Source organism: Sebastes fasciatus, chromosome 17, assembly GCF_043250625.1.
Source record: "Sebastes fasciatus isolate fSebFas1 chromosome 17, fSebFas1.pri, whole genome shotgun sequence".
NCBI classification, from domain to species: domain Eukaryota; kingdom Metazoa; phylum Chordata; class Actinopteri; order Perciformes; family Sebastidae; genus Sebastes; species Sebastes fasciatus.
Window position 1 is genome coordinate 22,099,821 of NC_133811.1, and position 71,136 is coordinate 22,170,956.

A 71,136-nucleotide genomic window follows, 5' to 3' on the forward strand; every position below is an offset into this window, starting at 1 on the left:
CCTAAGCCCCGGTATTAAGCAGGGTCTGGTGCTGATGAATGGACCAGAGCTCAGCCTCTGCTCCACCCAATAATCCAGGCTCGGATGAGCCGATTAGGTGGTCCCCACATTCCCGGTTCACTCATCTGTGACGCAGGCCCGTCACCTTTTTTGAGTCACGTTAATGGCGTGTGGAGGAAAACAATCATGTTTATGTGTTCGGGGTGACGGCAGGTTAAGTAGACCAGAGCTCCTGTTTTTACACGTCAGATACACGGTGGCCTTTATGGAGCTTTTTAAAATAGATCTGAATCGATCTTTAGAAGTGAGCGATTCCCGTCTATAGAATTTAAAATGCACAAGGCCCCTTCATGCTGACTCTTCGTGTAAACGCTGACTTGGCGATTGTCCGACCTTTTGATCCACATGGCGGCCTCTATCGTCTCAGAGGTCCAGCATTCCACAGAGCGATAGAGTGCAGGGATGAGAGGGTGATGGATGGATGAAAGGAGGGGGGGGGGTAGAGGTGGAGAAGAAAGCAAAATGCTTGGCCTGGGAGATTAAAGAAGAGAGATTAGACTCCAGCTCCTGAAGAGGCTCCAATAAATCAGGAATTCCTTCTCGGGATGGGAGGAAGAGCGGCCGGGACCCGCTCTTATTCACCAGATTGTACTCTCTCACACACACACACATCTGACCACTTGACATTCCCTCGCCGGCGCTATCATCGCTGCTCATTATTGGCATTCATTATCCACCTTATCATGGCTGAAACACACTCCCAGATTCCTCAACCGAAACACACACACACACACCAACACAAACAATCACACATTTAAATGTCTGAGACAGACACGCATGCACACGATCCTCGCTGCGTGTCTGCCACAGCTCCACAAATCATCCGTAAGCAGCGAAAACTCCTCCATGCTGTTAGTTCTGCTGAAGCTCTGAGCGTCACTGTCATTAAAAGAGAGAGCATCCCGGGATAAACAACGGGAATAAATCACGACAGCCCTATTGACGGAGAGAGGGGAAACAGTCTGGAGGAGGGAAATAACAAGGGACTCACACTGGGGGAGACACGGGGGGATTTTAGTCTGCTAAAGTGAAGGTGGCATGATTTGACTCTGTTAGCTAAACCTTTTCACACAGAGGGTCTGAGCTCTCTTTTGAAGTGCGTTGCCCCAATCAGTTAATTAAGCGGATGATGTGAAAGGTTTCAATGCGGAGGCGTTAGAGGGGAACAAAAGGCAGCGGGATAATTAAAACTATTTGGCGTTAATAAAAGGGGCTAGCCAGCCTCCCCGGGTGTGTATTCAGCCTTCTGCTAAGTGAGGTATTCCATCAGCGCGGGCACATTGTGAATGGAGACACTGTATGAAACGCTGGCATTGATAAAGAAACTGTAGCATAGATACTGAGAAAAGCCATTTCCAACTCAAGCCCTTTGACCCCCCCTCCTCCCTGCCCACGCCTATTCATGCCCTCCGCCTCCCCCCCTTAACTCTCAGCCTAAAGGGGCTGGGAAGTGGGGAGCAGGAGGGCATAATTACCCCCCTCCAGGGCAACTTTAATACCCCTTTTTGTGTTTTAATTGCACCCCCCTTCGACCCCCTTTTGATGAACACATTGGGAGCATACCGCAACCGGTTTGTAATCCGGGGTTCGGAGTGAAGGGAGGGGGTGAGATCGGCTATGGGGGAGTTTGTTTGTGTGCGTTTGCGGTGTTTGCTGGGGGATGATAACTCTGTCGGGCTGAAAGCAGACAACAGTGTTTGTTCAATAGTGTTATCGATTCGACTGGAATTGAAAGTGGCAGGGGGAAAAAACACTTTAGCGCCAATCTGGTAAACAGAGCGTGGCGGGCAAACTAGAGATGAGCACTAAGCTGTCTGGACCCTGGCAAAATGATAATTATTGCTCCCCCACACCCCCCCAACAAAAAATAAAGTTGGCTGGGGCAGACTATTATCAGCACAGTTAGATGGAAGTTTCATCATTATACTAAAAAGGTGCTTGTTTTCTAACGGGGCCCCGTGAAGCTGCTATAATGGCGTTGCCAGCTAATCTGGTCATCAGTATTGAGGGAATGCAGTCAGGCGGAGAGGGGTAAAGGGTTGATGTGGGGGGGGGGGTGTAGCAGGAGTCAGGGCCCGGTGTTTGGAGCCACAGCGTCTGTCCTTTAACCAGGGGGTACCAGGGAGACCCCCGGCCAAAAACAACAACAGCGGCTAACGAGCGGCGGGGGCCTGCGCCTGTGCACTTTGATCGTCAGTCACACATATGGACCTTGTCACACAAACACAAACTCCCCAAATGCTGCTTGTTACATTGGGGGGGGGGGGGGAGGGAGGAGTATGGGAAAACGACAGAGATCTGTCGATCTGATTAAAGCTTGAGTAGGCAGAATGTTTTTGGCATCATTAGGCAAAGAATCCATAATAACCTTTCAGCATATTGTAATTCAAGTGTTCTGAGAGAAAACTAGACTTCTGCACCTCCTCATGGCTCTGTTTTCAGGCTTTAAAAAATCTAGCTTTGTTAACTTTGTTAACTTTGTCCAATCACAGGTCATTTCAGAGAGAGAGCGTTCCTATTGGATGTTCATTTATCGGAGGCAGCTGTCAATCACTCACAAACTAAGACCAAACGGTCAAACTAGGGCAGCGCTGATTAAATATGAATGAATATGCTGTTACTGTAATGCCTATTTCTCCCCTCAAATGTTGCAACATCTTGTAGTGTGCTGTTTAGCTGTAAAATGAGAAAGTTTGCTCCGGCTGGTGGGCGGTGCTTGGTATTTCCTCAACTGATCTCAACATGGTTGCCGGGTCACAAACTTTATCATTTTACAGCTAAACAGTACACTACAAGATGTTTCTGAAATCATTTGAGGACAGAAAAAGGCATTACAGTAACAGAATAGTGATTCATATTTGATCAGCGCTGCCTAGTTTGACCGTTTGATCGGAGTTCGCGAGTGATTGACAGCTGCTCAGAGACGGCAAGGCTCCAGCTCGGCTCTGATTGGTTGTTTTCCTTCGGACTGTGAAATCTTGGTACATGATTTTTTTTCAGATTACCTGTCAAATTCACTACTGTCAGGATATAATAACCGTTTTATAAAATAACGTTTTTTAATCATATTTCCTCCATTTCTACCCGCTGCTGCTGCTTTAAATTGTAACTTAACTCACACTGGCTGCGTGCCTCTTTTTGTGGGGTTTTTGAAGGCCTGATGAACCGGCCGTGTATTCATTGCAAAAGCAACAGAACCCTATATTAGACACACATTCTCCCTGTGTGTTGTGAAAATATTGAAGTCTGTCAAATTTCATCCATTCCCCGAGAACCCCCCGGTGCTCCAGAACAGTAGGAGACGGTAAACTGATAGGCATCGCGCTGGAGCTCAGTGCCGGGGGAGGAGGTGTGTGTGTGTGTGTGTGTGTGGGTTTGGTGGGTGCAAATAGTAGGTAGCTACTGCTTTAGGTTGTTGATAGATGGGAATTACTTGGAAGTGCTTGTGTGTGTTGCTAGCGGCCAGCTACCGCTCCAGGCCGGTGATAGATGGCTTTGGCTGTGAAGAGAGCATTAGCTGTGAGCCGCCCCTGGAGCAGCCGCTCAGTCAGGGGGAAGGGGACGAAGCTGAAATACCTTTAGTGACAATTCCCTGGAGATAAACTCATAATATCTTTGAAAGATTATCTAGGAGAGAGGGGGGGGGATCATGGACAGTTGAGATAAGGCCAATTTAAACTGCCTCAGGGTATGCTAAATTGTCTTTCTGTGATTGTTAAATTGTGTTTGTGGGGACATTTGAAAGCTAAAACAGTTTTCCGCGAGTGCTCTTTGACCCGCGTCCAAGAGGAGAGGGAGGGAGATTACTTGAAGACTATCGTAAAGAGGGCGGAGGAGTGAAGGCAGCGATGGAGGGGAGGCAGACAGTCTGACTGTGTCTCTGTGTTTGTAATGAGAGGGAGTGTGGTGGGAGACGCTTACAGGCCGTCACCAGACTCGTTTTGTATGTGTCCGCCTGTCTCTCTGACCCTAATGAATGGCTAAAACACATGTGACCTTTATTTTTATCCCCCCATCTTTAGTAAACTCAAGATGTGTGTCTGCTTCTGTTACAAGTGAATTTGTCATCGTGCATTCTGCCTCTTCATCCGCGTGGGCGTTTGTGTGTAGCCCCTGCAGATGTCGATACTCATCTCCTGTCTTGACGGGCTAACTGACTGCTAATGTTTCTCTGTAAACATCATTCAACTCCGGGGGGACGTGGGATCAATGTTGCACTCAGTGCTAACTCTCAACACGCGCAGCAAGCAGCAGCTACACCGGCCTCACGTTCATCCATATTTATGCACATGTTCTCTGCAGATCATTCTTCCCCTTATTGCGTTTTCCCTCTTCATTCCACTCCAACACACACATATTTCCTCACTCTCTCTTTCTCCCGCTCCTCTCCATCTCTCACTCCCAGTCCTCTCAGTCTTTTTCCTCTGATTTCCCTGATGTACACTGGCGTGTGGGCCGATCAATATATAATCACAGGTTTTGAGGCTTATATTTATTACCGCTCCGATGCCATAACCACGATTATCAGTCTCCTGCCACTTGCGTGACCGTCCTCTTCTACCTCCTCCCCCCCGCAGGTTCCTATGGGACGACTACACCGTGGAGGTGAAGCTCAACGACTACCTGGACATCGTCTGCCCCCATTACCCTCAGGGTGAGGTGCCGCTGCTGGATGCCGAGCGATACGTGCTCTACATGGTGGAGCGCGAGGACTACGATTCCTGCAAGCCCCAGTCGTACGACCAGATGCGTTGGGAGTGCGGCCATCCGTTCGCTCCTCACGCCCCCGAGAAGTTCTCGGAAAAGTTCCAGCGTTTTACTCCGTTTACTCTGGGAAAGGAGTTCCGCCAAGGAGAAAGCTACTATTATATCTGTAAGTGTCAACATAGCTTTACCCTTACAATAGTTAGGATTCATGATATGGGAACCATATTGGGAACATTTCATGGCCGTCAATGTAAGAATTGTCGAGATATTTCAGTCTGGTGTTATAGACCGACCGACCGACTGAAGGATGTGAGAGCAAAGGTCTGCAGTTTTGTTGTTTTTCTACAAACTGTGATATGCTGGAGCTTGGTTGCCAGCTCTTTTAAGCCTAACATGGACATTAACTGGGGTGTCGGCTCAGTTTGCCAAGTTTATGCCACACTTACCCTGCTAGAACGTAACCACAAAGAGAGCAGTGTTGTCCCCCCGACCACGGCTGTAATTAGATCAACTGCAGGACAAGACACACTTCGCCCGGTCACAGATGGCATCCTAAGCTTTGTCCCTGTGTCTCTCTGTTGCCAAGTGTTTGTGTGTGTGTGGGCGCAGGCATGAAGGTCAATTAAGGGGCCGGTGGAGGATAAGTGCATTAGTTAGGATGTTAACGCTTGTGTTGTTTCTTTCCCGGCAGCCAAACCTTTGCACCACCATGGACAGGAGTGCCTCAGGCTCAGGGTGGACGTCGTAGCTGCTGACGGTGAGTTTAACCGGCCCACCCGGCTGTAAGATGAGCAGCGCAGTCGCTTCTGAAAGACGTGTTGGGCTATTACGAGACCCGAGTGGAGTAATTGATGGCATTTTGTCTTTTCTTTTAGGCTCTCAAGAGGCCAGAGTGGCTAAAGGAGGCACAGGAGGTGGGGCTGGAGTTGGAGCCGGGGGTGGGGTTCACAACCCGTCCAACAGACTGCCTGCAGGTATGTTGACCAACCCTGCGTCCTCTCTTATTATCCCCGACCTTAAAACAATCCAGGCCCACTCAGGATTACGTTAGGGCGTGAATATGTGGCGCTAATGTGTCTTCTTTTATCTCCCATCTTCAAGCAGATGACCCAGTGGTAATCCTGCCAGACGTCCAGAAGAGTGTACGGTCAAACTCTCCATTGACGGCGTCATCCCTCTCGATCCTCTCACTGCTGGTCCCGTTTTCATTACTGCTACTGTTGCACTGAGAGCACACGGAAAAGGACTGCTGTTAGCAGCCTTTTTTTTTCAGGGACTACAATGAAGACAGTCCGTGGGGATGAAACCACTGACTCAAAAAAGACAGTGCCCAGTGCTGGCCACGTGGGGAGAGACTTTTGAAGCTTGTAAAGTACAGATGGACTCGCATTGCACTACACGTGTGCTGAGCAACTCCTGAGCATTTTGAGACAGAGTACGTCTTATTTTTCAAAAGGTCTTTTTTTTCTTTTTTTCTCGGAGCTCTCCTTGATTTGTATTTTTTTAGGGCCAAAAACTTGAACATCTTTCGGATGATGATAACCCTAGAAGACAATATGAAGAAGTTGGAACTAAAGTGGCCGAAGAACAATCAAGAAGCAAAGACGCCGACTCGGTTTGAATTCTATAAATTTAGATGGGATGAATCCACATTCAACGGAAAACGTAATCGTACCTTTTGAGCCAAAGATCAGTCATCTCTCCAACTTGTACACTATTCCACCCTTTGAGTATCGTGTACTATTTGTTGTATTGTTATCGTGACGGTATTGAGTGGCATTGACGTCCCGAGTGATTCTCTTAAATGTAGCATTGACAGACACGGAGGGGCTGTTCTCATCGTGACTACCATTCCTTTGCGAACTCGACCATGTGCTTATATACTGTAGCACTAATACTGCACAGTACAGACACGCCAACACACACTCCACAACAGTGTTCCACACACACACTGACATCATGACATGAAAACACACCACATTGAACTGTGTTGTGTACATTCTGTGAAGATAATTTATAACATTTGCAGCTGAGAAGTTTTACTGTATATACCATGTGCTCACGAAAAAGAAATGTTTACTGTTGGCAACGTGGGAGAGCTTTTCCCTCTCTCTCTCTCTGCTGGTAGAGGTAGTTCTCGTGTGAAAGGGATAAATGTGTGAGTTGAGTAAGAAAAAGGGAGCGCTTGATTTGAAAGAGTGATGAGACGAAAATGTTTTTTCTGCCAAAAGCGAACACTGAGATGTTGTGTGCGTCGCAGAGAGGCTGGACTTCTCTGTTTGTTGGATCTTGCCGCTGTATCGGTCAAACTGTCTTGACATGAAAGTGCTGGTATCTTTTTATTACTACAGGACCCAACCCTGTGTATCATGGTGCTTTCCCCCCTCATACTTTCAAACACAAACTTCAAAAACACAAAGTTCAGCTACTTTCAGAATAACTATCACAGTTTTTTTGGATGATTTGAAATCGTTATAGTTCACAACAAGACAAGACGCGGCGTCAAACCGAGTTGCCAAGCACATGTTCACCCGACAGGCTGGCTCGATCAACAAAGCACAACAGTGTATGACTACCATTGAAGTCAGTCTTTTTTTATCTGAATTCTTGTTACCTAATTTTTGTACATGTGTAAGTAAAGAAAAAGTGTATGATATGTATATATTTATATATATATAAATATAGAAGATTATATAAAAAGACCCGTTTGATAAATATGCTAAATGTGAAAATTTCATGTGAAATAAAAAAAAAGATATTTTTGGAAAACCAGAACGGCTTTCTTGTGATTATTTTTAGCCATGCTTGCATGTCTAGGCATGGTATGGAATTGCTTGTATGGCTCCAGGGATGGCTTTGTAATTTTGTGGTTTTGAGTGAAATGTCTCAACAACTCTTAGATGGATTGCCATTAAAGGGGAAATACATGCATTTTCAAAATGCATACATGTTTATATATATATATGGTCTAAAACAGTCCAAAAATATTGGTAAACTTGAACAACTCTCTCCCAAATCCAAAAACTAGAGTGCTAAAACTCACATTTGTGATGTCATAGGGTATAAAGCGTGGCGCTGCTCCATAGACAATGATTTGGGAGAGATGTTCTAGATGACACTGAGAGCATCCAGAGGAATGATCTGAGTATATGGCAACATTTTCAAAACTGAGATCACTACAACAGAATAAAGCTCATTTGGGTATAAAAAAGATATAAACAAACATTCTGTGGGTCCATAAAATCAGTCTCCCATTCATCGTCTATGGAGCAGCTCCAGACCTTAAACCCTATGACATCACACGTTTGAGACTTCTGGTTTCTGGCTTTGAGAGAGCGTAGCTCATGTTCACAAATATTGATTTAACTTTACTAGGCCATGGGAATAACCTATTTAATTTAAGCGGTGTTCCACTTTAACACTGGTTCAGACATTCATATCCCCCTCAGGATTAATTATAATAACTTTGATGATCCCTTAACTTTTCATCTAGCACCATCATCAGGTCAAAAGGTTAACTTGTCTAATGCTTTGGCTTAGCACCAAATAGCACCCCAGGTGTGTTAACTAGTAATTGTTAGCACGCTATCCTGTTAAACTAAGCTGTGAAACATGGTAAACATTATACCTGCTAAACATCCGCATGTTAACATTGCCATTGTAAGTCTGTTGCCATGCGAGTTCTAGCATTTAGAGCTCACAGCAACACTGTGCCAAAGTACAGCCGCTAACAGGACTAGGACTCTTGTACATGATTTTCTGTAAAAGTTTAATAATCTACCCTTAGAAAAAAACAATAATCCAGTTTCCCAGCATTATCCTAAATTAAACATCACCTTTCCTCTTGGAACTGGGGTGATTCTGGTGCTAAAAAGCTTTCAGGAAACCCAGCCCGTCTCTACTTTTGATTACACCGGAAAGATCCCCAGAGAAGGAGCCAATGGCTCAGATAATGACTCACTCACACTAATGTGACAGGAGTTGAATTGAATCAAGGCCAAGGTGGCCGGAGACCAGCTACAATAGAGAGATAAAGGAAAGAGGAGGATCATAACCATTAAAGGTGCGATTAAATGTGAGATTTGGGAGAATGGGAGCATTTTCGAATCAAATTGCCTCCGCATGGCTCTCAACATGACGACGGCTGAACCAGCGGCTCGTTGCTAACGGCACTAACAGTGAAAACAACGGCAACAGTGCTGACGGAGCAAAAAGTGTTAACCCGGGGGGGGGAACTAAAGGGTGGGCGCTACGCCGAGCCAACGCAGTGCAGAGCGGGGGCCATGAGATAGCCAGCCAACATGCACGAACATGCACTAAAAGCACGTGCGGCCGTCCCATTTGGAGCACCTTTAAGATTGCCTTTTGGCATGAAGACTAAACAAACAGGTGTGATCCCTCTACTGTTTTTATCTCGACCTTCTGACGGGCCTCCACCCTGAGCTACAACGCCCCCCTCTTCTTGTCTCCAGCCATGATACTTTGCTCGTCTGCCAGTTGCATGACAAGCCATTGTTCCCGTCTCTCCTTCTCTTGTCTCTCCCTTCCCAGGGGAGCTTTACGGCCGTGACAGTAAAAACAGCTGTAACACCAAAAACTGGTGCCACGGCCTCACAACTCCCCAGTGTTGTGAGAGGGTTGGTCATAAATTAGGGCCGGCGGACAGGCCCCCTTAACCGCCCGACCCCAAGAAGAGGCTCCACTGAGTGGTAGCTCGTCAAGAGCAGACAATCCTCTTTATTTACTCACTCGTTCGGCGCACCAGCTTGAGTAAATGTAAACAGCGAGTGTGAAGCCTTTAACGCCGCAGTAAATGTTAAGGGCAGTCAGGAGATAACCGGAACAAACGTGGAGCACAGAAAACAAGAACATCCTGAGGCCAATGTTTTCACAGGCCCCTAAAAGAAGAATATATAATGTTTGCATAAGATTTTAAAGGCCAAATTCACAGATCAGATGAATTACAAGCGCTACAAAAGACAGCATGAATCAAAATACTGGGAATATGATCAGAGAAGATCAAAATGCTTCGAGGCAACATACCGTATAGAGCGTATATTAAATCTAGTCTTAGTGTGTGGCTCTCGTGTATTTCCATTGCATTATATTCATACCTAGAAGATTGTTTTATCTAGAGCTGAAGGTATTTCCAGATTCCTCAAAGACTCTTTCAATCATCTGGATGGAAATGATCTCAAGCTGCTACTATGTTTCCAATCAACATAGCCAGAAATGACGTAGCTCCATGCTTTCTCCTGCTTTTGTACAATACAAGAAAAACAGAAACACATTATTTTGTATTAAAGTATAAAATGATAGTGTAACATCAATATAGACAAACATAACTGTGATTGTTTTATGCTGTACAATTTGAGCATGGGCATACAGTATGCCATATCCAGTTACCTTTGTTTGGATTTAACAGCAGCCCAACTTGAGAAATAAGAAGAAAAAAAATTGTTATTGTGCAACAGACGCTTTACCTTGCACGGCAGCTGGAGTTTCGCGATGGTCATGTCTAGAAGGTACCCCGCAAATTGCGAAAACTTACAAAAATGTGCAAAAAAAACTCAATGCCCGACAAGCTATCCTAACCTTAACTATTCAAACTCAATGACTAACCTTAACAATCTCACGAGAGTTTCCCAAAATGTGGGTTACCTTCTATAGACACGTCATGAAAATCCATCTTGTCAGGGACCAATCACCATCCTGTGGGAACTACTGGTAGCTACAGGCTCTGACTTTTACTCTAGCGCCACCATGAAGTTGACATTTGTGGTTTTGAATGAAATGTCTCGACAACAATTGGATGAACTGACATGACATTTTGTACATTCATAGCTCAAAGCACCAGTGTGCCTAAATAACGTCTCACATATCCGCTAGCATGGCTGTTATAGACTCTTGGTCTTGTTCAAAGATCCCAGTTTCAGACAATACACGAGAGGCACAAAATGGGGCTATGTAAAATCAAACATTTCCCAACAAGCAGAAAAACAAGGCATTTAACAAATTATCGGGCGTCAGCGTCTAACCGAGCGAGAGCCCAGCCAACATTGTGTGTGTAACTAAAAACTGTGCGGAGGCCGTGAGACAGCGAGAGAAAAAATCTACAGTTCAGAGCAGGTTTGGCATCGCCAGCTGGTCTATCTCTGCGTCTCTGGACTGAGTCATGCCTCACTATCAGCAGGACACACAACGACCAGTCCCCGTCTGCCTGCTACAGCGTATGTTACTACTCGGAGGAGCCAGGAGTATCTGCCTTACGGGGCCTCTGGGAGGTTACCTAATGGTACTGTAGCTATTTGTAGCATTTATAAGCTTCCACGCTGCCCTGGAACGGGAACCCGGTGTCCTTTAAGTATCAAAGCAGCTGTTTATGAGCAGCGAAAGAACAATAGGCTAACCCGTGAGTGACTTTTTAACCTTGGTCAGAGCTTTTTTATTCAGCGTCGGATTAAATGTCGCTTTTATTGTAGCGGCATGTTTGGAAGCTCCTTTATTCCCTCTTTTGCTTAGTGCCTGTAAAAGCTTTAGATGCCAGCAGGGTCAGACGGGGCTGATGGGAAGGAAACACCTTGGTTATACAGAGTATAAGACGGAGCCTCTGGGCCAATCAGGGCACATGTTTGGTCCCCTGCCATCGCCGGCGGTCGGGGTGTGGTCTCCTCTTCCCGAAAAAAGTCCTGTCACACACTCTGTCTTGTTCCAGCTCATGCTTCGGTTTCCTGTCCGTGTCACTTAGTCACTTTCCTTTTTTATTCGTCCTCACTTCCACACTTTTTTTTTGTTCTTCCCCTCTAAACCATTCAACTTGTGTTTTGATTCCCCCTCTTATCACTCATCCTGTCATTACTGTTGTTCAACCCGTTTCTGTATCTGCATCAAATCTCCATCTCTTCCAGCTCTGGGCCTCGATTACTAACTCCGTCTCTCTTTCTGTGTAGATTGGTTTGAGGTTTTGCTGTGAAATGTGTGGGTGGGGAGAAGAAAACGAGTCTTTTCTGTGCAGAAAAATGATAACCTATCATTTTTCAGTCTCGGTTCTCAGCCTGTCGAGATGGATTCGCTCCTAGCGGTGTCACCGAGTGTCTCTAGAAATGTTTTTTTATAGAGTCTTAAGGTCTCTGTGGGGCCATGCTGCGGGCACAACCCCGTGTCCTGCTCCTCTCACTGTCTCTATATCCCCATTAGGTTTCAGCTCCTCTCCCAATTTACCTGACGCCTCTCACCTTGCCACTTTGGAGCAGAGAACATTCTGTGCACGTTTGTCATCTTTCTCAGCCTGTTGAAGACAGACAGAGCAATTATGAAAAAAATTGTAAGTGGCTCTCATACCCCCAAAACCGGGAGAAAAAAGAGAAATCGAAGCGAGGGGATTTTAGATGACTTTGACACACGAGTCAAGCCCACAGAACTCCACTACCACTCTGATACAAGAACGGATAAATTATTTATATAATTCACAACAAACCAGCCTCATATCTTCAATGTGGAAAAACAACTGAGTCTCTACTTTGGTTTTGTATTATTTCAGGTCGAATTTAGATTGTTTAGTTTAGTTTAGTTAGTTAGTTAGTTAGTGCAAAGTGATCTAAATTATATACTGTAAGTAATGATATAATGAATGAAGGTTTGATTCCTTCTAGGGCTGTCAGTCGATTACAATATTTAATCGTGATTAATCACATGATTGTCCATAGTTAGTCGTGATTAATCGCAAATTAAAAATTTTTATCTATTCAAAATGTACCTTAAAGGGAGATTTGTTAAGTATTTAATACTCTTATCCACAAGGTTTGGGCAAATATGCTGCTTTATGCAAATGCATGTATATATGTATTATTGGAAAACAATTAACAACACAAAACAATGACAGATATTGTCCAGAAACCCTCACAGGTACTGCATTTAGCATAAAAAATATGCTCAACTCATAACATGGCAAACTGCAGCCCAACAGGCAACAACAGCTGTCAGTGTGTCAGTGTGCTGACTTGACTATGACTTGCCCCAAAACTGCATGTGACTATCATAAAGTGGGCATGTCTGTAAAGGGGAGACTCGTGGGTACCCATAGAACCCATTTTCATTCACATATCTGGAGGTCAGAGGTCAAGGGACCCCTTTGAACATGGCCATGAGTTTTTCCTCACCAAAATTTTTTGTAAATTTGAAGCGTTATTTAACCTCCAAGCTAGTATGACATGGTACCAATGGATTCCTAAGGTTTTCTAGTTTCATATGACGCCAGTATCTTCACTAGCTTCCAAACTGAGCTCCCCGGCACACACCTAAAAATCACGAGTAACGTTAATGTGTTAAAGAAATTAATGGCGTTAAAATGAATTTGCGTTAACGCATTATTATCGTGTTAACTTTCACAGCCCTAATTCCTACAGCTATTTATGAAAGCTCATTATCGGCAAGAAAAAAATTAAATAATTTAGTAAGCCAAAACTTTGACAGGCAGAGATACAGAACTGCTACGGAATTCTTATTATGGATTTTGCGCATCAGGTGCGCCCTCTCTTGCGAATATTGCCACTCACTCGCCATGCAAACAGCAGTGGTGGTGCTAGTCGTCTCACATCTGCTGCAAATGAAATGCATGGAGATTTAAAAAAGAAAAAAAAGCTTGAATATTTGAGGTTGGACAGCTTTTTCTACATCTCTGTCTGTGCATCAGATTACACTTAATTACACTTGCTATCATGTAAAAGGCTCAGTCTGGGATGAGCTTATGTACTGTGAGTTTGAAATAAGGGATTAAAAGGAAAAGGCAACATTACTTGTACATGTATATATACATACACACGCACTGTATATGGTCTGTAAAATGTTTGTCCTAATCTAATTTATACTCTTGTGTCTGATAGCATGCAGAATAAAAACAAACAGATGGACATCTTCAAAGTTAAATTCGGGGAAAATGATGACAAAGAAAAAAGCGATTAACTATTTCACATGTGGTTACGAGTAAGAGCATAACTGCCTACCAAGGGAAGCCTTTGGTGTAATTGCCAAAAGTAGAAGATTTGCTGGTAAATAACAGGTTGCCTTTCATCCAGTCTACTCCTGCAACAGCTTGCAGACGTTCATGGGGGGTGACCGTGCAAGGCATGATGGGGGCTGCAGCCAAACGGCACAACGGGCTGAGCCTTGCGCACGGAGAGTTGCCAGCTCTTTTGCATTTGCTCTGAAGTTATGGGAGCTTTTGAAACCCTATAATGATGCTTTTGGCCGGGCTATGCTTTGTTTATGCCCAGCGGGAACTTGCTGAAAATGAGCATAGGCAGCCTTTTTAAAGGCGCACACAAAAGAACTGCACTTGCCAACATCAGATTAGTTCAGGACTACATATTTAGCATACATTCTCTGATTGGAGCAAACCTCCGTGAGGGGCGAAAAGGGACATGCTGTATAAAGTAGATTTCATGTTAAGTACAAAAATGTGACAAAAGAGATCTGTCTCTTGCACAGAGGGAAGCATTGAGAAGTTGATATAAAGCCCTCAGGCCATGTGGGTTATGCTCGGAGAAGGAATGCATCGCATGTGCACGTACTCGCATATATATCCGAACCCCCAACCCACAAACACACACACATTTTGTAGGCAGAAAAACCGAAGAAAAATAGACTCCAATTTAATTAAGTTCCGTCAACAGCCGCAGGGGCACAAGTCGGAAATTTGACAATGGAATGTACACTTCTTTACAGATAAAATCTAGTCAATCTATACAGACGAGCAAACGATCTCCAGACACACACAACAAGGTCCACACTGTGCAGTACTAGTTTGGATTTGACATAGATTGAAAGCATCTGAGAAATCCCAGTGGTAACAGTCTTTAGTGTGACCTTTTTGGTTTCATTTGCTGGCATTTCAGTGATGGGCAACTTTTTACAGATGATAATTTAGCAGACCAGTGATTCTCAGGGGTATTTAACTTTGCAACCAAAGACCTTTAGCTTTATCAGGTTTGAGGTGTGCTAATTGATGAAACCACCTGCTACAAACCGATTTCAAACACATTATTGGTGAAATATCGTTCAGTTACTTCATAAACGAGGTCTTTATATGGTGAGAATGATCAACTTTGACACTGCAAACTGCTGTGGCATGCGTAACCCAGAAATCACCCATCAGGCTGTTCATTTCTAATTTCCTGAAACACATTTGATCATTATCTAATAAGAAACACTGCTGCATAAAAGGGTCATCATGATTGATGTCATAATGATGAATTAGCAGACCAGTGATCCTCAGGGGTATTTCACTTTAAGTAGTTTGCAACCAAAGACCTTTAGCTTCTTTTATCAGGTTTGAGGTGTGCTAATTGATGAAACCACCTGCTACAAACCGATTTCGCAACACAAAACTGGTGTTATTGGTGAAATATCATTCAGGTACTTCATAAAAGAGGTCTTTATATGGTGAGAATGATAAACTTTGACTTTTTCAAAGTGCAAACTCGGGCCTTTCATTTCTTATTTCCTGAAACACATTTGATCAATTATCTAATAAGAAACACTGCTGCATAAAAGGGTCATTATGATTGATGTTCAGATCATGTCTGCTGTAAACAACACAAACAGAGGGTGCCAGCTCAGAGTATACTTTCATCCAACACATCCTAAACATTCTCTGTGCAGACTTGTGTGTGAAAGTAGTCCATGCATCCTCTTCCAGTCTCTCAAAAGTTCCTCTACATGGTCCTTTCCTTTCTCAACTTCTACATCTTTAAGCCCTTTTTCCTCAAGTCCTCTTTGGCTTCTCGTATCTGCTCCTGCAGCTCTCTGGACGCCTGGTCGCAGTCATTGAAGGTGGCCACCCTGTATCCCACCGTGGCCAGAGAGTAGCAGCCAAACGACACCAGCAGGTAGAGAGGCATCGGCCAGGCCACCTCTCTGTAGCTGTGAGGCAGCTTCAGGTCCAACAGGTCGAAGGAGACCAGAGCCCAGGCTGCGACCACCACAGACACACCCAACAGCCACTCCAGGAGTTTAGTCATGATGAGGATCTCAGGTGAGCAGCTGGCAGACAAACCTAGAAACAGAAATGGTTGTTTTATTAGCTTAGCTTAGCTTTAGCACACCAAAAGTAGCACGTTTTGTTATCTTTCTAGCTACAACACATGAGGAAAACACACAGGGAGTAGGAGACAGGAGCAAAACAGTCATACTAAAGCAACTAAATGAAACGAGTCATTCGTTTACAGAGCGTTTAGTTCAATAAACACGTTTTAAGAAGAAGTAATCCGCTGTGTTTACCTCCTCTCTCTAACGCCACCTCAGCTCAGCTCAGCGCAGCGCAGAGTTATGACGTAAACCGTGACGCCTTATGGGAAATGTAGTGACAGACTGTGTTGCTGCAGAAATTCCAACAAATCTCCTGAATTATTGATTAATTTGTTTAATTTAGTTATTATTTATATATATTATATATATATATATATAATATATATATATAATATAGTATAATAATGTATATACAATTATATATTTATTTATTTTATTAATTGTTTATTTTGTAAATTTCATACTTTTCATTAAAATTTCTTATTCACAAGCACAACTAGTTTTATTAAAAGCTTAAATATTTAATGTTATTAAGATTTAGATCTCAAATACAAACTTTGAGATCTATTAAAAACAAATGTTTGATAATTATTTTTTTAACCTTGAACTATTTAGCAATCCAATAATATATATATAATATAATATAATAATACATATACAATTATATATTTATTTTATACATTTTTTATTTTGTAAATGTAATACTTTTCTTTGAAATTCATTATTCACAAGCAAAAAACAGTTTATTAAGAGCTTAAATATATAATATTATTGAGATTTAGATCTCAAATACAAACTTTGAGATCTATTAAAAACAAAGATTTTTTTTATCAACATGTATTGATAATTATTTTTTTAACCTTGAACTATTTATAGTTTTTATATAAGAAAAGATAACAAATAGTCAATATGATTAAGATAAATATTTAAGTAATGAATTGGTATTGTGATTAAGTTATATTATAAGTAATGAATTGGTATTCTGGATTGATAACAAATTTATATTTTGATAAGGATAATTATATCAGTAATTCATTTATATTTCTGTATGACACAGATTAAAGGTAATAATTGTAGTTAGAATAATTATAAATAATAATAATTATAGTTAGGAAAATTTAGGAAAATTTAATTAGATTATATGTGTGGCTCAATAAGGAAGCTGGTTAATGATTAATTTATGGAGAAGGGGTGGGATTAAATAAGTTTATACTTCTTCTCACTCCTTTTTGAATATGTAAATCAAGGCATCAAGTGTTGACAATTTATTTTTCTTATGCTTTTCATTGTATGTAAATACTACTTGTTTCTGACTGTCCACTTGTTGGTATGATCATTCTTTTTCTTTATTTTTTATTTTATTTGTTTTTGTATTCTACATGTTCGAAATAAATTTTGAAATTAAAATTAAATTTAGCTATCCATTTACATATTTAGTCATTTATTTATGTTACTGTTGTTGTACTGAATTCATACTGTATTCTTTATGCCCTGTGTTGTTGTAGCTGATGTCCACTATTTATAAGTTTGAAGACAGTGGTCAGAAAGATTCATTACTACATTCCCTCATTATACGTCTCAATAAATCTCAATCTATGTTTTTTATTAAAACGCTGCCCTGGACTGTTGTCTAATATATTAACAACACCAGCACCCTGTCAGCTGAGAGACAGAAAACAATTTGTTTCTACTAAGTCCATAATGAGGCCCCCAGTCAGGCTTTTAACACACATTAGACCCTTAACTGTTTCTCTGTGCCATCCTCTTAATTTAGAAAAGCCATTTTGAAAATGAGTTTACCATTAGTACTAGCTGAAAGCTATCCATAAATACTAATGTTGTTTCCAAAGCGAGGAATCCGACAACTATTTCATTAGGGGCCTCCGGGAGCACACAGTTGTTTGATCTCTGTGTCTCTTTAGGTGCCGTGGGGCACGTCCGTCCATTCAGGGCGGTGAACTGTCCAGGTGCAGAGGGCACAGACGTCTCCAGGGTGAAATCAGGAGGAGTGGGAGATGTAAACATCATTCGGTTGGCTGGGGGAGAGGGACGCACTGAAGAGCCACTGAGAAATAAACATCATTCTTAGGGGGAAAATGGAGAGTTATTCTTGGGAGGGCGGTGTTTATGTTTGTCTGCACCATGTGTTAATAGTGTAAGTGACGATCCGCGCGTCTGCCAGGGGGGTAAAGCCTGTTTCTTCTGTTTATGGAGACTGTTATATGCAAGACTGGAAGATAGTCAGGGTTTATGTCTGTTTGCTGAAACATAAATCTTGAAATCCTGAAGTCAACAATTATCTTTCCAAGTCTGCAATGTAGTTCGAGGATGCTTTATCTTGTGAATGGCTTTGCGGCTTTGTATAACAGCCATGATGTATGCTGCCTAAATGCCTGCATGTTTATTGTGCTTGAATTTCCTTCAGGGAGCTGCAAGTAATGATTACTTTCATCACTGATTCATACGGTGACTATGTTTTATTAAGATTTTGATCATTTAATAATTTAATCTGTAAAATTAATTTGCCACTGCCCAAGGTAACATTTTCACATTCACAAAAATCAACACCCAAAGCCGCCATCTGAATTCCGTTGCTCCTAAAGTAGTGTTATGGTACGTGTCCACAGGATTGTGTTGCGTTTCGAGAGACGGACCGCCATGTTGGCTGCTCCTCATTTGCATAAAGTTGAGGTTTAGGCTACTTTATGCAAATCAAAGGCATCCGGCACACCTCGCTGCCTCTGGAAACTCCCGAAAAACTTTTAAACTAGCTTTATTGATTTAAACTGAAGACAGATTCAGCAACTGCTTGGCATTTCTCGCCCGATATTTTTAGAAACACATTTCGGGGACCTATTTTTGTAATATACGAGAAAAAAAGTTTACGAGCCACCATATTGGTTCCGGTTTGAAAGCTGGGAGCAGTAGCCCACGAGTGAAAGCGTTGGTTCAATCAGGTGCCTACTGCCTAGTGGCAGCCCATCAAGTGTCCAATGCTGGGAAGCAAGGCAATCCCTCGCGTCCAAAAAACGCCCCTGTGGACACGTACACGTCTGAGCAAGGCGAACAGCGTTACCATGGTTTTGCACTCGGTGGCTCACGTTACCGCAGTCTTGGAAAGGGAGGAGTGAGCGGAGGGGTACTCAGTTGGTTGCAATATGCAACCACGCCACTAGATGCCGCCAAATCCTACACACTGTACTTTTAATATTCAGTGAATCCTTTAATAACCTGAAGCCTTTATGCACATTTGTCTCTAAAAGAAATATAATGTTAAAAATTAAAAGGTGGAGACTCAAATAAATCTTCAGAATCAAATCTATTTATGAATTAGACCCTGTGTTGGTGCAGCAAAGCAGCCTGGAGCTACCTGCTACACTTATTAAGATGTGATATGATACCTATCAGACTGTGAAGACCAGGTTACTCCGTTGCATCGATGAAATAAACTGAATCCAGGTGTGACTACCCATGAAATGATGCATCATTACATACATCATGGCGTGTGCTGTGCTGTGTCCTGCCTGCGATGCATCGGTATGAGCGGCAGCAGTGTGAGTGTGTGCGACGCTCAGTGGGAACGGTTGGAGCTGGCTTTTCTCAGTGTGTCTCCCTGCTGCCAGCTCCTGTTCCGTTCCAGTACTCAGGAAACCTGCGCTCCAGCCGAGAAGGCCTGGCAGACACAACACAACAGCCTGTGAGCGGGAGGGGCATTGAAACAGAGAGAATGAGAGACGTAGAGAAAGAGAGAGAGAGGGAGAGAGGAGGGGGTACATGTAGAGTGAGACAGAAAAGGAGACAAGGATGCGAGAGAGGGGTGAAGCAGTGGCAGCAGTTACTTTCGATAAAGAACCAGAAAAGAGAGGGGGTGGGGGGGGATTTCATAGCTGACAGGGCAAGAGCGAGAAAGCTGAGAGGGCCAGGAATGAAAAGAAAGGGTGGCTGAGTATGTGGACGAAAGAGGAGAGGGCAACAGAGAGAAGAGGAGAGGAGGGAGCAGACAGGGGAAAGAGGTTTAGACAGGGGGGGTGAAATCAGGGGATTTGCAGGTGCAGCTTGAACAACCAATGACCTTAATGGTGCATTAAATCCAGCTGTTGCTTATCCAGACTTTTCTTCAATCCCCCTAACACCTTCGACTGCGCAATAGACTGCATGCAGCACCTCGGTTCCCACAATGGGGAGAGAGTAAAGCAGCGTAGGCTGAAAGAATGAGGAAAGAAAAAAAAAAAAAAAGCCAGAAGAGACAGTGTTTTGCGATGGCAGAGGAGACACTTGATCCTCAAGTGCAGGAATGGGAGTGACTGTGTGACTCCGAGAGCAAAAGATAAGACGCATAGATAAAACAGGAAAAGTGGTAATGGAGAGTTGTGTTGACTTTATCTCTCTGGCTTTGTCAATATTAGTAGAGTGAAAGGTCCAGATAAGAATGTGTGCTACTATAGAGCTATATAGGGATCAAGATTTGGCTAGATAATAATTGTGTAATAAAAAATTGTGTGAAGCAAGAGCTGGAGAGGCTGAGAAAACCAGGCAGAAGGAGAGAGAGAGAGAGAGAGTGTACTGTCAAAGTGCTGTTTAAGATAACAATAGAGCTTGGACTCAATAACAGGAACCCTCTGTTTCCTGAGCTGGAGACTAGCTGTGTGTTATGTTGTCATTAGATGTGTGTGTGTGTAGATGTGTTTGGGAAAAGGAAAGAGTGACTAAAAGTGCGTCACGATGTCCACATTAGTGGAGGAGACAGAAGTGATACGTGTCTGGTACTCTGAGCACGGAGAGGAGAGGTGAGCCTGGTAAAACCAGACAAAATCTTTAAAGGTTTTGCTATGAAATTTTGGTCAGGAAAGAAATGAAAATTGACTGCAGCTAAATGCCAGACCAATCAGCAAACTATGAGGGATGGTTTAAGTGAACCTCTCAAAAATGAGTTTAAACTAGGCATTGTTGATTTAAAATGAAGCATTATTTCACAACGGCATTTCTAACCTCAAACACAATATGATTTGGGTGAAACTTTATAATGTAACCACAAGGAATCCCATGATTTCCTAGTTTAAAAAATCTGAAGAATTGACCAGAACAGATCTCATTTCAAGACTTTTGGCGCCAATTCCAAGTCTGTCAAATCTTATCATTTTCTAATAATTTTCTTCAGCCATTCTTGGTTTGAGAAATGATAAATGTTATGTTGAAAGACTTCATTTTGTCGGGCATAATAGTTTAAAACAACGACTGGTTTCAACCTCATGTGGTCTTCACCAGGCAGATAAATAATGTGGCAGGCTCCACAACTAATGCATGTCTATAGGTCTTGTGTGTGCATGTGTGTATTTCAAGCCTATGTGTGTGTAATATAATAAAAACCAAGTGTAAAAATGTAATTTCCCCAATAATGGATTAAACAGTGTGTAACATTTAGGGGGATCTATTGGCAGGAATGGAATATAATAAGTATGTTTTCTTTAGTGTATAATCAACTGAAAATATGAATCGTTGTGTTTTATTTACCTTAGATTGAGCCGTTTATATCTACATACGGAGCAGGTCCTCTTCACGGAGCCTTCCGCCATGTTTCTACAGTAGCCCAGAACGGACAAACCAAACACTGGGTCTAAAGAGGGACATTCGCGTCTTCTACTTGCTTGGCACACGGAAGAAGTTTCAGTTGGTTGCAATCTGCAACCTCACCGTTGAGCCAGATCCTACACACTGCACCTTTAATACATTACTTCTTACTTCTTTGATAGACCATACACCAGAAATATCATTCCATCGCATAATGAAATGCCCAACAAATACAGCTATCATAATGATATTAAATATCAATATCATGAAAAAAGTTTATCAGGTCTGTGAATGCTGAACATGAAAATGACACAGCGTTTGACCATTTTTCCTTCAAAGCTGTGTTAAAAGTGCCTTTTTTACATTGCTGAGAACAGGCCTAATATTAGCTTATGCATAATTAAAGCTATTCTTCAAATACATTTTTGTTATACTTGTTGAAATTCTCATTACATCCCGAAAGCAATCAATAAATCAAATGTCCTGACAAACAAAAGAAAACAAATCTGGTATCTGTGGCTGTCACAGGACTGTAATAAACCTGTCCAATCATGGAGGGACGGACTGTCAGTGTTGCCGACTTTGTGACTTTCTTGCTAGATTTAGGGACTTTTGGAGCTAGTGCTGCCAGCTACTGTCATTGGAAGGGCAACACTGGGCTCGGTTTTTCAAATTGGAAAATCGTACTCTTGCTAGTTTCTCAATATAACCGACCCTAGCTTTAAATATGCCCATCTTGCATAATTGTACAGGATGTGGAGCTATGCCAGGTCTGCCTGCCGCTGTCTGCTGATTTTACCTCATTAAATCTTGGCTCTCTTTGCTTGTCTCAAGTCAAGTCTGAATTAAGTCAAGCCTCGAGTGTTGGATTTTGTGACTTACAACTGGTCTGACAGTCTCATGTCTCAAGCTTTGACTAGAGATAGCCCAGGCAGCGAGTTGTTTGTTCTACCAATCGTAGGTTGCGTTTGTGTCGTCTCCTTGAACAAGAGCACTTCTCAATGCTCCATTGTTATTCCAACTTGAAATGTCACCTGCCCCTTTTGTTCCTGGACAGAGCACGTTGAGTGAAGCAGAGTTGGTGGGATGACTTTACAAGAGGGCTCCTCAGACAGGCGAGGTGACCACGAATCAAAGTAGACGCGTCGGGGGGTTGAGAGCCCCGTGATACCGCTCATCATGGGTCCCGAATTCAAAGCAGGGCTGCTGCAAAGTTTTGACGTTGATAAGCAAGCTGCTCGTAAACATCCTTGAGTCAAGATCATTTACTGACAGGGAGAGTCTGTATTAAATTGCTGAGATAATAGTTGCGAGACCTCTTGCGCTACTTAGGGCCTACTTTATGAAGTCTTGGGCTACTCAAGTGGGGAGCTAAGGTCAGAGTTTGGTCAAGTGTGACCAGTCTGAACCATGTGAGAATAGCACTTGCCCTGCCCTCGGTGCCCCCGAGTAAAGACACGCACCTGTTTCGACTGCTGCTGTGACGGCCACTGAAACAACGGAGGAATGCGCCCCCCGCCGCCCCACCACCACACACACCCTCCACACTCTAAATGCTGTCCTAATGAATCTCATCACACGGCCTGTGTTTGTCCTACTAGTGCTTTGTTTGTTGACCTTTATAAGACGTCATTACTTATTATCTTCATGGGTTGTGTAATTCTGCCCCATAACACAACCCCCTCAACCACGTCCACGGCCCACAATGAGTGTGTGTGTGTGTGTGTGTGTCTGATCAAATGCTTCTTGTCAGTGTAACAGCCATTAACAATGAACAACGGGCATAAGCTTGATGATGTCTCTCCCTCCTCCCTCCCTCTATCCATCCTCTCCTCTCGCCCTGGAACACAATGTCCTTTAGCATTACCATTATTGACAGTGGAACTAATTGGCACATGGTTATGGAAGTTTCCCCTGGGCCATTTTAAATTGGACTGCACAATTTCCCTCAACATCTGATAGTAGGAGAGTCTGCGCACGGGACCTGGGGAGGTATTGATTATAAATGTATTAATGTGGGTCATGGGCTGTGTGCTCAGCGAGGGGCGGACGATGTAGGGCTACATGTCTAGACTGCCGTAAACCGACTTCATCTTGTGTGTACATAATGGATGGTAATGGGAGGAAGAGTATCTGCTCACACTACATTGGTTTCCTCTGATAAATGTGTTGCACCCAGGTGTTACTGTATAGGTGAATGTGATTGCAGCTGTGAACCATCATGAACATATCTCTTGCCAATACCACATTGATTTCAGGGCAGACACTGCGAACTTTATCGCCTCATTTCACTGATGTAATTAAGGGGGCTCGGGAGAAACTGGGGCGTGCATTAGATAGCCTAAACATGCCAAACTGAACATGAAGTTACATAGAAAAACTCATTAAGTCCAGTCGATGGATGTTGAGCATCACTGCCTGCATACAATACATTGCCTTTGGTGTCTCATTATGCAGATGATAATGTCCTTTCCTGCTCCCCCACATTAGGTTCGGCGTTCTGGGCCGAAGTCGTGTTGCTTTGCATGATCAGAGAAATCAAGCGGGTTCAGTCATCTGGGCGCACGTCAATATGCTGTTGATTGATTCTACACACTAATTACAGTGCAGCTTGCGTTTAAACAAGCCACAGAGTTGAATGATCGGGCAGTATGTCACGTATCGTCAATAACCGCCACTGGAAAGGTGCAGCCACTTCCACAATTACAGATCCGTTTTGGAATTGGAATCACACAAATACACTGTACATTTTGTCGATGCCATCCTGGCTGTCATTGACTTTATGTTGGAAACGCAAAAGGTCAAGGATTCCAGGATTATGGATTTGTGGTGGGCGGCGGGTAATACCCTGAAAGCTGATTGTGGCCGCCTCAGGGCAGACGTGGCTGTCTGTCAGTGCCCGTAAATGAAGTTGATTAGGGGAGACTGCTTCTCTGTGGTCCCGTCTATCTCCTGCTCTGGACACTAGCCATATTGTCCCCCCCCCCCCCCCCCCCCCCCACCGTCTCGCTCGTTCAACCCAAAGACTGCGACTGCTTGACCTCTCCAAGATCTGACCCTTGCTGCTCCCCCAGGCACCTGCCAACCTTTCACCCCTTCTCTGGGAGAGCATCTGGAAGGTGAGGAGGGACAGACGAGGAGGCCAGGGTGGGCTGTTGTGAAGTATTGACATGGTAACAGATAGGACTGTGGAGTTGTCAGACTTCAGAGAGATGCTCATCAGACTGTTTTTCTCTTTTCCCAGATTGAATACCCACTAACCCTCCTTAGCCTCATGTTCTGTGTCGGTATCCGTTGTTACATGTCTGCCTCTTTTTCTGTCTGTTTCTTTCTTTATTTCCCTCTGTCTGCGTTTTATTTCCTTCTTTAACTGTACCCACAGATCATGCAGGCTATGATGTATGCACAGCTGGTCTTGACAGAGCCGTCCAGGAAACGTGTGGTTTACAGATCCCCTGTTGACACACTGATTTGACTCGCCTTTCACTTTTCAGAGACCTGGAACTTGAACAGTGTAGGGGCTATTGAGGTTCGACTCAGCATGTTTGACCACGGTGGAAAACCACTCAAAATATGCTGTGTCCTGACTGACAGACTCGCTGAATGGAGTTGTCACATAGTATATAAAGCTCAATCAAAATCACGGTTTCTGACCACACGTGCAATGGCCCCACACCTGCTCACACCATTTGTTACAAAGAATTTTGTATCATTAGTCTCGCTAAAATGCTATTCCACACCTCGGTTTTATGGAAACAATAATATCCTATAGGTACAGGCGGAGTGTAAAGACATATATCTGATGTTACGCCAGCCTTAAAGTTACACTTTAGGGCTTTAAGCGATGTAATATAGTTTGGTCCGCTTCACACTCGTGATCCAAAAGACAGATTTTAATGGTTCAAACCAGTGAACCGTTGCTCTGGGTTCAGAGTGAAATCGTTTATAAAGGATTAGATCCCCACGTTTCACACTGTAGTTAAACCTGCAAAAACTATTTTTGTTGGCCACTTGGAGGCAAGGGGAACACAACATCAACGTATCATAACCTTTTTAAAGGGTAACTTCGGTATTTTTCAACCTGGACCCTATTATAGAAAGGAAACAAAACTAAAAATAAAATGTTTTTCTTTACCTTCCGCTGGATCCTGTCTGTTTGTTTGTCAGGGTAGCTTAGTGTTATCTAAGAGATTTTCAATGTCATGGCAGAATATTTAGATGATTTCAATGAGGACTTGATGCAAGATTTTAGAACGAGACGTGCGAACAGACAGACTTTACCGTACGGTAAGGAAAAATGTCTTATTTCTCTATAGGGTCCTTACCACAATGTTGACAGACACTTATGATAACAATCTGAGCCTGACAGTGGCAAAAACAAGCACTTTTAGTGGACGTTGACAGTGAGGAATTGCCCCGAACGATTACATTGCAGCTCGTTTAGCGGCTGCCGGCTGCAGTGCTCTCGCTCGATACTGGACCAATGTCAAAAATTGTCGTCTCCATTAGTGACTTAGACACAAAAACATGGGAAAATAGGGTCCAGGTTGAAAAATACCGAAGTTACTCTTCATGTTGAACACATCCAGTAGTTACAGGAAAACATCATCATTCGTTTGGAGTCATGTTAAGAATTTAAATTCAATATTAACTCTCTTTTAGCTGTTTTTGGTCTCTACCTACTCCTGATACCACTCTCATATCTGTTAAGTAAAATATGAAGCCACAGTCAGCAGACGGTTAGCTTAGCATAGAGACTGGGGAAAACAGCCAGGCAGTGAAATAGCTTGGTACTTTGGCTTTTGTATGGATTAAACAAACAAGATTTTACGACAGGTAGATAACTAAACTTTAGAGGTGTTGGCAAGCTAGCTGTTTCCTCATTTACAGCCATTATGCTTAGCTAAGCTAGCCAGCTGCAGGCTGTAAACTTCTATTTAATCAACTTGTCAAATATTGGCGCTTGCTCAGACCTCTCTGCGTCACTTTTTCTGTCGCACTAAACACATGCTTAATGACCCCACGGTGTCACTTTTTGATCGCAGTAAACACGTTCTTAACGTTGTGAATTAAACAAAAACACTTGCTTAGGATTAGCCAACAAAACCACTTAGTTAGGTCTAGGAAAAAACAACATAGTTGGGTTTAGAATTACTACGTTTTTACAGTGAAAATGTGGCTTGACGTTGTGAACGCAGGACATGAACAAACAGCTGATTGTAAAGTGAAACGTAACGCTCGAGACATGAACAGCGGTCTCCCAGATAAATGGTAAATGGTAAATGGACTTGCATTTATATAGCGCTTTACTAGTCTTCCGACCACTCAAAGCGCTTTAAAAAGAAAAGGATAAAAGCCTTGTGTTTGTTGGGCACATCCGCCTCCTCTTCTGCCCGCCATGTGTCTTTATCGCTCTTTAAACTATTTCACCACAGCACTTTACCTGTTAGTTTACTGTTGCCGCGGATTGGTTTACATTCCAGTTAATGAAAAGCCTGTTGCATCTCCTACCGCCGCAAAAGGGTGCCTTGTGCGGCGGTATCAAACACTGACAGCCGTGACAAAGGCATCGATCTTCTCATCTAACTCTTAGCACGAAAGCGAACAAGCGTATTTCTTAAAATGTCGAACTATTCCTGGAACGAGCCCTTGGTGGCACATGGCACTCTTAATTGTCCAATTGTGCACTGTATGCAGTTTGATTTATGTAATAAGCTACACAAGCATTTCATAATACTCATTGCATCATTAAACAAAGAAAACAATGTGCAGTACACAAATCCAATACAGGAGGATCCTTGCCACTGGAGTGTAAATGTTAAACTGAATTAGCCCTGTGTCTTCTGTCAGTGCACTAGGTTACAGTATGTGGCCATATGGGCTCCGTCTAGCATTACTGTCACCCCTCATTTATTACAGTGAGGGAAGATGGCCCCGCTACGCCCCTCAAATCCTCTTAGCCAACATTTAGCTGATTGATTTCCCCCCCCTTCCACGTCCTATTCAGATTATCAATGAGATAAAAGTAGGAAGTTGTGTATTATTAATGCTGTCCAGTCTCATGGGTGGATGGACGGACGGGACGGAGAAAGAGGAGCATAAATGTTTCAGCAGTGGCCACGTCTGGAAGAATAATATCAGGGCGACGTTATTGAATTTAAAGGCAGAGCAAACCGAGTGAAAGAAATGAGTGACGTGAGCGTGATTCAATCCCTTCGGCGAAATGACCTGTTACACACGGAGAGGGAGGAATTAAGAGTGGTCACCTCTTGTGAGTGTAATGTAGAGGGTTTGTGCTTATGGAGATTAATAATTAATGTAGTCCACAGCTATAAAGTGTAGCTGTCATAAACTGAGCTTGCAGCAGAAACACATTATGCATTATTTTATTTCACCCCCTGCCTACTTAATTCCTACTGCAGGCCTCCACCGCCGAGATCCACGATAATGGGTTTGATTTAGCAGAATAGTTTCAAGCAGGTTCGCCCATAAACAACGAATTCCACTCCAGGCTATAGAAACCACATAGAGGGCTCAACAAACAAATCAGGTCTTTTGAACATGTGGTGTAGCTTCATGTTGTTTAAGACATTTGGGTTAGCGGATTCCAACAGACTTTGTCCTGCGTGTTCTCCAGATGGCACCGCACACTGTCTCTCCCAGATTGCACATATAGCTCTTAGATCCTTCATGAATTCAGATGCTTCCACCAACCCCCCATCCTCTCCCACTGAACTATACTAAATGATGATCATGGAGATTATGTATTGGTAATTCCTGCCAGGTCTTTAAAAGAATGCCCATGCTGTGCGCTTAATACTCGGCGGAGGGATTATGTGGACCCCTACATGTGGTGTTGTGGCTGCATACCTCCAGTCAGACTAAACCCAATCTGTTACAGATTTGGACTAAAGAAGAGAGGTGCAGCAAGCTCAAAGGGGGGCGGATGGGTGGAGGGCTGTGCTGTATTCATGCTTTACAGTACATTCCACTTCTTCTATATCATAGGGGATCAGAGCTAAATCTCCCTTTGGAGGCAGTATTTTTTATCTGTGTGTATTAAGACGTTAAAAAAAAAACCTTGGCTTGTGTCAGGGCTGTGCGCTCTGCTTTATAATTTCTTTTTCTTCTCGATTCTCTTTTTTTTTTCCTCTACATTTTGTATTTTCCCTTTGTGGTCGAGGCAAACCCAAATCCCCCTACAGTTTCCCCTTGAACGTCGGTCCAATTAAACACACATGTGGATTTTCATATTGAAGCTCATAAAAGGTAAACGCCAGCGATTTACATTACATTTACATAAGGAATGCTAAGTACCCACACATGTGAGGTGTTAATATCTCTATCAAAAGCAGATGGTCATCACTATTCATTTATCCAAGGTGTTTCATTGAGCAAGAATCTCTCTCAGTCAGGCACTAGGCTGTTTCCTATTTTATATTGTGATTAGCCAGTAGGTGGCGTCTTTTGCACTTTCTAAAACTAAACTCGTGTTGCACTCAGTAAATCAGAGGTCATATAGGTCTAAAGTATTTTATGTCTGCTGTTATGTGAACTTTTTATTGCATGTGTGTAAACAGTAAAGTTTGATTCATGGTAACACATAAACCTATATATACATATAAGACTTTTGGCAGGAAATGCTTTTCTGTAGAGTTCAAAACTTGGCATGAATTTTGTCAAGATCGGCCAACACGTGTAAAGGTTTGTAATTTATTATCATGGCTATCAGTGGCAATCAATCAAAGTGGGGCAATGCATATATGGTTATAGTTAATATATATTTTGTCAGTGATTCTAAATTCTCCCCCTTTATTTTAACCCATTTGTGCCCGCAACTGAAAAGGGTTCTCTGGGCTTGCCTAAAGCACAAATGTGAAAGAAACAGTAGTCCTAAGACTAAATACAGTATGATAAGAAACTCAGAAAATCTCAGAAACTACAAGGAGCATAATCAAGTATTTGGTATCTATGAACTCATAACAAGTTGAATATTAAAATTACACTCCCCTATGCAGTGTAAAAAATATTTTATATGGAAAACATTTAATAAACACAATGTTAGTGTTTTTCCTAATTTTTGAAAAATCTGTTAGAAGTGTGATTTTTTTGTTGCACCGTTAGATACTTGTCCAAAGTATGTTCGTACCAAATTTCAAGACCTTTGATCAATCAGAACAAATGATGTGGCATTTTTCCTTATCATACCAAATGTAGTCTTTTCGCACAAATGGGTTATATCATTTATATTATTGTCTCATAGCATCTTGTATATCATACACAGCCCCTTTCAAAAAGAGTAATAAAAAATTCACCGTAAGCAAAGCCAGAAACTGTAGTTAACTGGGAACAAAAAAAGGCCGGTGATATATACTTCTATAAAAGTAACAGATCCATAAAAGCAAATCTGCAAGAGATTTAGTTGGGAGATTTTGGAAAATTATGCCTATATTTCTTTATATATAAATATATGCTTGACAGTATAATATAGGGCTATTTGTATGGAAAATGGGTCCAATTATTCCTCTTTCCAGATGTAAATATTCTAACCATTACAATAGCTGCAGTGTGTTGAGAGGTTGTGGATATCTCTGGTGTTCTACAATGTCTTGCTGCACTCTAGTGGTGAAACAGCGAACATTCATCCTCTCGGAGAAGCAGGTAATTATGAACAGTTGAAAAACAACAGGGATTTGAATTAAACAGAAACGACAACAAAAGGAAACAGAAGGTGTTTTCGTAATTTAAACAATTTGCATTTATTCAGCGTTTATTTCCTTAATCCATTTTTTTCTTTTTGCAAATATTCTGCCAGCAGGTGAAGTTTACATGGATTTAATCTGCTAATCGTTTCATAAGAAGCGCTGCTCATTAACTTACAATCAAGCAAAGGTTGCAGAAAAAAAAAAAAAATCAGAAGTATTGTTTGCGAAAAACAGCCAATGAACCAATGCTGTTATCAGTCAAACCACACACGCACCCATGCGCATAGGGGACGCAAACACACTCATGCACACACACGCATCATTTGAAATACAAAACTGCACAAACAGAACGGCGGAAACTAGTGATTAGCTGTGCAGCAGAAGTATAATTGTATAATTACAGTATCGCCTCATTGTTCCTCTCTATCTCTAATTTACCACATTTACATCCCAGAAAAACACTTTGGTTGGGGATCATAACGGGTGAAATCTGTGTGGTTAAACACAAGTTTAGTTATAGATGCAATAAAATAGTCGTGGCCTTTTTTCTTCTTTTTTTTTTTTACATAGTGTTCATATCTCTAAAACATAAGCTTTTAACATTCAGGGCATGAAATAACAGAGTAAAAGCTTCTACAGGAAGGACGACATTGTGTGCTGCTGTATCTACATAGCTTTATAAATGTTTGCAATATAGCCTGGCTACAAGCATCAAAGATATAATTAAGTGCCGGATGTACCAAACACTACTTAAGCGATAACTCTTGCAAAACTGCATATAACAAAAATGTAAGAAACTTAATTACATTGCATATTCGTTGCTATAGAAACATTTTCTTATACAAAGAAAATTAAATACAAAACAAAAATCGCTGAGATGTCTAACTTTTCGCTCTAGCTGAGTAAATACTTCACAATTACCAATTACATTCCAAATTTTACCATAAGACCTCAGATCAGTTGTTGTTTAAATTCGAGCCTCTGGGTTGGATGGTTACCCTCCGGACCGGAGTCTGATCTGCGTTGCGATTGGCCACCAGCTCCTGCAGCTGTAGAGCCCCTCCACCAATGAAACAGAAAGCCGGGCACACGGGGCCGGAGCAATCCACGTGACCTTCCCACAGAGGTCGGAGGGAGTGGGCGTCGTAGAAGGTGACGCGACCCTTCTCAAAGTCAAGGCACACGCCGAGCCGGGGCGGCAGCGGGTAGGTGAGGCCCGTGGGCGAGGAGGGGCTGTTGCCGTTGGTGATGGGGTCTCGGATGCCGTTCCCGTGGCTGCTGTGGTGGTGTTGTTGTTGGTGGTGGTGGTAGTTGTGCTGGGGCAGGTAGATCTTACCCATCCCCATAGTGAGGAAGCAGAATGGTGGAGCGGAGTCCAGAGCGTCCTCTGCTCCGCTGTCATGACCACTGTCTGGGTCGTAGCTGGAGACACAAATAATCATTATGAGGGAGTCATCTGCTTATTTTTTATCTATTATTACCCACCGTGGCAGGTGAAATATTCAGATCTTTTACTTAAATAGAAGTACCAATACAACAATGTAAAAAAAAGTAAGAAGTTCTGCATTCAAAATCCTACTTATGTAAATTCACAGAAGTATTATCAGCAAAATGTACTTAAAGTATCAAAACTAAAAGTACTCCTTCTGCAAAACGGCCCCTGCGACTTATTATATTATTTATTACATATTATATTATATGTATTATTATTTAAGACATTATGTGATTTGATAAAACTGATGCATCAATGTGTAAGCACTACTTTTTATATTTGTAGCTGGTCGAGGTAGAGATTTGGACTGAATCTTTGGGCCACAAATGAAACCATCTGAAAAGTTTGGAGGGGGAATTCACTCTTTAGTCGAACTGCCAACAACTAATAGACATCTGAAATGTGACAAGGAACTCCATCCAGACAGTTTTTTTGTAAGGAGCCACAAGCCAAAAGGGCGGGGAAGCATTGGCTTCATCTTTAACAATAAATTTGAAATGTCACATTCTGCCTCTCTCTCCCTCCAGCCACATTACCCCTCCCTCAGACCCATTCACTGCCAATCTCTTCCTGTCTACCAGATGCTCTCTGTCTTTTTTCTCCTGTCCAAGTCACCTGACCAGTCTTCCTCGCCAACATCCTCGGTCGTGTCTAGAGGGTAACCCACAAGCTGCATAAACATACAAAAACTACTACTACTTTTGCAACTTGTGGGTTACCCTCTAGACATGACTCACCTCCTCACCTGCTTCCCGCTTCCCGCTTCCCCCCAGTAGTACATACTGTATACCAGTTAATTTCCACTAGTATGCTGCCAGATCATCAAAGTTGCCATGTGCCTCTCGCCTTTGCTCACCAGCCTCTGTCATCTGAAATCTGTTACCTGCATGTTTTTGAACCTTGCTTGATGTTTTTGGACTTTATATTGTCTGCCTCCCTCTTTGGAATTGTTTCCTGTTTGGACTGCCTTCCCTGTTATTTTTAATTTCCTGAACTGCGTGCTTTGTCTGCATTTGGGTCCTATCCCTGTTTCGTTGTACTCACCTGTACCTCAACTGTAACAAAATTGTATTCCATCTCTTATGTAAAATCTGTATCTGAAAAGCAACAAGCAACTAGAGCTAACAACTCAATCTAAAAAGCAGAATATTTCCCTCTGACATGTAGTGGACAAATAGAAATACCCAAGTAAAGTACCTTAAATTGTACATAAGTGCAGTTCTTGATTAAATGTACATTACTTTCCACCTCTGATTGCATTCTACTATTTCTTCTTTTTTTTGTCTGATAATTTCCACGTCATATTCCAGCTACTCACCGGGGACTGGCCATGTCTTGTGGAAGGTGAAACCACTCCTGCAGTTTAGATTCCAGACCGACTCCCACCTGTTCAAAGAAGCAATTTATTTGTAATTAACTCAAATCTTCACATAAACGATTGATCTAGTTCTCTCTTTCATCATTTGATTATTTTAAGTGAATCAGAAAAACAAACATCTTTACGAGATAATAATCTTTTCTCTGGTGATTATTTCTTTTACAATCTCATGAAAAACAATGTGATAAGCCTCACATCTGTAATCACCATGTAAACCCACAGATGACGAAGAAGATCAGCTGAATGTTAAATTCTTAAAAAATAATACCAAGGATATTTTGTTTAAAACTTTAACTATGATTGTTGCTTATTTAGTCAGAAATATTGATCATTATCAGGGAAAAAACTCGAAACCAAGCCTCCTTCATACTGGGCCGTATCATAGACTGTATATAAAGATTGACGACATAACAGCTCCCCAAAGTGAAGCCAAAACATCTTGATCACCCCCTGGTGGCTGGCTGCAGTATAGGTCATAAATCCCGCCCCCGCCATGTTAGCAGATGGGACATGGGCCAAACTAAAAAGTCAAAGTACACATCAAAATACATTTTTCCCAAATATGGTTTATCTTCTTTTAGATAGTTCTTATCACGCTAGTGTATGTTCAAGTGTTTATTTTTCTGATAAATTAGGTTGTAATGAGTTATTTGATGCTATAAAAAGGAGGTGAGACGTCATGATTGACAGCTGCTGTGAGTGAAGTAGTCGCAGCCGGAGGCTCAGGAAATGTACGACAGAAGAAATGTAACTTTAACTTTCCATAACCAAGTGTAATAGAACGTGTCAATTTGATAATTTAGAGATATTATTGTTAGTTGCTGTAGCCAAAAAGCTACCGTGGTGCTAACGTAGCAGCTACGTGACTCACGCTAACAAGCTGCAGCTGTTCTCGGCTTGTGATTGGCTCGGGCGGGTGTGTGGGCGGGACCTCGATACCGCGGTTCCACCCCCCCGATCACTACTGCGCAGACTCTGGCTCCAAATGACGTCAACATCTCAAGATGGCAGCTTCCTTATCCGGGATATTTTGGCTTCACTTTTGTACAGCGGGAGGAAGTGGAGACGCCTCGTCCATCTATATATATATACAGTCTATGGGCCGTATGCTCTAATAATATGTAGTATTCAGTACATCAAATACGTAGAATGCACTACTTAGAATTGACTTACCTTCACTAGGTAAGACCCAGGCTCCACTGAGCATGCCCAGTAGTGCCGCCCCTGTGTGATAGCCACATCCCCCACCAGGAGGTCTGAGGTCAGGTGACAGGAAGTGAGGGCGTGGTCAGCGGCCTGCAGCAGGGAGAGACCGGGGACGCTGCGGGCACAGCGCTGCTCTTTACTGACCACCAGACGGTCGGCATGGAGACCCCAGCGAGAGTCCAGGTAGAAGTTGAGCACTGGGAGGAGACGGGGAGAGAGGACACGGGGAGAGAGGACACGGCAGAGGAAAAAGGAAAGGGAGGTTGAGAGGAAGTAGACGTGAGAGGAGAGGGAAGACAAAGAGACAGGTGCATTCAAAAATGACATATAGAGGTTTTAGTAGCAGTTTGGGAGGCGACAGAGGGGAGAGTGGTACGGATTTACAGTCCGAAAGCAGCAAGGAGAAGAGAAACGAGGAGAATACGAAGCAATTGAGAGGAGAGACGATAGGGGAAGAGGAACAGAGAGCAGGCATGCACCTCCTCCCAGCAGCACTGGAAGAGAAAAGGACGCTCATCTATATATTGATGACTCAGGGAGTAAAATACAGAAGGTATCACAAAGAAGCTCTGGCTGTGGGGAGTGCAGATTTTTCCAAAGGAAGTACAATTTTACAGCGGGAACATATACGCAATAGCAGGAAGGAAAAACAGTCTACAGGGGGACACAAGGAAGTCACCAATCACTCAACTCGACCAATAAAAAGCCCCGGATCTGAATCCGATCCTTGTTGTTAAGCCTCGCGTCTTAACAAACTGCAAACCTCATCAGCGCTGGGACAGATCTCGTTATAGGAGGTAGCGTGGGAGGCGGAGGGGTGAGTGGGTGTTTGGATGGGGGTGGAAGAACAGAGGATGCATGGGATGACCACAAAGAGAAAGAGGAGACGAGTATGGGGGTACAGAGGGGTGGTCAGGAGACATGAATGCACTTCTTACGTTCCGTAGGAGGCATGTAGTTTGGCGGCGTGGAAGGAGCGCAGAAGAGGATGACAAGTACAAAGCTGTGAAATGGAAATATTACATGAGAGAAAGATGAAGTAATAAAGTGAGGATGTGATGACAGTGGAGGAAATTGGAAAAAAAAAAGAAGAAGATGGGAATGGAAAGAAAAGAAAGAGAATGAATTATTAACTGCTCATCATGGTAACCATCCCATATGCTTTTAAATAATAGCAGGTGTGAAGAGATGAATGGCTCCTGGGTGACAGCAACTACAGCTTGCTGTGTGGATATAATGAGACTTTTTTGTAGCTGTCATACATTGTCAAGAATTTAAGTTGCTGTAAGTCATTAACCAAAAATAGTGGAATGACTCTTGCATAGTTGGGTGGAAGATGCAAAAAGAAATGTATAAAAGAAACATTCTGGACACTAAATGCAGGTAGGAGATGATCTTTCTGACATCCTCTTTTTTTTAGCACGGAGCAAGTTAAAGCATAACCCCAGTTTACTACTAGTTAGGTCTTATTTTACTCACTTCAATCTGAAAATAGCTAAATTATGCCAGTATGCACAACACCAAGAGGCACTGTTCCACTACATGACGTACAGCCATCATCAAGGCAATATGACCTCATACAATGGTTCATATGATATCTTACGTTTTCCTACGAATGTCCGGCAACACGTGACAATATCCACTTAGTTTTAGACAACAAAACTAGTTAGGTGTTTTGGATTAAAATAACTATGGAAGAGGCGTTATTTACATTCGGAAGTTACGGAAGTTACAATCAACGTTGAGCTCTGGTTTCACACAGGCTACAAACTGCGGTGTCCTGGGCGAAAGTCTGGTGTTTTTTGACCCACCGATCCACCCTGATCTCCTCCCTATGCGGCAGTCACGTCTAGAAGGTAACCCACATTTGGAAAACTCTCGCAAGATGGTTAAGGTTAGGCATTGACCTTGAATAGTTAAGGTTAGGCATTGACCTTGAATGGTTAAGGTTAGGCATTGACCTTGAATGGTTAAGGTTAGGCATTGACCTTGAATGGTTAAGGTTAGGATAGATCATTAGGCAGCGAGTCTTGCAATAGTTTTTTCAAGTTTTCGCAATTTGCAGGTTACCTTCTAGACACGACCCTATGCGTCATCGTCGCTCTTTATGCTTCCTGGTTCACGATTAGGTGGATACAAATTGATTTCGTGGGATATATACGAATTACAGTGCAGTACTTTTTGTAGCTACGAACGGTGGATGAGAACAGCCTCATCAATGTTTTTAGTTAGGCCCAGTTATTCTATTCTAGCTAATCTTTATCTTTTATTTTACTCTTTAAAAATCCTATTTATATACATATGTTTATCTTGTCTTGTCTTGTTGAAAGGCTCTATACAAATGAACGCCTCACCTCACCTTGTTTGCCACACCCAGAGTTCACCTCAGGGTGGTACATAAAGATTCAGAGCAGACAACCTTTCTACAGTCATCGACAGTGTCCTCCATTCTGTCATATAACGTGGACAGGAGAGGTCCGCTGTGTGTGTTGCAGACAACGATGTGATGCCTCAGATGTCCAACTGGACTGTGGACTGAGGATCACTTGTTAGGACAGTTGCCTCATGTTCATCTACTAAGGTTTGCCTCCAGATGGAGAATGTTTTGACGTTGGGGTGCAATGAGTGCAATGCAGTTTGTGAACAACGCCCTCTTAAACCTCAGAATCTCTACAATAATGGCAATACTCAAACACACCCTCCCTCCCGGCACCTTTTGATCACCTGTTTATTTTCCCAACGATCTACTCTGTGACTTTGTTATATCTGTCCCAAATCCCACAGTTGGGTGCAGTTCCCCTGTGGCAAAGTCAAAGCCTCTTTGTTTACTTGTTAATGACTGAAAAGTTCTGCGTGTACTCTCACCTGGTGCGGGCGGGGTGTGAAGGTACACCTCCTCGCTGTACTCCCCGTAACCCGCCTTGTTGCAGCCTCTCACCCGCAGCACGTACACGCTGTCCATCTCCAACCTGTCGATCACAGCGCTGGTCCCGCTCACTTCATCCATTCGCTGCCAGCCCCAGCGGGCGGCGGCCAACCCTCCTCTGATCCCGCCTCTGGACGCTCCCCCCGGTACCACGCCACGACGGCGATACTCGACGGAGAAGTGCCAGGCGGTTGCAGAGTCTTGGGGCAGTCGCCAGCACAGGAAGAGCTGGTCGTAGGCCAGGGTATGCTGGGTGTCAATCACTGGAGCCAGTGGAGCTGCGACAAAAATGTTTTTTAATGTACATGAATAACTCCAATCTAGAAGCTTAACATTTCATAGTACTACCACCTTCACTTCATATATTTCATGGCATCTCTGCTTCATAAGACAGATATAAGGTAGATAAGAAAGTCATCAAAAAGCCCCTGTCTTCTACTCCTCCTCTTCACTCCCTTCCTTCCTTCCTTATCGTGTTCCCTTCCACTATCTCCACCCCCACCCTTTCCCTTCCTCCCATCACTCCCCTTCTCACCCTGGATGAAGTTCAACTCTGTCAGGAGTTTGAGTTCTTTGGAGACGTCCAGCTGGAAGTGTCTAAATGACGGGTCAGCAGCCAGAGTGAAATGCTGGAGATTCTCAATTGCTTTGCTGAACCTGGAAAGAAGAAAACAGGGAAAGCCGTGTTTATAGAGGAATAAAGGAGGAACGGTGTTTACATGATGCATCCAACAAGCTGGGAGGGAGGGGTGTATGATAATCTATAAAAGATAAGCATTATTCGTCATTCTATGTTGGTGGATGGGTCCAGCAAACACATGGCTTTCATCCAGGAGGTTGCTGTTCCTGTCCCGTGTGTCAGGTTACAATCAGCTGATCGTTCATGTCCCCTGTTCACAACGTTCAGTGTCATTTTCACTGTACAAACCTAGTAGTTTTAAGCCCAACCATGCAAACAAAAAAAGACAGATCTAATCTAAGATCAGTTCAATCGAGGCAGAGAACCATGCCGAAGATAAACAAATGGAAAACCTGTTATGAGTCTGGCGAGCAGCCTGCACAAAGCAGGGTTGGTCTGTCTCTTTCAGCAGCTCCTGGGTAAACGCCATGAGGCCCGCGTGTTCCATCAAGCCTCGTCTCTCCGACACTTGAGCAGACAACGCCTCTCCTCGTTTCTTGCGCGCCGCCTCCAGGGCCTGGGTGAGCGAGCTGTGGCGCTCGGCCAGAGCGGCCGTCAGATCCCTGATGCTCTGAGCCAGCTGCTCTCTGGCAGACACACTGTTTACCTGGTGATGAATAAAACAGACAGATAAGCGCAAACATTTGGAAACACCCAGCTGATGCTAGCCTTTAAGTTATAGTATAGAAACCGTTTTACCATAACATTCACAAAAACAGATCAAAATAATGAAAACAAGCATGTGTGTTTGCGTCTGGCAGATTCATGCCAGATGCAATGTTATAATGGGCAAATTACTGCTGTGCACTCTATAACGTTAGGATATATAACAATGTGTCGGATGGTTTTTACTCATTTCTTCATCTGCATGGACTAAATCTTAAAAAATTTGACTTTAACTCCATAACCACATTTATAACAATCAACTGTGATACAAAACAGGACTTGTTTGCATGACTGCACCTAGTTAGGAGTACAAAGAAATAGTATTGTGTGAAAGTTGGATGCTATGTTGTCCTCCTGTGAAGCATCCATTATTGGTGTTTCAATGAATTAATGAATAACAATAATATATTATATGATAACTATATAAGGTACAGTATTAATATTAATATTAAGTATGTTTTTAATACATGTATTAATCATATGTATTTATATAGTATTTATTTTAGGGCTGTCAGTCGATTAAAATATTTAATCGTGATTAATCGCGAATAAGTCACACATCTGTTTATCTGTTCAAAATGTACCTTAACGGAAGGTTTGTCAAGTATTTAATACTTTTTTAATGTTTCTAATCAACATTGGAGTGGACTAAAATGCTCGCTTTATTCACATGTATGTATATATTTATTATTGGAAATCAATTCCTTAGGTTTTCTAGTTTCATACGATACCACTATCTTCACTCTAGCTTGACTAGAGTCAAGTCCACTGCAACCTAAGTGTCGCAAGTTGCGTTAAAGAAATTTGTGGCGTTAAAGTGAATTTGCGTTAAAACGTTATCACGTTAACTTTGGCAGCCCTAACTTGTTTATAAATACTTCTTCTTCACTCTATGACAACTGAGCAAAACCAATTATGAAGATCATGAGATGCAGCTGAAAGCTCCAGGAGAAACCTAGTGACTTGAAAACATTTATAAACAGTATTAAACTGGCATATAAATGATTTATACATACGTAAAAACTGTGTTAACAATCATTAATTAACTGTTTATACACCAGTGCTTCACAGGAGGAGTTATAGCCTCGTTGTTGAAAAACACACTAATAAAGACTTTAACAATATCCTTATGATTACAACTACATTATACTGTGTTATAAACAATGCATGGATTTTTTAGATATATTGTTACCGGCAGCCTTTTTACTCAACTTTCCACAACTGTGAGTGAGGTCACAAAGGAGAGTGTTAGCAAACACTACTGACAGTTTGATGGTGTTTAGCTGCTGACTGGTGTTACAGTAATTCCATGTTCAGCAACATTTTGCATTAATCACCTCCGTCTGAGTGATGGAACTCTCCAGCTGGGTAATCTGAGCCAACACTGTGTCCTGGTTGGACAGAATGTAGTTCATCTCCTTCGTAATCTTCTCCTGTCAAATAAACAGCAAAAACACAACATATAGACAACAAATACACTCCAGACAGCTTAGTTGTTATACATTAATGCTACAGCAGCTACTGTACTACTCTATACTACTGTCTGTTGCTTGTTTCTGATACACTGGAAGCTTCTTTTTAACATTTTGAAATGATGCAAATGCATCAGCTCACTAAGTAAAATACCAAAATTCATGAATTAAACTTTAAAGGGGACATCATAATGCTAATTTCCAGGTTCATACTAGTATTTTTGGTTTCTACTAGAACATGTTTACATGCTTTAATGTTCAAAAAGGACATTATTTTCCTCATCCTCTCTGTCTGAATATAACTGTATTCACCCTCTGTCTGAAACGCTCCGTTTTGATGCCTGTCTCATTAAGACACCCTCCCAAAAAAGCTCAGTCTGCTCTGATTGGCTTGTGAGAAAGAGACAAATCCAAATGTCTTGTTGAATCACATATTTTCTGATCTATGCAGCCCACAAAAAAACCTGACTGGGTTGTCTTAATTCACGGTTTGTGGGTTGGTAGGCACTCCAGATACCCAAATGTACGAGCACAAGCACTGAAAAAGTGAGTTTTTCATGACATGTCCACTTTAAATGTTAGAGAAGCAAATAGCAAGCATTCATAATGTTGAATAAACACAACCTAATACCAAAATTGAGATATCATCCTTTACTTATATATAAGTATCATTTTAAATCATCATCTCATCATCTCATCATCTCAAAAACATAAGTTTGAGGGTAGAATCCTTCCCACCATTCATATGAAAACTATTTCCAATCTCTCAACAAAGTGTGTTTTTCAGAACTATCCTATGTATTAAACATTTAATTTTACGGGACATTCAGAGAAACACAGTCCAATCTATGTCTGGTTCAGAGTCGTACCTTCAGGGCTTGGTATGCGTGGGCCACTGGCAGGATTTTGTGTCCGGTGTGAATGCGGCGCAGTTTGCAGAGAGGGCAGAGCAGCCGCTGACAGGACCGACAATAGAACTGTAGTTTCTCCTGGTCATGCTCCGGACAGGTCAGAACCTGAGGACAAGAGACAAATTAAATCTCAATGTTAAATGTTAATTCCATTAGTATTTATCAGTCATTAGTTATGACTTATACATTCTTTATAAAGGGTGCCTTATTGCAAAAAAATTGAGTGATTTTTTAAATAATTGGTTTAACATCTGTAAATACAAGTTTATGACATCTTATTATTAAATATGTAGATTAGGGCGGTCATAATGTCAGATTTTCATAGGATTATCATGGCAAAAAGAAATGATGATAATGATATTATCGCAATATCTATAGAAAATCTAAAACAATAATAATGAATCAGTGAAATCCATCTTTAATTTTGTTTATTGTGCATTTTGCCTCTTTTGTGGCTAATTAAATCCACTCAAAATACTACTAATAATAAAGTGTAGGGAGGTGAAGGTGAAGAGAGTTTGTAACCATAACTGTAAAAAAGCATACAAACGATTACAGTTAGAGACGCTGGATTACACAATACCATCATATGTGTATTATTAACACAACATCACTATTTCATTTTTTTAAATGTCACGGTTTTCGTCAATACCGGTACATTTCCCCTAAAGTAGATCAATAGTAATTGCCCCAATGTCTTACCTTTGGTCTGAAGTTGAGTGTAGGCTGGATATGTTCATGCTGCGCCCGCGGCGTCCCCCACGGGTGATACAGCTTGAAACACTCGTTGCAGAAATTGGACCTGCAGTCGGCGCAGCCCTTGGTGGCCTCCAGAGCTTGAGGAGGCTTACAGAACTGGCACATCACAGCAACGCTGCCCAGACTCACTGTGTGTCTGTACCTGGTGGTGGCGTAAAGGGAGAGCGGCAAAGGTGGGAAGAACAGAGAGATTGTTTTAGCATTTATATATGATTCGTTCTATTGTGATTAAAGCTTCAGTCGGTAACTTTGAGCAAATATGATGAAGTTATTTTTATAAAACTTTCTATATCCTGTATCCCATAGCCTGACGGTAATTTATGAGACAGATAATCCGTGGAATAATCCAACCCATCCTCATACAACAGCTCTTATGATATTTTACGAAAAATTATTTCTTATTTTTCATGCGTTTTCCTACAAATATCCAGCAACACATGACACACGTGTAATTTTACGCTCGTGACATGCATACAGTCATTTCAAAATAAACTTATGGCTTCACAGGAAACAACTTTGTTAGGTTTAGGCAACAAAACTACTTAGTTAGGTTCAGGAAAAAGATTTTGGTTTGGGTTAAAATGACTCCAGAAGTAGCGTAACTGAAGTATGGAAGTTACGTGATAAATCCATCAACGTTGACTTCTGGTTTCACTCGGGGTACGAGCAGCAGTCTCCTGGTCTCCTTACCTCTGGTCCGGTGTTTTTTTGACCCACCCGTCCACCCTGACCTCCTCCCTATGCGGCGTTTATACTTCCTGGTTCACGATACGAATTGATTTTGTGGAATATATACGAATTACAGTGCATTACTTTTCATATTTTCTTAGCTACGAATGATGTATGAGAACTGCCTGAAAAGATTATGTTCCTTTGCCTCCCCCTAGTGCTCCTAACAGTCTGGACACACAGGGCTCGTAAGCAGCCTCTGACCGCTGCCTCGTTGAACTGCTGCTTGACTCACGTGTCGGTTGTTCACACCTGCTGCGTTTCTGCTGCGTTTCTGCTGCTGCCAGCCCTTTCTTTCTACATAGTTTGCTTTTCATAATGGCTATTTCATTTCATTATAAATTTCATTTATATTCATTTTAGACAGAAAAAGGTTAAGAAACGTGTGGTAATTTGTAAATAATAGTTATAATCCACATTACAACCCCGTACTATATTCATTCATGGAGCCGTGCAAGTCACTGCATGTTCTCCAACACTTTCCTGCACATATTTCAGATTAAAGCCTTGTGTTAACAAATGAAGGAATTCTGTCCATAGAAAAAAACGCTTGAGGGCTTTTATTTTGAAATGAAAGCAGGAAGTGTTGATTTAAAAATAAATCTTCATATTGCACATATTCTACAGATACAGACATTGAAAGTGTAGTAATGATGCTGATATGATGTCAATATAAAGTCAAAAGATCACCTTCACTGTCTGTGACAAATTCTACAGATGTCTAGACATTGAAACTGTAGTAATGTTGCTGGTATGATGTCAATACACGATCAGAAGATCACTTTGAGTGTCTGTTGTTGCTGTAAACCGCATGCGGCTCGCGGTAAAAATAGGCGAGACCTTGAATCTCTAGAAGAGGTATACGCGGGTTTCTCACGCGGGCGGTGTGGCTGATCTAACCGGTTAATATGGATACCGAAATAAATAAATAACAGGTTCCGCAGCCTCTAAAGCAGCTGTCAATCACTGCTCGTGATACTTGTTACTGACTGCAGCTCTAACTAACTATTCATTAAGAGATATCTGCCAACAGACATATACCAAATAAAAGAGTTGATTCAAAAGCATAAAACAATTATGGATGAGCGAAATTCCAATCAAAGACAAATGAAAGGTTGTGAAAACTTTTAACATTAGAGGACAAAAGGTTAACTGTGAGAGAGCGAGCCAAACAGTATTGAATAGGTGATAAATTGAGCACAAAGCTACTCGACTACGGAAGCACGCAGTCAGCCATGGTGGCTACAATATGTTGCAGTGCACACTCTGCAGGATTCCTCAACAGCTCAGTCGCTGCTGAATAATTACATGTTCCCCCACCCTGTGTTTTTCACACCCAAGTCATCTATTCATATACATTTGGCTCCAAACATAAGCACTGTCTGGGTATTTTTGTGCATATCTTTCATTGTTTTGCTTGAAGAATGTGCGCATGTGTGTATGTGTGTGGTACCTACCTCTCTACTATACGCTCCAAGGTGAGGTTGCGCAGACAGTCAGTGAGGCCCTTCTCTCCCAGCTCCACGTCTCGGCCGCAGGGGATACAGGGGAACATCATCACCAGGGGTGGGCCCTCCTTACGGCGTCTCCCTGGATACGTCCCATATCCCGGAGACCGGGGCATGGAGGGCGAAGGCGGGTGGGGACCTCAAACCAAGAAGAAAAGCCAGTTGTGAGCAGAGAGGGAGACAGAAAGCAACACGAGAGGATCTCTTTTCCCAACATATTGCATATTAATCCTGATCTGTCAAATACATCCCCCTCGGCAGATTAAACTGATATGCCAAATATCAAGAAGTATTCCAAACCTGCCCGCAGCACGCGGTCAATAGGTCGCTGCTCAGCTTTAGGTGTAGGCCTCCGGGCCTGGCGGGGTGAGCGGGTGTTGGGTGTGGAGGCTGGGGAGTTTGGCTCTGGGGGAAGATCCGGAGGCGGGTAGCCGTTTGCCACCAAGACTTCCGAGGCACACATGAGGCAGACGCTGTGCTGGCATGGCAGGACCACGGGCTGTTTGACTATGTCCTTACACACAGTGCAATGCAGCTCATGCTCCAGGCTCTTCATGTTAGACTGTCAGAGGCAAACAAGTGAGGGGTTATGATCTGCACATGTAAGAGCATGTAAAAGGAACAAATGTGCGCAACTAACTAGCCTTTAAAGGGATAGTTCGGGTGTTTTGAAGTGGGGTTGTATGAGGTACTTATCCATAGTCAGTGTATTACCTACAGACGGTCGGCACGCCCCCAGTTTGGAGAAGCAGACAGGAGTTACTACACAAAACCAAAGCAATGTACTGCTGTGGACGGGGCCGGCAGCAAAACGTATTTAGCCACCTAAAAGAAAGGTCCAAATCAGTTTCAGTGTACGTTATATTTCGAATTTTCGCCAGTTTACCTTGCCGTGAGACAGCTATGCAGTCTATGTTTCTGATGTGGAACTGAAGCCGTTTTCTATGCTCTCGCCAAAGCAACCAGACTACAATGAAAAAAACACTTGCAGAACACAGGAGTTGCTGGTCTACCTCTGCCTCGATCGGTTAGTTTGATTGTGTTATTGTGTGACTTTGGTTAATCTGGGCGAGGCAAAATTATAAGTTTTTTCAATGGAGTCTGGTGGCTTTGACGAGAGCGTAGCTGGATACAACAGCTTCAGTTCCGCCCTTGGAAAAGATTGTCTGATGGCAAGGTAAACCAGCAAAAATATTCTAAATATAGCGTACACTTAAACTGATATAGATTTTTTTTAGGTGGGCCTTTCTTTTAGGTGGCTAAAATACATTTTGCTGCCGGCCCCGTCCACAGCAGTACATTGCTTTGGTCCCGTGAGGTAACTCCTGTCTGTTTCTCCAAGCTGGGGGCGTGCCAACCGTCATCTACTGTAGGTAATATACACTGATTATGAATAAGTACCCTCCTTAAAAACACCCAAACTGTCCCTTTAATGGGATTAAAGAAAAGTAAAACTTATTAAGTTTTCCAATACTAATGCTGATGAGTTTTGTTTTCTGATACCAAAACAATACTTTTTCAGTATTATGATAATATAAAACCCTAAACCTTTTATAAAACCTTTTTCATTTAGCAAAAGCAGCCAATGCTTTCAAACATTACATGTTGTTTAAACATGAACAATTGCAACATTTTGATTTAAATCAGAAACTACCGGATAAAAGAATAAGTAAATGATTAGGATTAGGAATCTGACCAGGCACTCAAAACCAGTTTTCTGTACTGACAGTTTTCTATACTCAGTGCTATGGACACATTTGAATCGGTACCACCCTGGAGGTTCAGCATCATAGGAGAGAAAGAGACTGAATCAATGTGAAAAGCCTGAACATGTGACATAGGACATCATTCTTGTTAAATATGGATAAAGACCAGGCGTTAATTATTCAACCACTGCACAGAGTGCATCCCTTAATTCGCAGCCCTGCATATAAACATGAGCTCTTTAGCCAGGAGTCGCATATGCTTTGGTCCAGCATTTTACTGTCTTCATATTTTCTACTCAACATTTTGGGAGCACATACCTGTTACCCATGAGACATAATACACACTGCATTACATATAACATGGAGTGTAAGTGTTCAGATTTAATTTACTTTTACTTTTCACGCCATTTAATCAATTTCACCAAAATAACCTACAGATTATTGGATTAGTTTCTTTGTATTAAGGTGAGTGCTACACCAGTATACCTCTCTGCTGAGCCAGCACCTTCAGTAAAGTGGCCAGAGCTGGTGATGGGGATGGTGGGAGGGAGGTGTGAAAAGCTGCACCTCTGGAGCAGTTAGCATGTCACAGTCCTGTTCAAGGACATGGATTTGACAGAAAAGGGCACACTGGCTGTTGCAGACAGACTTCACAGCACAAGACTACCCTGCCTCATAAATAATGAGACGGCCGGTCAGTCGGAGGGAACCTGTTCCTTTAATCCATCTCCCCACACTGCTAGGTGTGATAATGACTGAGATTAAGTGTTCAGTCAGCATGTGTTTTAACGCTGCAGCAGAGAGTCGACATCACACTTTCTGTCATTTTGAGGATGGCCTGCTTTCCTTTTGCCCTTGACTCACACTGACACTACGAGTTAACTTCAAAACCAGGACAGGACTGACTGACTGACTGTGTTGCATAGGGGGTTTGGGGATTTGTCACTGTGATGTGATGAGATGCGATGAGATTGGGGGCAGTTTACCAGAGAGCAAAATCATTGATTCTGGGGATGTGGATGCAGCATCAGTAGGGATGATATACAATTGATTTTAAGAATTCACACAAATGTTGGATGAAAAATTCATATATAGGCCTATACTTGTTGACTGATGAAAGCAATATCTTCCCAGTTTACACATAAAATAACGTTTAGATGAGACAATATTAGGCTGCAGCATGGGGGAAAAAACCACAAGACCCACAGAAGCGTTTCATTGGATTAATAACCTACTTTCTACCTCAGTCCACCTCTCTCTCTCTCTGTCATTCTCCAATGTCAACTCAGGCCTGCCTTTCTCTCTCCTCTATTAGCAAATTAGCCTATATTGCATTTCCAGCTTCCTATAATAAACCACGACAGAGTGTGGCCCCCTTTGTATCCATCTCTCATCGATACTAGTGCGCACTGCTAATGATGCTGCACTGGTGAAGGCGTTAAAATGAGGCGATGCGACAGAGCATCCTTACCTTCACCTGGAATCTAGGCGCCATGGCAGTAGACTAGACTACGTGTATATTTCCAGCATCCATCAGACAGCGCTGCATGGCTCTTGAGCAGAGATGGGAGGGGTTTGAGGCTTTAACATCGCGAGTATAGTCAGCCGGTAAGATGGGGTCCAGGAGGATGGAGGACTATGGAGGCTGATTCGATGTGAAGATCAAATGTGCTAGTAACACGTGCACACACCTCGACTCAGTCCACCATCTATTGTAACCATCTCTGCAAAATTACTTAACCCTATAACAGCCGATGCTATAGCCAAATATATACGAGCACACTTCTCTCTCTATCCTTTGCCTCCTCAGCAGCATCCGAACGGTCCTGCATGCCGTCTCCATGGAAACGCCCCCATCCCCATCCAAAAAAAGAAACATTCCAGTCTGCAACCCACACACTGTTTTGTTTTTTTTGTCATTTGATGTTTGAAAACACCCCTTCATAGAAAGATGTTTTCTTTCCATTTCTGATGGGTGAATTTTAGCTCCATCCTGCAGTGCACCGAGGCATTTTGAGGACCTCCATTAAAGGGTTACAGCATCAAGACGACATTACAAACCATTTTCTACAGCGAGGATTGAGGATATAGCCATTATGTAGGGATATTTTAGCAGTTTATTTAATTTTATTTCAACCTTTCTCCTCCTGGATGCAGAAAAAACATAAAAAGGCCGATTTATTTTACAGAAAATGGTCCAGGCAGGTGAAACATGATGGAGACATTTGGTTCTCCATTTAAATATTACAGGCTGTATTCGAATAAAAATAAAAACAATAATGTGAACATATATCCAAACACAGACCATATTATACTCACACTGATACGAACCAATGCTTCCATCGTTGATGTGGCTGTTTTTAAATCCATCTCTGCCATTTTAAGAAAAAAGCTCCCTCCTGGTTTCATTATCTGGATATAGATGTATCTAAACCATATGCCCTATTGTACATATCCAAAAAAACCTTCTAGGTAATTAAAATCTTCTTCGTTTTCTTATATGATTTTTCAAAAGACACTCGATCTGGTCATTTTTTTACGCACGAAAAAACGACAACAACATAAAAAAAAAAGGCTGGAAAAAAGCATCACATTCTGAATATATATAATTAAAAAAAAAATGGAAAATACCGAATTCTAAATGTGTTGTTAACGTCAATGTATATCCCCACTATCTGATGCCTGTGGCTTTATTCCTCAGCCAGACATCCCGCCCCCCACCCTTCCTATCCTGCACCGGATGCCTTCAAATGATGCTGCACACAGCAAGGAGGAAGCTTGATGTCATAGCAGGAGGAGGAAAATCACTCTGTTATAAAAGCAAATGTGAATTTTCTATAGTCAAGCAGTAATTTTGTTTCCTGACGGATGTAGAGCAACATCTTCGACCGTTTACAGTAATCTAAAACAATGTGGAGACTGTTAACGTTTTCAAGATCCTCTGGAAATGATATGGTACAGCCCTAGTTCAGGGGTCAGCAACCTTTACTATCAAAAGAGCCATTTTAGGGAGAAAAAAATATATATATATGTCTGGAGCCGCAAAACATTTGAGCATTGTGATGAAGATAACGCAGTTTATAGTCTAAGTATTTAGTATATAAGTCTAATGCAGTGACATGCATAAATAATAAATCTGAGATTTCAAGAATAAAGTCTTAATATTATGATAATAAAGTCGTAAAATTATGAGAATAAAGTCAGAAGTAGAGAGCAGACATACTTTGGACTCTCCTGTGCTAGCTACCAACAAAAAAAATCAGACAGCTAACACATCAACTGACAGGCCAGAAAGTAAGCTTTCCAAAAATATATTATTTGTATGAAAATTGTGAGTAAAATGTGAGGAACAGTCAGAAGGTCTCCACTTTGAGGTTGAAAGTGAAGAGGGTGTGGCTGAGTATGAGCACGGTGAATGGCATAGTTGCTTTCTAACTCACTAAACGGTCTTAACTGTCCCAACTGGCCCCGATCTCCCCTATATGACATTACAATGACAAGAATCTTAGCATCTTAGCAGTTACTTAATATTGTGTATTTTTTTTTTCATGGTTTTATGCACAATAGAGAGTGATCACAACTCATCACTAGAACATTTCATTTGGTGTATAAATCCAATCGAGCCACAGCAGACAGATAAACCAAACACTGCATTAATTCTGTATTAAATCATTCTCTTCTGCAATATCAGAACCAGGCAAGCAGCAATGCTGTGAAGCTTACGTGTTCAAGCTGAAAGTCTGGTTTAGCTCAACTAACACTAGGATTAAAGAAACACTTGTGTTCTAGTTTGCAGTTGTGCAGTTTAGCTGCTGCTTGTGCAGTTAAGTTGGATTTCTTTGGCCGTGACACAAACAGAATAGATCTTACATAACCAAACACAACTCAGGAGCATAATATGCAATGGTTGTTATCCTCAAATGTGTTTTGGGTGTGGAGTATGGAGTGAATAGAGAGCTGGTTAGGCGAGAAACACTCTGGGTTGAGAGTAAATATTTGTGAGAAGAATCACAAGACTCCTGACAGCAGTCTGAGTTTACCATTGGTGGAGGAAGTATGGAGACTTTTCTTAAAGTAACAGTGTGTAAATTTTAGGGATCTATTGGCAGAAATGGAATATAATATTCACAACTATGTTTTTATTAGTGTATAATCACCTGAAACTAAGAATTGTCGTGTTTTTGTTAGCTTAGAATGAGCCCTTCATATCTACATAGGGAGCGGGTCTACTTCACGAAGTCCGCCATGTAGCGCCGCCATGTTTCTACAGTAGTAGTAGTTCTAGAGAGAGCCTTTCACGTGTTTACATTACCTGAAGGCAACCGTTATTCACGCTTGTGAAACTGCGGTAACGTGAGCCGCAGAGTGCAAAACCGTGGTAACGGCAGCCGCCGCCTGACTTCCGTTGCTCCTGAAGTAGTGTTATTTTGGTAAGGTTGGCCTCTTTGTGAGTCGAATGGTGTTACCACGGTTTTGCACTCGGCGGCTCATGTTACTGAGGGGTACTCTGCTGCTTGCAATCTGCAACCACAATGTGCCAAATCACACAATGCACCTTTAACCTGCAGTAGGCAGAAAGTTTTTGGCATCATTGGGCAAATATTCCATAGTAACCTTTCAGCATATTGTAATTCAAGTGTTCTGAGAGAAAACTAGACTTCTGCACCTCCTCATGGCTCTGTTTTCAGGCTTTAAAAAATCTAGCCCGTGACGGGAGACTTTGACCAATCACAGGTCATTTCAGAGAGAGAGCGTTCCTATTGGCTGTTCATTCAATGGAGGCAGCTGTCAATCACTCACGAACTTCGGTGGAACTAGGCAGCGCTGAACAAATATGAATCAATATTATGTTACTGTAATGCCTACTTCTCGCCTCAAATGTTTTCAGAAACATCTTCTAGTGTACTGTTTTAGCTGTAAAATTAGAAAGTTTGTGACCCGGCAGCCATGTTTGAGATCAGTTGAGGAAATATCAAGTACCGCCCAGCAACCGGAGCAAAGCCTGAAAACAGAGCCATGAGGAGGTGTAGAAGTCAATTTTCTCTCAGAACACTTGAATTACAATATGCTGAAAGGTTATTATAAAAATTTTTGCCCAATGATGCCAAAACATTGTTACCTACTGAAGCTTTAACAGAATAAAGACTAAATTCCCCGGGTGTTACGTGTGGGCCTTAATGTGCCACAGGGCACACGGTTGTGGGCGTGTTTTTGTTTCTCTGTCTTCCCTCCCTTCTGACACCTGAGACGGTGCACTGATTAAGGCAGGGGAAGAAAAGGGGGGAGGAACGTTGTGTAATGGCGCACACTCTGGCACTCTGGTTTTGACCTTAGATTACTTTTTCCCAGCATTTAGTTTGTAACTTTGTTTTTGTGCTGGAGATCTCCGGTAGTTAAGCTTTCGTGCTTTTGGTTTACGTTAGACATTTTTGAGTTTAGAGGGATGAGCTGGGTGCGACGGCCCACTGCGTGGCTGGTCCAGCGACTTCTCCTTCTTTTATCCATTTAACCGGGATCTCCAACCTTTTGTTTATTCAGTTACATTTTTGATAGTTACTTTTGTCTTGATTTGAAATAAATTGATTGTATTATTCTCACGCAACTGTCTCTTGGCGTCCTTTTAGCTTCAGTCTCTCCAGAGCCTTTGTTTGTTTGAGAGGCCGTAACACTGGGTCTTTCTGTTTTGTTTTCTACTTTATTTTTCATATCGTGTGATCCTGCATTTTGATATGTGAAATACCTGCATTCAGTTAATACAAGGTTGAAGCTGAGATACTGTGTTTGTGCTGTTATTTCTCATTATGAGCTGTATGACTGCATAAGTTACTTCATATTTTTCTGATTATATTGTTATTAAGAACAGCATTATTCCCTTAGCCTCTCATTAGATATTAAAGGGAGTGAGAGTCATAGTTTACCTTAGACAGATTTATTTTACAATGAGATGTCTCTCTCACCGTTTTACCAAGTAGTGGAGTTTAAAGGCTGTTAACACTATATTGAGTATTGTGTAAAATGTTCCTCATATCACAAGTCTATGGTGTTACACATACATTTGCATAAAGCAAGCATATTAACCTACTCCCATGTTGATAAGAGTATTAAATACTTGGCAAATCTCCCTTTAATGTACATTTTGAACAGATAAAAATGTGTGATTAATTTGCGATTGATTTGCACAAATCTCAAATAACTATGGGCAATGATGTGATTAATCGCGATTAAATATTTTAATTGATTGACAGCCTTAATAAAGACAAAAAAAACAAGCAGGCAAGATTGGAACAAAAACACTATTATTTATTATTGTGATATGAAACCACATAGGTCAGGTGGTTTATTTCCCATCAATAGTGCTTTACATGTTCATTACAGGTTATTCTTTTGCTTTCTGCTGCTCCTCCATGGCCTTTTGGAGGACTTCGTGTTGACATCCGGCAATTGTACAAACCAGTACGGCGAACTCTTTGAAGCTCACAAACCCGTCTTTGTCCAAGTCGATGTCGGAGAATAGTTCTGTGTCGTCCTGAGGACAAAAGGGAATATATTCACCCACTGTGTCATATTTCACAAAGTAAAGAGTTATTTATTTGTTAAGTCATGAGGTATTTTGTTTTTTCATCAAAGCCATTTCAATATCTGAAGAAATTAAACAAATAAAAAGCATTATAATAAATTATATAAATATAAATAATTAGCATTGCTCCTGCCGTGTGCCAAAGGTTTAAATGATTTATAAGCTTTTAGTGTGGGGTGCTTTGCAGAATTATCAAACTAAATATGTGAAATGTTCTAATGCATGTCAATATTTAATTAATTCTAGTGATACATTTTGCAGAAAGATGCAATGTTAAAAAAAAGTACAATGATTCTCCTCACCTTGATAAAACGACCCAGTTCAGTCTTCACCATTGATGAGAACTGGTCTCTGGTCATTTTTCCTTCTGCATTTTGGTGCTGCATGAAGACGCCGAACATGGCAACCACAGACACTTCTAAAGCAGTCATTTCTTGTGCCATTTTTAGAGTGTAGAGGATCTAGACAGATCATAATAACATCAATAACAATCATAATGTCAGTGTAATAATAAGAAGAAGAATTGGATTTAAAGATTTCTCTTGAACATATTTACACACCTGTCAAAAGGCAGCCGTGCTGAAGCAAGAACCTGAAAACAGAAACCATGTATACCATCAGCAATACAGTAATTCTTCAAATACAAGACTTTGACTTTAATTCTTAAAGAGTTACCGTCCACGAAAAACAGGTATAAAGTTTACTGAAAAGCCTTGTTATAAAAGAAAAGCAACACCTGCATGCATTTCTACTAATTTCATTCCTACCTGGATTCAAAAGCAGAGTCCACCGAAGTGAGGAGAGGACAGAGTGTGAGTGTTTAAATAGAGGAGCATGTCGGAGACATTCCCTGACTCTGCCACACCTTGGCATTTAAGGTATCCTGTCTTTCAAGTCTTTAGAAGTTAAAAAAAATTGCGTAACTCTGAGACTGCTAAACAGTCATTTAGTGGCATTTATCTACACCTGGGAGGCTTTTTTTATGACCTTATTTAGTTGAGATTTGATGCGTTCCTAATATGAGATAAAGATTGACAAGAGTTATTGGGGTAAAGTAGAGTATTTCATATTCAGTGTTCATCTTTTTAACATTCAGCAATTAAACTGTGGCCATCAATTAGAACAATATTTTTATGGAGAGATGGTTGTCCACATTAGGAGATTAATTTATAGTGCAAATAGGCAGTCAAACTGTACGTAGGGGAGAGCGGGGTCGGTTGGGACACTTTTGTCTCGACACCAAATAACCTTCCATTACTCACAGACTGCTTGAACACTAATGAAAATAGTTTGATCCTTGAACAGATACAGGTGACAGCTATCAATTTATCAAGTTTTTTTTAGCCCAACCCAAACTTGAAAGACACGATTTTGTTAAATGTACAATGAGTTAATATTCCAAAATGTTCACTCCCCGAGATGGTTAGGACATCTTGATCTGGGCTAAAAAATATATAATTTAAATTGGATAAAAAAGCTAATTTGAACACTTTATATTTACCATATCACTTGTTAACACATTTCTTTGATGAAAAGAAAACATTTGTAAAATTATTATATTTTCATTACTTACTGAAATATTGAATTTGAAAAAGGGTTTCTGACTGGCTGCCAGGAACTATATAAACAATACCGTCCCAACCGGTTACTGTCCCAACTGTCCCAGGGAGAGCAGACATACTTTGGACTCTCCTGTGCTAGCTACCAACAAAAAAATCAGACAGCTTACACATCAACTGATAGGTCCGAAAATAAGCTTTCCAACAATATATTATTTGTATGAAAATTGTGAGTAAAATGTGAGGAACAGTCAGACGGTCTCCACTTTGAGGTTGAAAGTGAAGAGGGTGTGGCTGCGTATGAGCACAGTGAATGGCATAGTTGCTTTCTGAGGCCCTGTACAGACCTGGCATTAACATGCATCCTAAGTGATCAGATCACAAGTGAACAGCTCTAAGTACAGGTTTGAACGCGCTCAAGACGCATTGAGGACGCATGGAGATCGGATCTTTCAGACCACATTCAGAGGTGGTCTGGGCCACATTTGGCCACTATCTTTTAGCAGTGTGTACGCGAATGTGTCCTGGGTCACATTAGGGAGCGCCTACTCAACCGATGTCCAGCTGGGATCTGCGGGTATCACTGCACTCCTCAGGTGAACAGACAGGCAGACATGGGCTCTTGTCAGCATGGAAACAGCCTCTGTGCTCTACTGTTTTCTGTCGGTACAACTGTATTTCATTAAAATATATCTTGTTTATAGGCTACATAATCTACAGACTATCAGACTAGGCACACAAAGTGCATTATTATCATATTGTCAGAGATGTGTTGGTGTTTTTGTTCCGCTGCTTTGCACGGACCTGACACCCATCCGTTCGACCGCCTGCTCGCTCTCTCTCTCTCGGGGAAGTGGGATCAGATCACAAGTTGCCATTTAAGACACATATAGAGACGCATTCTAATGCCAGGTGTGAACAGACATACTTAAAGCTGTCCACTTGTGATCCGATCACTGAGGACGCATGTTAATACCAGGTCTGAACAGCGCCAAACTTGCTAAAAGGGTCATGTCGTAACCGTCGCACCTGACCCCGCTCTCCCCTATATGAGATTACAGTAACAAAAATCTTAGCATATTAGCAGTTACTTAATATTGTGTATATTTTTGTAAATCACTCTCTTCTGCATTCAGAACCAGGCATGCAGAAACGCTGTGAAGCTTACATGTCCAAGCTGAAATCTGTCAGTCTGGTTCAGCGCAACAAACACCGTCAAAGATTTGTGCAGACTAGGATTAAAGAAACACTTGTGTTCTAGTTTGTAGTTGTGCAGTTAAGCTGCTGCTTGTGCAGTTAAGTTGGATTTCTTTGGCCATGACACAAACAGAATAGATCTTACATAACCAAACACACCTCAGGAGCATAATATGCAATGGTTGTTATCCTCAAATGTGCTTTGGGTGTAGAGTATGGAGTGAATGGAGAGCTGGTTAGGTGAGAAACACTCTCTGGGTTGCCACAGGGCACATGGTTGATATGTAAAGGTTGGAGTGAATAGAGAGCTTGTGAGGCGAGAAACACTCTCTGGGTTGTCAGTACATTTTTGTGAGAAGAATCACAAGACTCCTGACAGCAGTCTGAGTTTACCATTGGTGGAGGAAGTACGGAGGCTTTTCTTAAAGGATCTATTGGCAGAAATGGAATATAATATTCATAAGTGTGTTTTCATTAGTATATAATCACCTGAAACTAAGAATTGTCGTGTTTTTGTTAGCTTAGAATGAGCCCTTCATATCTACATAGGAAGCGGGTCCACTTCACGGAGAGAGTCTTTCAAGTGAACGCTCTCTCTCTAAAATGACCTGTGGTTGTTCAAAGTCTTCCGCTACGGGCAAGACTTTTTAAAGCCTGAAAACAGAGCCATGAGGAGGTGCAGAAGTCTAGTTTGCTCTCAAAACACTTGAATTACAATATGCTGAAAGGTTATTATGGACTTTTTGTCCAATGATGCCAAAAACGTTCCGCCTACTGCAACTTTAAAGTATCAAAAGTAAAACTACTCATCATTTATCGTCTTCATTTAAGATGTAAGCATCATTTTAATGTTGTAGCTGGTTGAGGTTGGGCTGATTGCTTTATATACTGTTGTGTTGTTTAATGCACCATGTTATAAAAACTGATCATATGTTGTGCATATATAAAAGTATCTGTAGCTGTCAGTAGAAGTATAAAGTATAGTATCACATGGAAATACTCAAATAAAGTACTTTATTTAATGTACTTATACTTCCCATCACAACAGCAGCTCTGGGTATTTGTGTTTTCCATATGGGAACAAATAGATTATATAAAGATATCCATGAACCATAATGTTTAGTTACAGTAGAAACTATAATATATGCAGGTCCTCAGGCGCATTACCAGTTTAATCCACAAGATGACGTGCTTAGAGCTCTATTCAGGCATCTGCTCAATCAGTTGCAGTAGAAGTGTGGACTTACTATGTTTATCTGACAGCTTTATTTCCTTTTCAGATTAAGATTATAAATAAATAAAAAATAAATAATGTATTAGTTTACAAAAATATAAATGTCATAAATGTATGAATGTATAAATTAGCTCCACTTTGACCAGCTATGACATTGAAATGATGCTTGCACATTAATGCATCATTATTAATAATCCAACAATAATCTAATATATAAAAACATAATACTGATAGGCCTATGTTCTTCATAATAAGTACTGTTACTTTTGGTGTTTTAAGTACATTTTACTGATAATAGGTTACTTTTGAAGGGTTTAAATGCTTTTATTTGTAATGGAGTATTTCTATTTGGCAGTATTTGTATACTTTTACTTACGTAAAGGATCTGGATACTTCTTTCACCACTGCTGAGGTCCAACTTTTTACAGTTACATTTTTCAAAACATAGCAAGCAGACAGAGGTGCATGTTTATTTAACACACAAATCAGTTTCCCCAGGTGACCCAGTGTCTGTTTGTAATACTACATTTCAACCACAAGAGGGCCCACTCATTCACTTATTAAAGTGAACTCACCAAAACAGTCCTAAGAGCTTTATACAGTGGTCAAAGTAGCAATAACACAGTGCACATGCACTAAAAGGGACATATTTTGCAGAATAGCCCATTTCAGAATAATATTAATTCTAATATTGGATTATGATTATTGATGCATTAATGTGTACATCGCTTTAAGATTGCAGTTGGTAAATGTATCTAAATAATATATATATATATATAATATATATATATATATATATTATTATATATACGATAATAACACGTTAAAGCGATTTAATTTTAACGCCACTAATTTCTTTAAGGCATTAAGATACTTGCATCATATGAAACAAGAAAACCGAAGGAATCCACTGGTACCAACCATGTCATACTAGCTTGTTGCGAAGGAGTTTAAATAACGCTCCAAACTTACGCAAAATTTTGGCGAGGAAAAACTGGCATGGCCATTTTCAAAGGGGTCCCTTGACCTCTGACCTCAAGATATGTGAATGAAAATGGGTTCTCTGGGTACCCACGAGTCTCCCCTTTACAGACATGCCCACTTTATGATAATCACATGCAGTTTGGGGCAAGTTGTTGCCTGTTGGGCTTGAGTTGACAATATCTGTCATTGTTTTGTGTTGTTAATTGATTTCCAATAATAAATATATACATACATTTGCATAAAGCAGCATATTTGCCCACTCCCATGTTGATAAGAGTGTTAAATACTTGACAAATCTCCCTTTAAGGTACATTTTGAATGGATAAAAAATGTGCGATTAATTTGCAATTAATCGTGATTAACTATGGACAATCAAGCGATGAATCACGATTAAATATTGACAGTATGTATGTAGTAGAATGTATATTGACAGTCCTAATATACATTATATATATGATTTATAAAAATATGCATACAAATATTTTATAAAATATATTTAGAAATAGTTCAATAAAAATGTATCTGAAAATGTAAATATAATCTTTTCACATATTGAGTAGCTAGTCTTACAAAAATGATGATCTAGCTGTATGGGGGCTGTTAAGCCTTTATCTAAAGTACTTTGAAATAATACAGAAATAAGACCGTTCTCTATAAAGCAAATATATATTCATTATTTATATATATAATCATCCACTTTATTCACTGGGTCGCTTGTGAATATCATCTTGATTTCATTGGTTTATTGATCTAAAAATATCATAATTTATATTTAATTTTAATTTTCTGAATCTGGAAAGTAACTAGAAACTAAAGTTATCAAATGCATATAATGTAGTCAAAAGTAGTGGAGTGAAATGTAGAAGAAGAAAGTAACAGAAATACTTGAATAAAGACACAAGTACCTCAAAATGACTTGAGTGCAGTACCTGACTAAATGTACTTAGTTACTTTTTACCACTGCCTTTATAGGATGAATAAAATGAACAACCCTGAAAGTACAAACACTTGCAGTCTCTCTTATGTGCTGTAAATTATTCTTGCAAAAAACATATTCAAAATAGAGGATTATGTGCTGGAATGGGATCTGTTTGTTTGTTTAGACAACACCGTGAACTCAGTGTTTGACATTTGCATCACCTGACTGCATGTGTTGTCAGTCCCTGAGGGACTTTGTGTGGTAACATGCTACTGATGGGCTGAACTGCTGATTACATTAAGCCCCATTCATGAACTCTATCATGTTTTGTTGACGTTAGTCCCGCAGGATCTCTTCTTTTCTGCTAAGAAATCCTCTACTTGGTTGCTCATTAGCCTATTTATTTACAGTATATAGTCTATATTACTAATGAAGATCAGTCTAGACTCTCTATAAAGTGACATCTATTTATTTACTCATTTCACAGCTTCACTGTAATATTGTGAAGAGGGAAGAGAAGTCAGTCAGTCTAACCACACCCAGACCTAATATCAAGTTTATTACACTACTTCAGTATGGAGTTACCGCCCACCACCGTCCGACCAGCCCAGCCTCACTATTCCAGCTGACAGAGTCCACTGTCCACACCACAGGTTGACTCACACTGCACAGCAACAGTCAGGGCGGCGCCTGACTATAAAACCCTCTTCTGCACTTTTTCCCCGACCTCTGAACATTCCTCCACCTCTCCTCTGCCGACTACGTCCCAGCCCTGCACGGTAAGAACTAACGGTCACTAACTGTACTTGTATGACTGGCTTTGTCAGGGTTTACATAAATCCTATGATAACTCTTCTGCAGGTACGACCTCTTGGAATGTATTGGATTGATTATATCTGCTCATCAAAGTTGTCCTGAAGGGAAGAATGTTGGTTATTAATGATTTTTGTGTGTTTCTTATACAGAAATCACAGCATTTGTTAAATTTGCTGCTTTTACGTAGGCTTTTATTTTTATTTACATCTTTTGAAAAAGTATGCCGTCCGTTCATATGATTGTCCTAGTTTCTTTTCATAGAATAATTATACCTTTTGTTAAGCACTCACTATAAAACTCGTATTTTTCTTCAGTTTATCACATTTTACTCCAGTGTTGTTTCTTTGTTAACACAGTTGAGTGCATGTAGCCTATAGGTACACTACAAAGGGTGTGGTTGGACTGAGGGCATGTACACACACGTGTACTCTGTGGCTATAATGTCCCCTCTCATTTTGCTACACAACCACCACATCTGCACACTTTTTTCCCCTCATTCAGCTAAAGTTTTCCATTCCCTCTTGCACAAATAACGCACAGCCCCAGTTTTCCCTCCCACTTCTCCTTTTTTAACTGTTGCAACTCTACAGTGTTCAGAATGGTTCGTGATTATTCATCATTCATTAGGTTCATTCATTCAGTGGCAATTTTAGCTGTCAACCTAATTACAGGCCTCTCGCTTCTCATGAGTATTACTCATCAGTGCGAACTAGGGCGTTGGAGCGAAGAGAAGAGTGTTGCTATGCCGTCATTGGGCTCCATCGCGTCCTCCTAAAATGCAATGGAGCTATCCTCTTTTGCAGAACTGAGTCTGACCTTTATTTCACCCAAGACATGGAATGCTTTCTCAGTTGAAATGTCAATCCGACATTTGTTTCTTGCAAAGAAAGGCTACTGTTTACACAGAGAGGATCAGCTCCCTGGCTTTTGACCTCCCCCACGCCCTTACAAATCCTTAGATAAGCTCATCAGTAGAACTTTTGATAAGTTTATCACCAAGTATCACTAAACAATCAAAGTCTTTTCCATTTTTTTTTTCATGAGGTCTTGGTTCATTGATCATATTCAACAATTTCTTCTCTATTTTAACTTTTTCAGTCTAAACCCATCTCAGCAACCATGCCTTCAGAACTGGAGACCGCCATGGAGTCACTCATCAAGGTGTTCCACCGTTACGCCTCTAAGGATGGCAAGAGCGGCACACTCAACCGGCGAGAGCTCAGAGAGCTGATGGAGAACGAGCTGTCTACCTTCCTCAAGGTGAGAAGTGACTAACATGTAATGTACACAATCACAGTGTCCAGAATTTAATCATATCCCTTATCGCATAATACGTTATATAACCCAACGTTTTCTTGTTGATGTTCCCCTTCTTTAACCCAGTCTCAGAAGGACCCGGCTGCTGTAGACAAAATCATGAAAGACCTGGACACCAACGGCGACGGCCAGGTGGACTTCGAGGAGTTTGTTTCTCTGGTTGTTGGACTTTCCATTGCCTGTGAGCAGTGCTACAAGACGCACATGAAGAAGACGGCTTCTGCAAAGAAGTAAACGATAGAGAGGAGAAGAAGCCAAAAAGCATTTCAAGTTTTGTAAAGATTGTTTTGTTCATTAAATACACTGAAGAATTTCAAACCCGTTGTGTCCAGTGGTTATTCTGTGTGTACTACTGTTACTGTATATTAGGCATTATCATACATGTTCTCTCATTTAAAGAGGACCTATGATGCTTTTGTGCTTTTTCCCTTTCCTTTAATGTGTTATATAGTTTTTTGTGCATGTAAAAGGTCTGCAAAGTTACAAAGCCCAAAGTCCACACCAAAGGGAGTTACTCTCCCACCACAGAAACACTGCTCCTGAATTTTAAGTCCCGCCTTTTCTTCCGAAACGTGGTGATGTCACAAAGTAACACATTTGCATAATCAGTGCCTAGCGGCTAGTTTGGCATGCCCTCAAAAAAAGCTTGTTAGAGCGGAGCTGGATAAGAGTCCGAAGAGTTTGGTTCGGTTGACCAATCACAACATAGTGGGCCAGCTGACCAATCAGAGCAAACTGGGTTTTTTGGTGGGCGGGGCCAGGAGCTCAAACAGAGCGTTTCAGACAGATGGTGAAAAGAGGTGCTGCAGCACAGCCGGTATGACAAAAAATAAAACATTTTTTGAACATTAAAGCATGTAAACATGTTCTAGTAGAAACCCAAAATACAAGTATGCACCTGAAAATAAGCATAATAAGTCCTCTTTAAATTCATAGTCATGACACTTTCAAGTCATAGTCAAGTCAGCACACTGACACACTGACAGCTTGCCATGTTATGATTTGAGAATATTTTTTATGCTAAATGCAGTACCTGTGAGGGTTTCTGGACAATATTTTGTCATTGTTTTGTGTTGTTAATTGGTTTCCAATAATAAATATATACATACATTTGCATAAAGCAGCATATTTGTCCACTCCCATGTTGATAAGAGTATTAAATACTTGACAAATCTCTCTTTAAGGTACATTTTGAAAAAAAAATGTGTGATCAATTTGCGATTAATCACGGATAATCATGCGATTCATATTACTATTTTAATCGATTGACAGCCCTGCTTTAAATATAAAAGCGCTTCTGCTTCTTTGAGTTTCTATACAGTGGTTTTTTACTTGTATAAATATTAAAAATGATCATTGCTATTTCCCATCCATTGTTTTGTGCTAATTTCACGCCCTGGAGAAGCTCATCCCAGAGATCACAAGTGTATTGCCTCCCTTGGCAACTGTACCATCAACACTAGGTATGATGAGGCAATTCCCACCTGTAATATATACTCCCCTGCTGAGTGTGAAAGTGCAGACGGACCTCTCCCTCTCTGTTTGATAAAGTCCTGCTTATCGCTGCTCTGAGGAATCTGCCGAATGTTCCAGTTACAAACACACCTCTCTGTGAAGCTGATGTAGCAACTCTCTAAATTACGATGCATTCATGAGGTAATCGGGTGCGTTGTTACTGAATAAACTTTGTTGCATTATAGTCAATTAGATTTGATTGAGCAAGACGGCTCTGAGTCACATGGCCCAGCGGGTTGGTGCACCACTGTTTCCACCAAATTCTTTTCATTGTGTTTCATGTCTGGTAAAACTTGGACACCACCAGAGGGACGAACAGGATGAACCCCTCCTTCTGACTCTTCCTGAACTGAACTTTTATTGCTCTAACATGGAGTCTCACAGGCAGCACCTTCTTCACTGACAAGCTCTAACAAATTACAAATGTTTTAGTCATAAATGGATAAGATATGACTTGTGTAATTTAGGGTTTGGCCCACGGTTGCGGTCAGAGTCTGCCAATCCCGGTGAACTTTTACTGCCTGAGGAAGGCCCGCCTGGAAGGCCAAACTCGGGGCGAAAAAGTCTCTTTAGTCTGCAGTGCACACACCTCCTTGGGCAGCGCCTTTGCTCTGTGGCCTACCAGTGCTCATGGTTACAGGGCAAACACCCAAGTTGCTAGGTTACAGCGCTCTGAGTGTGTGTGTGTGTGTGTGTGTGTGTGTGTGTGTGTGTGTGTGTGTGTGTGTGTGTGTGTGTTCACTCCTCAGTTTACACAAGCACCACGCCCATGTGATCCGCAGATGAGTTTACAGCCGGGATTTCCCACTTTGCTGTCTGTTTTCTCAACATCCCTGCTTTGTAGTTGAGTGTGAGATGCACTGAAGCCATCGATATGTACTGTACATGCTGTACGTTTATCATGTGGCCTAAAACAATACAATGACTATTTGTGTAGATGATAAACTCTCTCCAAGCAGGGAGCAAGATAACAACCTCTTGTGAGGTCAATGAACAGGCCCCAGCTTGTTCCCTCAAGCGCATGTTAATACCAGGTCTGAACAGGGCCTCGAGCAAGGAGACTTACTAATTCCCTTTGTCACGACAACCTTTGTCAGTTGGAATAACCCTGCACACTCTCACAATGTTAATATTTCTCAGCTGATACACAGTGAAGGTGTGTATTGGTTTGATTCAATAGATTAGCAAACATTCACGGATGCATACCGCACCTTCCTTTAACACACACAGCGCCTCTCTGTGGACAATTCAATCTGTTAAACAATAACAGCAATGTTCTGAACCTGCCAAACCCTTCCAGCATCCGGTGTATAGCTGCTGCTGCTACTGCTGCTGCTGCTGCTTTGGGAAATGACATCAAACTATTGTGATCTTGTTAAGTACTTTATGCTTGTCTCATTTTTGCAGTCACTTAGATGTGAGCCAGTGCTTTGCTTTGCTAGTTATTTTTATGGGACCATTGCTCCTTGTCATTCACCATCTTTTTATGGTTGCATAGTTAACTCACAAATTGCAAAAGCCTGTAGAAACTTGCAAAAACTCATGCAAGACTCGCTGCCCGACGACCTATCTTTACCATAACCATTCGAGGTCAATGCCTAACCTTAAAGGACCAGTATGTAACATCTATTGGCGGAAATTGAATATAATATTAATAATAAGTTTGCTTTAGTGTATAATCCCCTGAAAATATGAATCGTTGTGTTTTCGTTATCTTAGAATAATCCGTTTATATCTACATACGGAGAGGGTCCTCTTCACGGAGCCGGCCGCTACGTTTCTACAGTAGCCCAGAACGGACAAACCAAACACTGGCTCTAAAGAGGGCCATTCGCGTTTTCACCTCAGCCACCGTAGTTTTCCGACACACTTGGCACGCAGGAGAAGTTATCTCCCAAATCCCCAAACTAGAGTGCTAAAACTCAAACTTGTGATGTCATAGGGTATAAAGTGTGTAGCTGCTCCATAGACAATGAATGGGAGACTGATTTTATGGACCCACAGAATGTTTGTTTTCTTTTTTAAACGCAAATGAGCTTTATTCTATTGTAGTTGTGAAACAGAAAATGTACTCATATACTCAGAACATTCCCCTGGGTGCGTTCCCAATTCATTGTCTATGGAGCAGCTCCACACTTTATACCCTTTGACATCACATGTTTGACTTTTATCACTTCAGTTTTTTGATTTGGGAGAGAGTTGTTCATGTTTACTAATATTTTTTGGACTGTCTTAAACCATAGGAATAACATGTATGAATTTTGAAAATGGGCGTAGTGCCCCTTTAACCATCTCGCGGGAGTTTCTCAAATTGTAGGAAACCTTCTAGACAACAACCTCTTTATCTCTCCTCATTTCCTGTCATCTCTCTACTGTGTCTCTCTGATAAAGCCTTAACATGCTGCCTAACATCCAAATCATATCTTTAAAATCAGCAACCTTCTTATTGGTTTCTGGTCAAACTTTTCTGAGGGTGGTGTGGGGTGTATTGTGGGGATTCATCATGACTGCAGTATTTATAAAATCCTGGCTATACGGCCGTGCTGTTGATGGTAGTATGGGGCGTCTGGGGTTTGGTTTGGGCATCACGTTGTTGTGAGAAAGACTCATGTCTGCAAGTGAACACTCCAGGAAAATATGCTTTCTCTTCAATGTACCTCTGCTAGACCACTAGATGGCATAAGAGTGTAACTGTAATCATAATGGAGGCCATGAGTGTTTGTTTTTTTAAGTATAAATTGTTAAAACCGCTCCAGCTGTCCTGCAAATAGTTTCATATGAATCACAGCTGGATATAATACAGAATGTGGTTTCCATGGATACTCCCTCCCTGTTTTGGTCAAACGTTTTTATTATCTTCTTCCTTCCCCATCTTACTCACTCACATTGCCCAAAGTTTTCCACACAGTGAAACAAGGACACTGCAATGTAAAAGTCTCAGATTGCATCACAAATTCAGTTGCAGAGTACATGAATGTTGGTGACAGTGACTTGACTTCCAACCTATGATCTCCACTTTGCTAAACTTTGATTGAAGTTGTTAATTAGAGACCGAAACAAGTGTACCCTGACCAAAGAAGAGAGACAGGAAAAGATCTTTCATATCTAACTAAAAGTCATGCAACAGACCACACACACATTGAGACAAACACGCGCTTAGAAATGCCCAAGTTCTAATTTTTATGTCTCTGATTTCTAGTCTCTGCAGCATGACTAACAAGCTTCAGGGACATGACTGTGAGTCACAGCCTCCACCACAAAATTGCAAGGAAGAGAGGACCCACACAGGACCAAAACAATCAGCCCTCAATGAGTCACTGTGCCCAAATGTTTTCATTCTGCAATCATGTGCATCTCAAACAATTAAATAAAAATAGAAACAAGTCAGTTATATGTACAAAAAACAACAAATTAGTTAGTATAATAAACATTTAAAGGTGCTATTGATAACATTCATCCAATAGATTTTGCATTCTCCCTCCCCCGTTCCATTGCATTCACTTCACAACAAGTTGTTGCCAGGCACTTACCGTCAATCCCATCCATTTATATGTTTTTATCCACACTAACTGCCGACCCTGGGATACCATGTGACCCTAACGTTGTTTTACTTTTGGCTCACAAGCCTTGTTAAAAGTGGGAACTAAACGTCAGGTATCCTCCACAGAGATAAATAAAACATTAATTTTGGCCCCGCCAACATTTTTGAAAATGATTAATTCACAATCACAATCATTTTTTCCAGGAAAATCCATACTTTTATTCAGTACCAAGGCTCTGTAGATGTATTATTTTTGTTTACATAAAAATGTTATCAATAAGACCTTTAAAGTGTTCTCTGATTTAAAAAAATCCACATATAACTTAAACATACATAACTCATTGCTTTGGTTTCTGATTTTCAAAAAGGTCATTGCAGCAAACATCTCGTCACATTTGGTCTTGTGATCTTTAGAAAAGTCAGAAAAATTATCAAAATGTATTTGGGGTGTGTTGCACAGAGGCATACACAGTATTACAAACCTGTAAACTTAAACAAGGAAGTGGAAGTGAAATTATGATTCATAATGCAAAAAAATGTGATTAAAGTTAATTCTTTGGGGGGAGAAAAAAAGACGGCTTAAAGGGGAACTACAGACATTTTACAAATTCATACATGTTATTCCTGTGGTCTAAGATAGTCCAAAAATATTAGTAAACATGAACAACTCTTTCCCATGTCCAAAAACTAGAGTGCTAAAACTTAAACTTGTGATGTCATCAAGTATAAAGTGTGGAGCTGCTCCATAGACGATGAATGGGGAGAGATGTTCTAGATGACACTGAGAGCATCCAGGGGAATGATCTGAGTATATGGGAACATTTTCTGTTTCACAACTGAGATCACTACAATAGACGAAAGCTCATTTGAGTATAAAAATGAAAACAAACATTCTGAGGGTCCATAAAATCATAAAATGATACCCTACTTTATGACATATGACAATGACATCACAAGTTTGAGACTTACTTCTCTGGTTTCTGGCTCTGAGAGAGAGTAGCTCATGTTCACAAATATTGATTGACCTTTTTTTAGGCAATGGAAAATTTAGGTGGTGTTCCCCTTTAAGACTTCTGAAAACAGCTCCAGCATTTGTCTCGTGACCCTGCCATGAAGAGTCTTGAGAGATTTGTTCTTTGCAAAGGTCTATGCTAAAGTGTTTTACACAAATTGTGGCTCTTCTTATATTCTGGAATTAACAAAAGTGACCTCTAAATGGAGCAGCTGTGACATCATTACAAAAAAGGGATTCAGTTCACATAGTGTTTGCTGTATCCCTGCATTCATCAGTTTGCCTGCAAAACATCTTCAATGAACAAGAAAAATGCAAATAAAATGAAGTTTGAGATGTTTTCCTGATATCCATTTCTTAAATAATTAATAATAACAGTTAATATTCTACTAAGAGTAATTGTTATCTGGAAAGAAACAAGTGAACTAGCAGTAAACATAAAATCCCAAACTCCTTAAATTGCATCAAAGCATGAAAAAAAGCTTCTTTTTTTTATTTAAAAAAAAATTGTTACATGACTAAATTGGCTTAAATTATACCGTAGCTGTAACAAGCCTGAAGTAGTACAAAACATCCCCTTTTCACTTCGTAAAATACAATACAGCACACTGCTACTGTATACTTCTTCTACATATTTCATGCCACAGTTTTAACAGCAATAATTGCAGGTTCAAATGCGATCTAGAGATCATAACATTATGTGATAAATTATGCTTATTTTCAGCATTTCGAAAATCTCATCTGAATGCAAACTATAGGTTTGCTTATCAGAACAAACATTGTACACATCAAGTGTGAAATGGCTCCTACCAGACTCCCTAACAACCAGCATTAATAATCTTCAGCTGTTTGTTGATTTTTCTAAGCAACAATAATAAATCCAGTGTTTCTTAAAGAACAACTTGGGAAATTTAAAAAAGTAAGAAGCCACGAGTGGAGAAGTGGGAGTGGTTGGAGATGAAAGGAGCATTATGGAGGGAGGGATGAAGGGTGTGGTGGTGTATAAAACATCCTTTGCATCCTTTCCCATCGCTACAGCACGACCGACTTTCACTCTCCAGTTTCCTTAAATCTCTACAGATCAACTTCGGTGAGTAGAAAACCTGAACAATGTTTTCTTTGTTGTTTTATTTTTCATTTACAGACTTTAAAAAATGCACCAAAACTTTTTTTCCAATAGAAAATTCTTTTGAATGCAGCACCTTTAATGTAATTTCTGTGATTTTTCTTTGTGTAAAACACAAGTGCAAAGTTACCAAGTTGCCAGCTCTGTGTTGCATTTTGTGTTTTGGTGTTGAGGTATGACTTTTCTTCGTTGCTTGGGAAACAAACGTTGCAACAGACGTTGCTCATTTTGCTCCGATGCCACATCCTTTAGCCTGGAATGTCCTTTTCCTAATGCATTGTACATTCAGTATGTACATTGCATCAAAAGTTCAAACTTGCTTTAATTCATGTGGTTTGTGCTTGCTTTGGGCTATACTCTTTCACAATTCCCATCTGTTTGCGAACCCTCTGCTGCCACAGTTTCCTCAGCTCACCACACCCCAGAGAGGGGACAGCACCACGTGATCCAGAATGCAACCAGAACTGAACTCTCTTGGGTCCGTGGAGTCAGTGGAAAAAAAAAAACTTTCCAGACATACAGCATTCACTACTGGGACAAGTTACTACAAGTCTTGACCTGCTTCTTTACCTATAGTTCAATTGTGTCACCTGGAGAGATTAAGCTGTTGCCATAACAATGTCCTGTGTCACTCAACAGAGAATATGTTGCGAGGGGAAATAAGAGTGGCTGGGCCCTGGTGGGAACCTAGGGTTTATTTTTATCCAGCTCCATGGACAACCCAGAGAAAAACACTGGCAGAGACAAAAGCAATGATGTCAGCCACTACCTGCTGCTCTTAATGAATAAAATCACCATGCATTATGTATATATTTTGTCGTAGACACTTAAAGTGCAGCAAGAGGAAAAAAACAACACTGGCACAATAGTGAAGCAGACTTGAATGTCAGGATTTAAGGACCAAGGCTCAGTCTTAAAAAGAACTATTAAAATAACTGAGTAAATCTGTTTAATTCCAGTTTTACCAAACAGAGCCATGAACTCAGATGCATTTTCCCTTTCCTTCCCTTGCAAACATTCCTTCACGTCGTGGATATAAATGCTGTCCTTTGTTAACATTCCAAATTTGACTACAATGCCACATGATCCGTTATATGCCTGAAAGTTAACAGACTTTGCCTCTAGATGGAGCCATAGCAGCATTAAATGAGAGCAACTTCCTCAGTGAGTCATCTGAAGATATGTGAGGAAAATACAGGGCCAATCTGACCTGAACCCATGCCGTGCAACCAACGCAGGGACATGAGCGGGACCGGCTCTAGCGCTTTTGGTGCCCTAGGTGAAATTCGGATTTGGAGCCCCCAATCGGCACTGCTCTAGGGTTAGAGTTCAAACCCCCCCAGAACCCCTAACCCTAGCCCCGTAAACTGCAACACAAATCAGACATCACAATGGTTTTACGACAAAAATTAAGATTTTTATTTTCAGAAATAACTGTATTTATTATAATATAAATAAACAATTGGTCCCTGATGTTGTTGGCTTGAAAGTGTTGAGTAAAATGAGTAAGGGTGCCCACCGGCATTTTATTTATTTATTTATTTATTTATTTATTTATTTATTGATTTATTTATTTATTTATTTATTTGTTTATTTATGGATTTATGGATTTATTGATTTATTGATTTATTGATTTATTGATTTATTGATTTATTCATTAATTTATTAATTTATTATTTTTTTATTTCTGGTGACCCCAGAAGTTGGTGCCCTAGGTGACCGCCTATATGGCCTACGCCTTAAGCTTGCCCAGGACATGAGGAAAAATGTACATGTGTCACTATTTAATTCTTCCTGTCCTTTTGAACCAGCTATCATCATGTCTAACACCGTGACAGCTATCAGCCTCCTCATTGACGTCTTCAGTAAATACGCTGGCAAGGAGGGGGACCAGCACACCCTGACTAAGGACGAGCTGAAAGATCTTCTTAAGGCGGAACTGGGAGAACTGCTGGGGGTGAGTGAACTCTGACCGCTCTCTATCTCAGTCCTGCACAACTAACAGGACGCACACTGGCCTTACTGTACATGCTGTGGTGCATTGCATTGAGAGGAGGGTGAATGCTCTTGGTAGAATTTGTGCATCATCACATCACAGCACACTTTTCTCGCCTGCAGAAAGCCAATGACAAGGCGGCGGTGGACAAAATCTTCCAGGGCATGGACGCAAACAAGGACAACAGTGTGGACTTCAAGGAGTTCATGAGCATGGTCTGCTGCCTCACTATGATGTGCCACGAGCACTTCTGCTGCAAAAAATAGGGATCCAAGCGCCACCTTGGGGCCAGCATAGAGAGCTGCCTTCCTGTGAAAGAGATCCCGTGTTCTGAAGAAGGATCAAATATTTACTACTATTTACTAAATTACCACAAAGTCACAAAACATCATATTGTAATGCACTATGAAATAAACTTATTTCTTTGAAACACATGACTTGTGCACTTTGTGTGTCACTGCAGTGGTTTCCCAACCCATTTTCCTCCAAGCCCCTCTACCCCATATTTTCTCATGTCATCACCCAAAATGTACAAATCCTCGAACAAAACCCTCAGTTTGAATAACTTTCTTTAATAATATAGGCCAATAATTATGGATTGAAGCAGAATATGTCATTAGATAAAAACATGTTGTGAATTTTGGAAATTATTACATCTATCCTTTTCCAATAAATGTTGACTTCTGGACTTTACAACGCTCGGGAGTAATTAGAAATGTGTGGCACAAAAGAGTCTGAAACAATCCTATGCAGCCACCACTGGAATCTAATTCTACAAATAGTATAATACTAATAATATTAGTGTAGCCTTATATTTATCTGCAACTATGCAGAAATATTGAGTTTAAACAGAATGTGGCCTACGAAGTAATAAAAAAAAAATCTTTTAAATAGTTTTATAAACAGACTTTTGTATAGATTACCCAGTAAGTGTGTTTTTTATGATTTTAGTTATACATGAGCAACTTCAGAGCACTTTTGACAACCTCAGAGGAGACAAATCCCGGTGCACCCCTTGTGATCTTTGGCGCCCCCCTAAGGGAGGCCTGGACGCCAGGTTGGGAACTACTGTGTTACTGAATGGTCGGGGGAACAATATTTGTGGCAATAGTGGATGGTTGTACAGACATGTCAGTGGCATGATCTAAGTATCCAGATGATAATATGATACTTGCCCAAAACACTTGAAGTGGTTAAGTTTTGTTGACACTTAGCTTTCACGCCTTAAAATCTTACAGCTGGATTAACTTCAGGAAAGGAGCAAAATGCATACTGCAGGTTACGACAGGAAGGATGTCAGTGATGCTTGTATCATATATAGAGGTAGAGCACATTTACCAAAGCTCTCTACAGTATTTAAAGCAAGACTATGTAACTTTTGAAAGAAGAAATAACAAAATCTTACACATGAAGTGTTCATAAGCAATAACACAATTCTACACAGTTTTCTGCTACAACTTTACTTGGTCTGGTATGACCTGTAACTTATGGTGGCTAATGATTGCTTATGTTAGCAAAGTTGAGATGTTAGATGTTGTGTATGAGCTAACTTTATGACTCACTCTTTACATGTTGGCATTTACTATTATTCTATATTTGTAGCTTGTGGTCACAGTGAGTGATGTTCAAGTTTCATAGTCTTGCTTTAAAGGAGCAGTGTGTAACATTTCGGGGGATCTATTAGCAGAGGTTTCGTTAGCTTAGAATGAGCCCTTCATAAATACATAGGGAGCGGGTCCTCTTCATGGAGTCCGCCGTGTTGCAACGCCATGTTTCTACAGTAGCC

General features: G+C 41.2%; 6 protein-coding genes across 10 annotated transcripts in view; 3 read left to right on the top strand and 3 right to left on the bottom strand.

Moving 5' to 3' along the window:
- Positions 1–7,539, top strand: part of efna1a (ephrin-A1a) — a 14,542-nt gene extending 7,003 nt beyond the window's left edge. The window contains exons 2-5 of one of the 2 annotated variants that reach the window (XM_074613154.1): positions 4,638–4,933; positions 5,459–5,524; positions 5,643–5,741; positions 5,869–7,539. In XM_074613154.1, the coding sequence (XP_074469255.1) occupies positions 4,638–4,933; positions 5,459–5,524; positions 5,643–5,741; positions 5,869–5,996 (589 nt within the window). In that variant the 3' untranslated portion in view covers positions 5,997–7,539. The remainder of the gene's footprint in view (positions 1–4,637; positions 4,934–5,458; positions 5,525–5,642; positions 5,742–5,868) is intronic. The other variant, XM_074613156.1, reaches the window with a different exon arrangement.
- A 6,854-nt stretch (positions 7,540–14,393) lies between these two features.
- Positions 14,394–16,143, bottom strand: dpm3 (dolichyl-phosphate mannosyltransferase subunit 3, regulatory). 2 transcript variants are annotated; one of them, XR_012590673.1, is made up of 3 exons: positions 16,045–16,143; positions 15,076–15,820; positions 14,394–14,736 (listed from the first exon to the last, which is right to left on the bottom strand). XR_012590673.1 is itself a non-coding variant. In XM_074613654.1 (2 exons), the coding sequence occupies exon 2, from the start codon at positions 15,783–15,785 to the stop codon at positions 15,507–15,509; it is 279 nt and encodes a 92-aa protein (XP_074469755.1). In that variant the 5' UTR covers positions 15,786–15,820; positions 16,045–16,143; the 3' UTR covers positions 14,394–15,506. The 2 variants fall into 2 exon arrangements, 1 of the variants encoding a protein (XP_074469755.1); XM_074613654.1 differs by having other exon boundaries at positions 14,394–15,820.
- A 14,553-nt stretch (positions 16,144–30,696) lies between these two features.
- Positions 30,697–48,106, bottom strand: trim46b (tripartite motif containing 46b). 3 transcript variants are annotated; one of them, XM_074613738.1, is made up of 12 exons: positions 47,877–48,106; positions 44,152–44,413; positions 43,801–43,990; positions 41,558–41,756; positions 40,814–40,960; positions 39,810–39,905; positions 38,160–38,413; positions 37,663–37,784; positions 37,067–37,405; positions 34,169–34,398; positions 32,936–33,003; positions 30,697–31,547 (listed from the first exon to the last, which is right to left on the bottom strand). In XM_074613738.1, the coding sequence occupies exons 1-12, from the start codon at positions 47,964–47,966 to the stop codon at positions 31,082–31,084; spliced, it is 2,463 nt and encodes an 820-aa protein (XP_074469839.1). In that variant the 5' UTR covers positions 47,967–48,106; the 3' UTR covers positions 30,697–31,081. The 3 variants fall into 3 exon arrangements, 2 of the variants coding, with proteins under 2 accessions (XP_074469839.1, XP_074469840.1); XM_074613739.1 differs by lacking the exon at positions 47,877–48,106 and adding an exon at positions 47,029–47,189; XR_012590681.1 differs by lacking the exon at positions 30,697–31,547 and adding an exon at positions 35,140–35,204.
- Positions 48,107–51,831: 3,725 nt separating this feature from the next.
- On the bottom strand, positions 51,832–52,936 carry LOC141754865 (protein S100-A8-like). The gene is made up of 4 exons (XM_074614277.1): positions 52,902–52,936; positions 52,695–52,726; positions 52,437–52,595; positions 51,832–52,083 (listed from the first exon to the last, which is right to left on the bottom strand). Exons 3-4 carry the CDS (start codon positions 52,575–52,577, stop codon positions 51,934–51,936), a joined length of 291 nt encoding a protein of 96 aa, XP_074470378.1. The 5' UTR covers positions 52,578–52,595; positions 52,695–52,726; positions 52,902–52,936; the 3' UTR covers positions 51,832–51,933.
- Positions 52,937–59,959: 7,023 nt separating this feature from the next.
- On the top strand, positions 59,960–60,478 carry s100a10a (S100 calcium binding protein A10a). Its single transcript, XM_074613395.1, has 2 exons — positions 59,960–60,103; positions 60,227–60,478. Exons 1-2 carry the CDS (start codon positions 59,963–59,965, stop codon positions 60,392–60,394), a joined length of 309 nt encoding a protein of 102 aa, XP_074469496.1. The 5' UTR covers positions 59,960–59,962; the 3' UTR covers positions 60,395–60,478.
- A 6,700-nt stretch (positions 60,479–67,178) lies between these two features.
- On the top strand, positions 67,179–69,784 carry LOC141754184 (ictacalcin-like). The gene is made up of 3 exons (XM_074613085.1): positions 67,179–67,318; positions 69,166–69,311; positions 69,473–69,784. Exons 2-3 carry the CDS (start codon positions 69,174–69,176, stop codon positions 69,614–69,616), a joined length of 282 nt encoding a protein of 93 aa, XP_074469186.1. The 5' UTR covers positions 67,179–67,318; positions 69,166–69,173; the 3' UTR covers positions 69,617–69,784.
- Positions 69,785–71,136: the final 1,352 nt, after the last annotated feature.

Coding starts and splice junctions, on each gene's coding strand:
- dpm3 (XM_074613654.1), bottom strand. CDS start 15,785: ATGACTAAACTCCTGGAGTGGCTGTTGGGTGTGTCTGTGGTGGTCGCA.
- trim46b (XM_074613738.1), bottom strand. CDS start 47,966: ATGAAACCAGGAGGGAGCTTTTTTCTTAAAATGGCAGAGATGGATTTA. Junction 44,414..47,876: donor AAGCATTGGTTCGTATCAGT/GTGAGTATAATA, acceptor TGCCTCTGACAG/TCTAACATGAAGAGCCTGGA. Junction 34,399..37,066: donor TCACACCCCGCCCGCACCAG/GTGAGAGTACAC, acceptor GTCTCCTCCCAG/TGCTCAACTTCTACCTGGAC.
- LOC141754865 (XM_074614277.1), bottom strand. CDS start 52,577: ATGGCACAAGAAATGACTGCTTTAGAAGTGTCTGTGGTTGCCATGTTC. Junction 52,084..52,436: donor AACTGGGTCGTTTTATCAAG/GTGAGGAGAATC, acceptor TTTTGTCCTCAG/GACGACACAGAACTATTCTC.
- s100a10a (XM_074613395.1), top strand. CDS start 59,963: ATGCCTTCAGAACTGGAGACCGCCATGGAGTCACTCATCAAGGTGTTC. Junction 60,104..60,226: donor AGCTGTCTACCTTCCTCAAG/GTGAGAAGTGAC, acceptor TCTTTAACCCAG/TCTCAGAAGGACCCGGCTGC.
- LOC141754184 (XM_074613085.1), top strand. CDS start 69,174: ATGTCTAACACCGTGACAGCTATCAGCCTCCTCATTGACGTCTTCAGT. Junction 69,312..69,472: donor AACTGGGAGAACTGCTGGGG/GTGAGTGAACTC, acceptor TCTCGCCTGCAG/AAAGCCAATGACAAGGCGGC.